This window comes from Clinocottus analis, unplaced genomic scaffold (assembly GCF_023055335.1).
Source record: "Clinocottus analis isolate CAN_PGR_092001 unplaced genomic scaffold, fCliAna1.0.p SCAF_18, whole genome shotgun sequence".
NCBI classification, from domain to species: Eukaryota; Metazoa; Chordata; class Actinopteri; order Perciformes; family Cottidae; genus Clinocottus; species Clinocottus analis.
In genome coordinates, this window is record NW_027175909.1 from 16,447,758 (window position 1) to 16,517,461 (window position 69,704).

General features: G+C 48.2%; 4 protein-coding genes across 5 annotated transcripts in view; 3 read left to right on the forward strand and 1 right to left on the reverse strand.

Moving 5' to 3' along the window:
• Window positions 1-4,342: 4,342 nt before the first annotated feature.
• Window positions 4,343-8,228, reverse strand: LOC137788865 (threonine synthase-like 1). Of its 2 annotated transcripts, none has more exons than XM_068582011.1 (3): window positions 8,104-8,228; window positions 6,505-7,892; window positions 4,343-6,228 (listed from the first exon to the last, which is right to left on the reverse strand). In XM_068582011.1, exons 2-3 carry the CDS (start codon window positions 7,882-7,884, stop codon window positions 5,413-5,415), a joined length of 2,196 nt encoding a protein of 731 aa, XP_068438112.1. In that variant the 5' UTR covers window positions 7,885-7,892; window positions 8,104-8,228; the 3' UTR covers window positions 4,343-5,412. The 2 variants fall into 2 exon arrangements, with proteins under 2 accessions (XP_068438112.1, XP_068438111.1); XM_068582010.1 differs by lacking the exon at window positions 8,104-8,228 and adding an exon at window positions 7,972-8,019.
• Window positions 8,229-8,473: 245 nt separating this feature from the next.
• enkur (enkurin, TRPC channel interacting protein) lies at window positions 8,474-10,695 on the forward strand. Its single transcript, XM_068581996.1, has 5 exons — window positions 8,474-8,672; window positions 9,097-9,242; window positions 9,336-9,562; window positions 9,825-9,971; window positions 10,137-10,695. Exons 1-5 carry the CDS (start codon window positions 8,593-8,595, stop codon window positions 10,311-10,313), a joined length of 777 nt encoding a protein of 258 aa, XP_068438097.1. The 5' UTR covers window positions 8,474-8,592; the 3' UTR covers window positions 10,314-10,695.
• Window positions 10,696-10,819: 124 nt separating this feature from the next.
• Window positions 10,820-16,929, forward strand: prtfdc1a (phosphoribosyl transferase domain containing 1a). The gene is made up of 10 exons (XM_068581806.1): window positions 10,820-10,949; window positions 11,533-11,585; window positions 12,107-12,213; window positions 12,286-12,466; window positions 13,767-13,832; window positions 14,578-14,595; window positions 15,250-15,332; window positions 15,651-15,697; window positions 15,875-15,951; window positions 16,845-16,929. Exons 2-10 carry the CDS (start codon window positions 11,553-11,555, stop codon window positions 16,890-16,892), a joined length of 660 nt encoding a protein of 219 aa, XP_068437907.1. The 5' UTR covers window positions 10,820-10,949; window positions 11,533-11,552; the 3' UTR covers window positions 16,893-16,929.
• Window positions 16,930-47,589: 30,660 nt separating this feature from the next.
• Window positions 47,590-69,704, forward strand: part of arhgap21a (Rho GTPase activating protein 21a) — a 34,149-nt gene continuing 12,034 nt past the window's right edge. The window contains 9 exon segments of the mRNA XM_068581675.1: window positions 47,590-48,776; window positions 52,205-52,393; window positions 55,007-55,028; window positions 59,585-59,677; window positions 60,898-60,976; window positions 61,246-61,300; window positions 63,600-63,623; window positions 64,805-65,465; window positions 65,468-66,778. Of these exon segments, the coding sequence (XP_068437776.1) occupies window positions 48,465-48,776; window positions 52,205-52,393; window positions 55,007-55,028; window positions 59,585-59,677; window positions 60,898-60,976; window positions 61,246-61,300; window positions 63,600-63,623; window positions 64,805-65,465; window positions 65,468-66,778 (2,746 nt within the window). The 5' untranslated portion in view covers window positions 47,590-48,464.

The window sequence follows — 69,704 nt, forward strand, 5'->3', positions numbered from 1 at the left end:
ACACAAGTGGCGGAACCTGCTGTAGCACCAGAAGAGAAGAGCCACAAAGTTACACACTGGATCTTTACTGTCTCGCTTTGTCCGATAAAACGAGTGGAACTGAGAAAAGGTTCATTTGTTAGATATTTAATTCAACATTTTATTTGTGAAAGGCTGAATGCGCTACTTCCTCTTTCAGAAGAGATGGAGTCTCACTTTAAAACATCTCATCACATTGTGGATTTAAAACAATAAAAATGTGCGTCCAATTAAGCAAAGAAGACAATAAAATGACAGAAAGACATTTAAAGAAGTTTATTTGTGTATTAAAACTTGCTACACGATGTAAAGCATCATGTTTGGGTATCTGTGGACTCAGTAATGTTTTGATCCGGTGTGTGTTGTTGATTGAAAGGTCACAATTTAGTTTTTACAAATTTAAAATACCTTTTAGAAACGACACCTTCCAGAAACTCAGTGGACTTTTCTTTTTCATTTTTTTATTTTTTTTGCTGCATCACTCACGTTGATGAACAACAGCTCGCGGCGTCTCAGACTTGGCTTCCAGTCAGGAAATCGCTCACTTGTGTGACAGCCGCTGATCACTTCTTACCTCAGGCCGGATGTCACGCAGAAGATGACGGCGGCGGCATAAGTGATGAAGAGTAAAGGGAAGCCGTCCGGGGTGAGACTGTCAGCCTCGTCCTGCTGGATGTGTAGTAAGAGTTCAACAGCAAGACACAAAGTCAGAAAACATGCAAAACAATGTCGCTAGTTGGATGTAGCTGGAGCAGAATCTGTATCTAACGAGTTCATTAACTTTATTGCACATTAATGCAGTAACATCACAGAGCGACGACATGGAGACCAAATCCACCTTTTGTCCATTTTGCGATGCTTAATGCATCCAAATTAGAGTTATTTTGTGTTGATGCAATGCATGCCTTAAAATGCTTAATCTACTTTAGTGACACACTACGTTACCCATAATGCATTTCAAACACCGCTATATATTGTATTTGGCCCATTTCCGCCAAAAAAGAAAAGAAAAATTAGGACCAAAAAAATAAATTAAAAAAATTAGAGCCAAAAAAAAAGAAAAAAGAATTAGGACCAAAAAAAACTAAAAAAGACCCCAAAAAATTATACATTAGGACAATAAAAAAAATTATAATTTTTTTTTTTTTATCAAATTTTTTTTTTTGGTCCGAATTTTTTTAAATTTTTTTTTTTTTACTTAAATCGACATAAAATGTTAATTTGTATTTATTTACAATAACAATATTAATGTTGGTGCAAAAATATATGCAAACCTTTGCATTGTGGTCTGTGGGGCTAAAAACTGGTATTCTTCCACTCTGAAATCCTAAAAGTTGATCGCACACAACCGTACGTTAGCTGTTTACTTCTGTCTCGTGCATTCACGCTTCAAAAATCCTCAAAGTGACGTTTTAGTTGTGCAGATTATCTCCCTGAACAAAAGTCTTCACGCTCATTTTCAGCAATAACCCACCAAAAAACACAAAGAAGAAACTCCGTTAGCTTCATCTCTGCAAAGCTCCCTCCAGGCTACCGTTAGCAAAGATGCTCGCTATGCTAAGTAGCGTGATACCTGGATAAGGAGCGGAATATAAACTCCGCAAGGGGAGAAGCAGACGGTCAATCACAGGAACATCCGGCCTACATCGAGTGACCTTTACCCCTGAACACCGGGGCCGAGAGGGTCGGGTTCGCACCTCCGAGCCGGCCGGCCGGCCTCGCCCTGCCAGTTAACCCCTGTCAGTCAGCCGTCAGCTCCACTCCCCCGAGACCGAGGCTCACATCTCATTTCACACACATCCATCTCCGGGTCATTGATTCCTGGTTCTCCGAGCGAGAGATGGATTCTCTCTTCCCGCGGCGCAGAGAGGATCCAGGCCTCGCCCAGAGGGATCCGCTTCAGGACGCTTCGCTTGTCTCCTTCGTTCACGGCGGATTGAAGCGCTGCTTTTCTTTCCTTCTCCCGTCGACGCCTTCATTAGCTCTTCCCCCTCGCTCTCCTCCTCGTCCTCGCGCAGGAACGTCGGGGTGTGAATTGATGTCTGCGTGATTACCAGAGAGGCCTCTGGGAAACACGACGCCGAGATGTGAGCTGATCGCTCAGAAAACACACACACACACACACACACACGTACTCACACACACACGCCGCGTCACATGCACAGCGTGCACGTGCATGTTTGGTGCTTCCCCATCAGAACTCCGGGTCAGATCTTGATCCCTCGCTGGCTTCCACCCGGCTGCTCACAGCCGCCGCCGCCGCCGCCGCCAGGAGTCCGCCTCAGGTCTTCTTCGTGGCGGCGAGTGTTTCGCGGCGCCGGCGCTTCTTGCCAAACGTTCATCAATGTGACGCTTCTCGGTTGCCAAGACAGACAAAGCTCCTCGCTTCCCCCCTGTGGGTTTTGTTCTTGGCGCCGAGCGGAGAAACCTCCGAAATAGAACGCATTCAAACCCGGAACAGTTCCACTGGAACCGATGCTGATGACGGACTTTAAGGACACTTTGATCCAAACCTCTTTCTCAATGGGGACATTTACTGAAGTGCACCTGCACAACTCATCATTGTGCATTTAAAAGTTGTCGCGTTAGGACACGACGTGGACCTGGACTAGTGGACTAGTGGACCAGGACTAATGGACTAGTGGACTGCTCTCTCACACGAATGCAGAAGAGACTCCAGCAGGCCCTCGTTCCCCTTTAAGGGCACGAAGGTCACGTCTTGTGTCTTCTGGAAATTTGGCAGCCTTTATGTGTTAAAGATGTGCACGATGCATACAGACTTCGGAGTTTTTTTTACATTTTCTCATTCAGTATATTCAACATTTGCACCAGAAGTTGGAGAAAAGGTTTAGAAAACAACTAAACAAACTTCTCACCTCTTCAGTGAGCTGCATTTGGTGACTTTGGACTTAAGACTGTTTCCCTCGTGCACAGCGACATGCAGTCTCCAAGAATAAACCATACGCACGTGTTTGGAGTGAAGTGTGCTTCCACGGCTGTGAAATAACAATCGGATACGTCACCGCCGCTCATGTCGCCCGGTGGCCGCTCGCGGTATTGCATCGAAATGTCTGAAAGCATTTTCCTCACAAATGCAAATTATTTAAATTCATGATTCCTTCTGCTGTGGTTATATATCTGCAAAACTGTCCTCCAACAGAGAAAGCTGTGATGTCATCACACAAGTTTACGTGAAAGCTTGAAGTTGTTGTATTTTCTGTATTTTGTAATTTATGTTATTACTGTTTGTTATTTTGTTCTGAGCATGCATTTGTTCATAATCCTGCTAAATGAAGAAAATTAATGACTTGATCACTTATTTTCTTAATAATCATCATTCTCATTGTTCTCTTTGGACTGAATAGGCGCCATCTTGGGGTTTAGTTTCCATTTCTAACATAATATAATAATTCATGGGTCCAGACACAGCCAGTCCAAAGAGAAGAAACCCCTTCAAAACGTTGAAGGAGACCCCGTTGTAACTGAAGACACACAGTTTATCATTATCTGTAAATCTTTAGATGAATTAAAGTCATTTCAAAGCAAAGTGTTTCACGTTTTCAAGCGTAAAAAAAAAAGATCTTTGCAGACCAAAGAGACGCCTGCGCCAAATAGCGTTCGTAACGATCTCAAAAGGCCGACGCACCGACAAAAAAGAGACAGAAGCTCAAATCAACGCGCTCCAGCGGATCTTTCCTCCTCTGGTCGCCTCTGAGCGAGCGAGCGGCTTCCATGACGCCACAGGTTCACATTAAGGAGATGGGAACAGGCTGCTGTACCTGCAATTATCCATGCTCACCCAGCCGTGGGCCGCTCGGTGCTGAGCAACAGCTGGCTCTCTCTTTCCCTTCACCACACACACACACACACACGCACACCTACACACACACGCACACACTCTCCACCCATTCCTCACACTCACCTGCCAAGCAGCTTGATTAATAAGGCCAAAGCTCCCAGCGAAGCAAACCGCAGACATGGAGGAGAGGAAGGCAGAGAAGAGTTGGTACAACAAGAAGCCGCCGTGTGCACGTGGGCGCGTGCACGTGCACGTGACACGTTCATGCAGAGGAAACAGAAAAGAGATCCGTTGTCGACTGAGCGCGGCAACTAAAGTACGGCCAAAGGGCCCGTCGTGAAATATTGCACTGATGGAAAAACAAGAAGTTGTGATTAATCTGAACGTCTCTCAGCAACTTCCTCCTGCTTTTTTTGTGAGATATCATACAAAGCGAAAAGGTTAACTTCAATGCATTTTAATAAAATTAATACTACACAAAATTAAACACTTTAATTAAAGTAATTTCTTTATTTCTGCCTCAGTTACAGTGTTTTTTCAGGTATACAAATATATACGCTTTATAGAATCAGCATTTGTTCTGTTTTCATAAAATCAGAATCAATTATCTTGTTTGCTTTGTGTCTCTTTACATCCTGATAGATATAAAAATACACACATCCAGTTGGTGAAATCTAGAGGAAACATTGAGTTGTCAAGCATAGTTCCCCAAATTGTGATATTATCCTCAAGAGAGCATCTAAAGCTGCTCTCGCTGTCTCACGGAAGAATATTTGTTCCTGAATATTACAGCAGAGACAAGTACTGCTGCGGTTCAAAAGCCGTTTCCTCTGAAAGAAATAATAACCATTTCTACCTCCAGCCAGGTAGCTAACGAGTCTGGTGGACTCTGATTGGACGACAGCACCAGATGCCCCCCCCCCCCCCTCTCCTCCAGGCAATTAGTGGACTGTGGAGCTCAGTTCATTAGCTGCGTTTTAAAGCCGCTGTGAGATCCACAGCCCCGTCATCTGTGCTCCCGTCAGCGGGGGAAAGTTTGAGTAATGAGGAAGAGGACGAGGTAAACAAAGCATTTGTTATATAATCATTAAACATCAATCGACACGCAGAGAATATGTACGTGTCACAGCGCCACGCGTGAGCATCCCGTCTGCAGAAAGAGACGTGTCATCACCCTCTCTCTGACGACACTAATTAATCCCCCTGCAACAGCAATACACATTTCATTGCTTCTGCACCAGTGTTCGCACACAGCCGAGGCCAGGAGGTAGACACCCCCATCTAGTGGGTCTGGGTAATGATGGAGGGCAATGTTGCATAATCAATAGGCTTTAAAATGAGTTTATGCTTATTATAGAACAACCAGAATGAATGTGTGTTTGTTCTTTTTTTAAATGATTAATCCTGCAGGATTTAAAGTATGTTTTAAATCAATTTTATTACTATTTCTGATTAAAACTGCTACTTGTTCTTCTGCTTTATAAAAACAGGTTCTGACACATTGTGACCGATTCATGACTTTAAACCAGATTTCCATGAGCAAACATTGTGTGAAAAATAATATCATGCACCTTTTTCCACACGATGTGGTTCTGCTACACCACTTTCAGGAAGGAGTCCTGGATCATGCGCTCCACCTCCTCCACCAACGCGCCGTAGTCGGCCTGACACGTGGCGTGGCCCCTCCCCCGCTGCCCGCCGGCGCTCTCCTCCAGGCACGCCGTCACGCCTCCGTGCGGCCTGGGAGCGGCCGCGGTCGCCCCGAGCCGCCTCAGCTGCTCGGCGGGATCCTCCGGAGCGTTTTGGATCCGCAGGGCCTCGAACGCGGCGGGAGCAAACTTGCCGTAGTGGGCGGTGGCGGCGAGCACCACGGGGCACGAGCCGTCCTGCAGCTCGTCGGCCACCACTTTGGCCACGGCGGTGTGCGGGTCCATGAGGTAGCCCGTCTGCGCGTGGACGCTCCGGACGGCGGCCAGGCACTCGCCTTCGGAGCACCAGCCGGCCCGCGCCTCCCGCCGCATCCGCCGGAGGAGCGGCTCGGCCGCCCGGAAGTGCCGCCGCGCGTCCAGGCCCCCGAACAGCTCCGCCACGACGCGGCCGTCTCCGTCCGAGACGTGGTGGACGAACCTCTCGAGGTTGGAGGACTTCAGGATGTCGATGGCCGGGGAGCGCGAGGGCTCCAGGCGGCGCCCCCTCAGGTCGTACTCGCCCGTGGCGAAGAAGTCGGCGAGGACGCGGTTGTGGTTGGACGCGCAGATGACCGTCCTGATCGGGACGCCCATGCGCTTGGCGTACACCGCCGACATGGCGTTGCCGAAGTTGCCGGAGGGGACGCAGACGTCGACGGGATCCCCGAACGCGACGACGCCGTCTCTGCAGAGATCCAGATAGGCGGAGCAATGGTACACCACCTGCAAGGCGAGGACGAGGGAACAGAGACCCAATAAGTGTTGCAAGTCATCCAACCGCTGACTTAGTGTTCACAGCAGGGTTCATACAGTTTGACAGATGGATTTCATGGCTTTTAACCTAATTTCCATAACTTTAAACCATATATTCATGCCTTTTGACCAATACTTTTTCCTCATACTTTTCACACGTTTTTCCACGATGAAAGATTCCAGGAACCTGAGGTAACACCTGAGCTTTCCCTCTCAAAGGGATCCTCCTCATGTGATCAAGCCCACCTGAGGTAGCAGCCTTGCCCAGTTGATGGAGTTGGCGGTGCTGAGGACGGTGCCGTGCTCTACGGCAAGGTGCCCGGTCAGCCCCGACGCTCCGAACATCCTCTTTACGCTCCTCTGACAGAAGTCGAAGTCGGACGGCACGCCGACGGCCCGGGCGTTGTCGTCGCCGCCCCCGTGGCTCGTCATCTGGAGCTTCTGGGTCTCGTTCACGCCGTCCTCCGGGAAGAACACCAGCACCCCGGTCCTGCGGGCCGCGTCGGCGTCGAGGCGGGCAAAGCCGTCGAGCACCGCGCTGCCCGTGTCCCCGGAGGTGGCCACCAGGACGAGGTAGTTGCACATCTGCGGGAGGCAGTGGGCGAAGAGCTGGGGCATCAGCTGCAGGGCGAGGTCCTTAAAGGAGGCGGTGGGGCCGTGGAACAGCTCCTGGACGTACTGGTTGCGGTGGAGGTGTTTCACCGGCGCGACCGCCTCGCTGGAGAAGTTGGACCCATACGCCTTGAAGACCATCGTTCTCAGGTCCGACGCCGAGACCTCCGACGGGTGGATGCACTTCTCCAGGAGCACCAACGCTCGTTCTGGGTACGACATGTCGACAAGTCTCAGCCACTCGGGAGCGTCCATCTTCGGGAAGCCCCTTTTGGGAACGTAGAGGCCTCCGTCCGCGGCGAGACCCTCGATGACCACGTCGCCGAAGCGCGTCTTCGGACCGGAGGAGGCCGCGCCGGCGCTCCTGGTGGACACGAAGGTGTCGGCGTCGCGGTCGCCATACCTCTCCACGGCCTCCAGCACCTTCTCCGCCACCTCCTCCGCGGCGGCGCCTCTCCCGCACAGCACCCGCACGTCGAGCCACTTTTCGTAAAACGGTTTCCTGCGGAGCAGGATGTCCCTCACGGACGCCCCGGCCTCCTGGCCCACGATCCGGTTCACCTTCATCGCGCCGAGCCTTTGCAAGATGTCCTCGCCGTCCACGTCCAGGTAGACAACCAGCCCGGACTCCTTGAGGCGCCGCATGGCCGCGGCGTGGAGGGGGTTGGAGCCCGTGAGGGAAACGACACACCCGGAGGCCGAGAAGTTGCACAGGGCCTGGCCCTCTTCCTCCAGGAAACGCTCTCCGCCGACCGCCGCCAGTTTGGCCGCCACGGGCATCTTCCACTCCGCCTCCAAGACGTCGTCGTCCACGTCAATGACGGGCAGACCCAGCCGGCGGGCCACTATCCTCCCCACTGTGGTCTTTCCTGCACCAGGAGCGCCCATGAGCAGGATGTTCTGGTCCCCCAGCAGGGAGGCTTTGGTAGAGAGCCACGATTTAGATGTTGAGAGAGGACTCGGGTAGCGTCTGACAGCTCTGAGGGCATTCAGCAAAGCCATTGACAGCGGCATTTTCCCCACTGTTAACATAAAAGCACATTTAAAAAGCAATTACACTTTAAAATAAGATTACAAATCTGTACAAAGCAGAACAGCCACCTCGTGCTTTGAACAGGTGCTGCATGCATAGACTGTGTGTAAGTATAGTGCAAGTGGCTGCGACAACTTGTGCACGTGTTTTGCAGCCAGGACAGTAGTGACACGTGACAGCGCCACGAGCAAGACACTCACGTGCGATGTTGGGTCTCCGTACGTCACACGTGACAATGAATGTTTTTGTTTTAGTTTAGTTAATAATAAGCATGTTTGGGCTGCAACGGGGACGCGACCAGTCTGCAGCACACACGTGAAACTACTGTAAACACGAACATCTACGGGCAGCCCGGAGGGACAAACGAGAAGGCGAAGGCGCAACAGAAAAAAAGACGTGTATTCAAGTTGTGTAATTTAAATTATTTTATTTAGTTTTACTCCAAAACTTAGACATGGTTTGTGTACTTGACACTAAAACACCTTCAATGTATTTATTTAAATTATTATTATTATTTTTACTTTACAACTGTCCGGAAATGCAACGCTCGCTCCAGCAGTTGCCTAGCAACTGGCCCCGCCGATCGCTCTCATCAAACAAACAAACAAACACAGAAAGGTGGTTTCTCGAGTAAACTACCTGTTATCTCACTCAAGTTAACTAACCAGCTCGTTTAGGTGAACTTAAACATGTCTGGAGTCGTGTATCCCCCAGAGAGCGTCTACAATCTGATCCCAAAGGAGGTGATTCACATTCAACCCCCGCCAAGGTAACGTCAGTGAGACCTGCTGCAATAACGTAAATAATGTAAACTAGGTCACGTTCATCTGAGCTAGTCTACTCGAGTTATGCTAGTAACTAAGCTAGTTAGTAGTTTGCTAGGCCAGAGGCTAACCAGTGTCCAAGTTTGTGCCAAAATAGACATAGAAAGCAAAGTATGACCTCAATTGACCTCATTTCCAAAGCTATACATTTTAAGCTAACCCTTAGCATAACACACCAAGTAAGCTAGCTAGCTAAGCAGAAGTGGGACATTTTGGGGATTTTATATTGGCATGTAAATAAAGTAAAGTAAGTAAATAAAATTGAATGAATTGGTTGGTATCTGTAAATGATAGTTACGAATGGTAAATACTGGATAAATAAAATGTAATGTCATTTAAATGTATTTATGCTTTCTCCCCCGTCTGAAGGCACATATCCAAGTATCGGCCGACAGTCATTCTTGAGAGAAAGTTGACCAAGGATGCGAAGAGGACGATGGGGCCGGCGAAGGTAGAGGCTCCATGCCCCGAGCGGTACCTCAAGAAGCATTCCAAAGAGCCCAATTTAGCCAAAGGTGAGTCCTTCTGTCGGCCGGTTGAAAAGCGTTTGGGTTTCGTCTGTAAGCGGGGATTCTGTTGTTTAACTCCATGTCTGTCTGTGCTTTCAGAAACGGTGTGTTCGAAAGATGTTGATCAGATCCCCACCGTGAAGAAACCGTCTATTTCCTCAAAGACCGACCAGCCGCTCATGGGCTTCCACACCAAGAGAGACTTCCTAAAGACGCCGGTCACAACCATGCCGATGAAGCCCGAGCCGACCCGTGTGGACACCCGGAACGGAGACAAGCAGCCTCTTGAGAATTCAGGACTCGTCCCCAAATACATCAAGAAGAAGGTTTTCCTTTCCGTAACACTAAACACAAGTAGTTTAGAGAAAAACCTAAAAAATAGACTCCTTTTTTACTTTATTATATTATATTATATTGTATTATAGCACAAAAACACAACAAACACACATGAACATGTAAAACAAAACAAACACACATGAACATGTGGTTATTATTTTTATGAAAACCTAGAGAATAGTACCCTTTGTTACTTTATTACATCATCTATCCGTGGGACGAGCTTTATTATTTCCGGTTTCTGTTCCGCAGCAATACGGTGAAGTTCCCGAGTACCTGCAGCAGCGCACCACAAACGAGCGCAGGGCTAAGGAGGAGTATCTCAACTTCATGAAGGAGCAGCGTGAGCGGAAAGCCATGAAGCACCTGTCTGACCAGGAGCGCCGGGACACGCTCGAGGTACTGCAAACAGTTTGCTGCGATCGCACATGCGAGGAAATCCCCGACGAGGCGATGGGTGCACAGTTGTGGCGGAGGATGTGAGGCTCTGCTGATGAGCATCAGCATCCCCAAGCCAATTATATTGGTACTAAGTGCTGTGTGTTGATTCATTCACCATTGCAGGGCCTGAAGAGGTCTTGGGACAAGCTGCACCACGAGTACCAGAGCCTGTCCTTCGTCACAGACAACCTGTCCAAGAAAGCCCACAAGGATCAACTGGAAGACGAGCTGAGGCAGATGGAGGCCGACATCAACCGCTTCGAGAGGTTCAGGACCATCTACATACCCAAAGACAACTAAGACATAAAGCTGTGGAGTCAGTCAGCTGTGCCGTGCGTCTCGAGACCCTCCCTTCAAATGTCACATAGACTCCTGCACTCATATATATTCTCTCTGTCGTATAAACAATGGAACATTTAAAAGCAGGCAGACCAGTGGTTGAGATATTTCACAGTGGACTATTGGCATTCTTAGTGTTTTTGCAGTATTGTACGCTTCCTCATTTTAAAAGGAACAATTGTAATTCTCTCTATATATCTTAGAGATAATACATTTTAAATGTCCAACAGTCAAAAACAGATGTCTTTATCCCTTGCCTTCTCAATAGAATTTCTTGAAAAGAAGAAATACTTTAACATCGATTTCATTTGAACTGAATAAAAAGTACTGCAGTGAAAGAGAACGAGACATTAGTCGTGTGTTTACATCCCCTTGCTGCGGTCACAAGCCAGCGCGGCATCACATGCGTCCCATTATCACGGTAATTCTCCACGACTGAAGCGCCGCTGTCCATTTTACGCTAATGACTGCAGCGTGACGCCTCAGAGGCACGAGGACGGTCGGGACGTCTGCTGGGACTCCCTTTGTGATTCTTTGGTTGCTCTAAACGTGAACGGTCGCTGAGGAGGAGGAGAAGAAGAAGAAGGCAACACAACTGTAAGTCATGTTCAGTAAAATGTTCACAGAATAGAAATGTTGTAGACAGAGTGTAACGTTTAAATGATTGTGAAGGACACATTCCTCCTAGATGTCTTCTTTTTCTGAGACTATCTTCTTATTCTTCTTCTACTACTTTTTCTACTACTTAAAACTTCAACTTATTGTTCTCGTTCTTTTTCTAAGAATATTATGTTTGTTTTTGTTTGCTCTTGTCTTCCCGTTTGTGTTCTGTTCTGTCTGTTATTGTCTATTGTGTAAAGCGTCTTTGTGTACTATGAAAAGCGCTTTATAAGTTGAAACTACTATTATTATTATTCTACAACTTCTTTTAAACTTCTTCTTCTACTACATTTTCTTCTACTTCTTTTTCTTCTTCTACTACTTCTTCTCCTTCAGACTATCACCCTGCTAACTTTTTATTCTTCCTCTACTACTTTTACTTCTACTTTTTCTACTACATCTACTTCTTCTAAAACTTCTACTTCTTCTCCTTTTATTCCTCCTCCTGCCCTGTAACATGTGTATGTGCAGTGAAGTGCGCATGTGCGTGTCCACTGAAGGTCACTTCCTGTATCTTCAGGTCGGTGAACTCAACCTCAGATGGAGAACGCCGGGATGAAAAGAGGAATCGTGGTAAGATAGTTTATTTGTGTGCAACTCTCCAACTCTCGCCAATAGGAGTCGTGAATGAATTCCTTTGAGTCATTATTTGATTAATTCAACATTAAGCAGCTTCCAAAGAGCTTTTTATTTGCTCTAAACCTGTAAGAATATAATGAGGCTGAAGTCAGCGAGCGTAGGAATAATAGTGTAGTGTTCAGAGCTGAGAGGTTACAGATGCTATGGGCCAACAGTCTGTATCTCATGCACTTCATGTTTTTCTGACAAGTTAACAACCAACTAATCTATTTGGGGGCTAAACGTTTCATTAGCTGCTGGGGATGAATAAAAAAACACCATACGGTTGTCATCTCATCCTGGCTTGTAATTCCCTTTTGCTTCCTTCTTTTTAAACTCTCCAGGTTTTAAAATGCTTCTACATGACTTCTTACAGCCAGTTAGGTTCAATGAAGTTAACAGACACGATTACAAATACACTTTGCAGACTGAGTTGTGTAAGCGCGTCAGCTCTGAGCTCACGGCGTCTGTTCCAGATAGAAGACGACTGGCCGGGGTTCAGTCTGGACCTGTTCACGTCACCGGAGCATTACCACGGAGACATCCACAGTGTTTACATCCCACACGGGGTCATCATGGACAGGTACACACACACACACCCACACACACACACACGAACACACCTGCAGTGAGTGTGTGTGTGTGTGTCCTGCAGGGTGGAGCGTCTGGCCCGCTACGTCATGCAGGACTTTGGCTCCGGCCTCACGGTGCTGTGCGTCCTGAAGGGAGGATACAAGTTCTGTGCCGACCTGGTGGAGTTCATCGAGGTGCTGGGACGCAACTCCAACAAGTACCTGGAGACGAGGGTGGAGTTCATCCGCCTGAAGAGCTACCTGGTGGGTCACTGCTACACACTACACACTGCTACACACTACACACTGCTACACACTACACACTACTACACACTACACACTGCTACACACTACACACTGCTACACACTACACACTACTACACACTCTGTGCCTGGTGGGTTCACTCTGCAGCAGGCTTCAAACTAGGCTCCTTTTATTATTTTTTATTTGTATTTTTTTCTGTGAGGTTCTTTTTCTTCTTCTTCTTCTTCTTCTTCTTCTTCTTCTTCTTCTTCTTCTTCTTCTTCTTCTTCTTCTTCTTCTTCTTCTTCTTCTTCTTCTATCTTTGACAGATGGACAAAAAAAAGCAATATGAGGACATCAAATTAGGCTTTGGAAATTTGTAAATCATGATTTAAATAAAATCATCATCCTTATTTAAATGAAACTAATGACATATTTATCAAAAGTAATCCTTCTCACAGTCCCGGCCTCCACCCTCACCCCTCTTCCACGCTCTAACGTCCCATAAGTAAAGCGTGTGACTTCCTGCTCGGCCACCAGATGTCACTGTTGTTCCTGTTTGGTGAGGAAGGAGCTCAGAGCTCACGAACACACACCACACTGCTAATTGGTGCTGTCGCCTCCGCCAAGAGAACCAGCGCGTGACACCGTCTAACACCTGGAATGTATAAAGTAATGGCACCGTAACCGCTTACAGTGATGTAAACGTGTTATTCTCCAGTGTGTTCTGGAGGACATCCAGAATGGTGTGATTTCACATTTCTCTCCGCATGCGGTCACATTCCTTCACCTCCCGTTGGAGCGCCGGGGAGGACCCGCCCCTTCTGGTGCGAGAGTTTCACGTGGGTCTAAGTAGAGAAGACGTCTCATTATGGATCTTTATATCTCGCTTGGACATTTGAACCACACCCAAGCTTAAAAGATACCAATATGAGACAAACACAATGCTTAGCGAGAAGAAGAAAAAAGAAAATAATCACAAAACAATAAATATTAAACGATATAAGCTTGAAAATTGGTATTAAATAGAAAAGTAAGAAAAAAAGTCTTTAAAAAAAGCAGAAAAAGCCTCTCAAAGCATCATAATGACATCTCACAGCTCTTGATGGAGTCATGTGACCCCCTTGTTTGTGTCACTCCTCCCATGATGCATCTGTGGCCCAGCAGATCTTAGTCCTTCAAAGCGTTGGAGACGGGTGAAACTTCGCGCTCTTTGTCGCCGTCCAGCGTGCGGACCGTTCGTCCTCATGAGTAAAGGACGATTGAGACGCTTTTTCTTCGTTAACACCGATCCTCTCTCTCCACGTCTGTCTTCCCCAGAACGACCAGTCGACGGAGGAGCTGCACATCATCGGGAGCCGAGATCTGTCTTTCCTGCGTGGAAAGGTGCGCGAAAAAATACATCTCCCCACTGTGTGTTCTCTGTGATTTTGATTCATTTCAAGAGAACAGAGAGACTACTTTTCAAGCAAACATGCCAGGCGTAATGACACAGTCTCACAGGGACTCCGATATCTCGATCCAAGCAGTTATTATAGTGATCCGAGTACATGTGGCTCAGCTTTCCTGCTGCTTGAAGCTCACAGCACCTTGACCTTTCACACTCTGAGGTGTAAAGCTGTTACCTGAGCCTCAGACCGGTCTCTGACTCGATTCCATCTTCAGCTCTTTGTACATCTCGATATATTTGTTTGTGTTTCTTTTTCGGGTTTAGCGAAACGAATCCCGTACAGGAGAACTTTAAGTCCCCAAACAGCGACGCTATACACACTCGCGTAGCCTTCAAAGCAGTTTACAGTCTGCAGGTTGTGTCTAAGCTCAGGTGGAGGACGCCGGCCGGGCGCCGGCCTTCCCCCCCCCTCCACCCCCTAAAACCACAGATCCTCTCAGCGGCCTCACAAAGAGCCCCACACAGCCGCCAAGGGAACAAGGAGGCGTTTGAGACCCTGCAGGAGGGGAAAGTGTGACTCTGGACGCAGATGCTGATGGCTGACTGGCGAGGAGAGAAAGTTCTGTTCTGTGTTTTTGTTCATTTTCACAGAAACAATCCAGCTTGTTTTCCCTGAACTGTGTTACAACTCAAGCGGTGATGTTTCACTAACGTTTTCCTTTGTTTCCACATGTTACCAAGAGCGTGCTCATTGTGGAGGTGAGTGTCTCTTTCAGGTCACGTCGTTAAATATTTAATCCTCTCACTTTCTGATTCCAAAGGCTTGCACGTGGGAAAGCACTTCACACGGTCATGGAAAACCTGGAAAAGTCATGGAATCTTTAAATAGTTATTTCCAGGCCTGGAAAAGCCTTTTTCTGGACTTTTCAATGAGGGTTATGTTAATGACATACGGTCATGGAAAAATATTTTTCAAGGCCTGGAAAGTCTTTGAAGATTATGCAAAAGTCCCCAAAGTAAAAGTTGTGTAAATGTGTTATATTCATGTGTTCATGACGTTCATTTAGTTTGAAACAATGAATCTGTTTTTAAAGGCTCAAAATATCAGCAGGCCTACATACAGTTAATCAAACTATTGTCTCTCATTCATTTGTGTTATTTAAGGTTCATTTAAGTCCTGGAAATTTGGTTTAAAGTCATGGAAAAGTCATGCCTGTGATAATATGTGAAATATGCTCTGCTTCACAAGTTCTCTGTTAATATGAATGTGGTTAATATCGGTAAAAAACAGGATGTTTTTTCATCTCACAAGTTGCATATTTCTGCCATATTTCCTCCTCTCAGAGCATTCTGCACTCACAGTGTCGTCACATCTCACATCTCCCTTCCCTCTTCCCTCTTCCCTTCCCTCAGGCCATCGTGGACACAGGAAAGACCATGAAGGCCCTGCTGAAGCATGTGGAGACCTTTCAGCCCCAGATGGTCAAGGTCGCGGGGTGAGGCAGCGTTTGGGTCGTCTGTGTTTTCCCCAGCAGGGGAAATGCCGAACGTGTGACGGACTGAAGAAGATATCGCCGCTATCTGGTGTCCTTGAGCCGCTCCTGTGCAGATAAACATCTTTCCTGGCACATGTTGAGGGTCTTTTCCTCCTTCGCTGAGTGTGCAACGCTCTCGTTAAGCGCTAGCTAGCATGTAGCTTCTTACTGTGGCGTTTCTCTCAGACACAATCAACAGAAAAGACGACTTGTGACTCTTTTAAATACGAGAGCAGGTCGGTTCCTGCAGTTCTGAACTCTGTACTTCATGTGTTTCAGTCTGTTGGTGAAGAGGGTCCCGAACATGGCTGAAAACCTGACAGACTGTAAGTATTAATACCATCCATTGCTCTTTCATTTGCATTAAGCTTAATACTATTCACTGGCTCACATCTGGTGTGGTTGTCTTTGTTGCACGTCATGAATGTATGTTTTACGTCTTTCTACCCCCAATAAGCGACACGTTGACACACACTCTCTACTCTTTAACATTTATGTTCCAGATGTTGGGTTTGAAATCCCCAACCGCTTCGTGGTGGGCTACGCTCTGGACTACAACGAATACTTCCGCGACCTGAACGTAAGTCGCCCGCAGCACACAGCACAGAGCACATGACCTCATGAAGAGCCGAGAGAAAGAGATGAAAGAGGCCGAGGGAGTGGAGGAGGTAAACACAGCCAATCAGAGAGGAGACGCACCTGAAGTCCCCCGACAGGTAGACTCTGGGTCTGAGGAGACGAGAGCGACAGAGCTGTAGCTACAATGCTAAAGAGCCATGGCGCTAAAGAGCTACAGCGCTAAAGCTACAGCGCTATAGACTAGAGCTCCAGTCCTTCCTGCCTGTCTTTTCTCCTCTCACTACTTACACATCTCACACCTCCACGGGCGTCGAGCCAGGAGTTCAACCTCTCCTCTGTTTTCTTTGCTGCACCCATGACTCTGTGTTTCTCCTGATATTAGTAAGTGCTAACTTCTGTGAACTTTGTCTTTCTCATATCTGCAAAGACTTGGCCTCAAATTTACCTCTGACTCATATGAAACACGACGCCAGGAACCCACTCCCACAGCTGTGTGTGTGTGTGTGTGTTGTGCGACGGTGTGTGTTTTGTCCGACCGTGTGTGTGTGTAATGTATGTACTGTACGACTGTGTGTGTGTGTGTGTGTTCATCACTAAGGTTTGTGGAATGTGGAGGTCCAGTTCTCGTCGTGCCGCAGAGTTAAAGCTCCCCCTCTTTTCTCTCCTCATCCTCCACAAGAAATACGAGTTGAGCCCCGAGACGACCACGCAGGGAGACCAACGTCTCGTACCTTTGACTCTTTCTCCCGCCGGCTTCGTCTTTCTGGCGTGAATGAAGCTCACTGAGAACACAGAACCTCCTAAACTAACGTTCTCCTGTCACCAGCTGCAGCGTGCTGGACCGGTGTGAAACATTCAGGAGTGTAATAGTTGATTTTTTTCTTCCTCTTCCAGCACATCTGCGTCATCAGCGAGACCGGGAAGCTGAAGTACAAGGTTTGAGGAGCAAACTGTCAGCGAGAAGTAAAGAACCACAAAGAAACACAACTCTGTTTCAGGAAATGTGTGTAAATAAAACACTTTAAGAGGTTTAAAGTCAAAGAACGTCCTTCTTCTCAAAGCAGGCCGGGTTGAAATAAACAACAAAAAGTGATTTGATTGTTGCCTCATCCTCGATTCCTTTTTGTATTTTGTCGCGATTCAAGCGGGAACAAAGCGATGGATGGATGAATGAAGGACAAGCTGCCACCAGGAGAGGACTGTTGGTGACAGATGGAGGAGCTTATGGACGCCGGCGTCCACGAGCGGCGACGCCCACGCTGACGACACGCAGCGGCGAGGCCGCGTGGTCCCGCTTCAGACGGCTTTCACAAACAAATACAGGAGAATATTTAGTGTCAGGCGTTGAAATAGGCATATTTTGGTTAAATTGTATATTTTATTTATGTCGCTATTTTGCTTCCACACACGGAACGGAATCTTTTGGGATGTCAAATTTATTTAAAACCCTGAATTTAAATGTCTCATCTCTCCTTTTCAGTGAATCGCTTGAGATGCATTGAGCTGCAACTCCACTCAAACAAAACTACACTGGAGGGAGAATGCTCACAGTAAAGGCTAACTACACACAAACACACACACACACATTGTTGGTATTTTGTAAGTTGTCTTGCCATCGTCGGGGCGACAAAGAGCGTCGGTTGTGCGTGTCGACAAACAGACCAGCGCACGCTTCACCTCACACACTGAAGGAGTGTTAACTGATCATGTGACGCTCTCTTGACTCCTGATCACCTGCAGCTCCAAACAACCGGAACACACACACGCACACACACACACACACACACACACACACACACACACACACACACACACACACACACACAGGTATTACTCTTTAACAGGGTACAAACTTTAGATGGTTTGTTGCCATGATGGGATGCGACGTGATGACTGTAAAGACCTCTCTCTCTCCCTCTTTTTCTCTCTCTTTCCCTCCCTCTCCCTCTCTCTCTCTCTCCCTCTTTTTCTCTCTTTCCCTCCCTCTCTCTCTCTCTCTAAACGTCCTGAGAAGCGAGTCTCTGTTTGGAGAACACGAGCCAGCAGAAGAGAGTTCTGGGCGGTTCGGAGCGCTCGTGTTCCTCGCCGTGCTTTTTCGAAAGTCGCTCTCAGGTTTCACGTCTGCAGCGCCGTAAACAACACCTCCACTAACGCATTCAGAGGAACCCAGAGTTCACGCCAGGTTCTATTTCCTCACCTTGACCCCTGAGGTGCAGACAGAAGAAACTCCACAGATTACACCACTTTTTTTATAGTTTGGGTGCTATCTGTGCAGCCTCGGCCACAGAGGCGTCCATTGTGCCTCCCGGCTGCAAACCCCTGTGAGTCCTTATCATAAAACATCAGCACTTGGCGGTAGTGGTTAACTTATCCCCACCCCCCCACGGCGCTCTGGGAACTCAGGAGGCCATTGTCTTCCACCTCGACGCGGCTCCAGGTGGACAAAAAGCCTCGGCGGTTTCACATGCTGCAGCTTTGTGGAGCGCCGCCGGGGGAGCCGAGGCCGGGGCCGAGCGCGGAGAGCCGGCTGCAAGGTAAACTGCACCGCGCACAAAGGGAACAAAACGGGAATTGTACATTTGAATGGCAACACATTCATGCATTTGACATCTGAAGCCGGCGGTTAGAGAGCGAGCTGAGAGGTTGAGTTTCACATCGGACCACGTGTACTTCCAGAAACCTCGTTTCATTGTTCTGCATTTCAAACTATTAGATTTACCTTTTTTCAGGAGAAAAAAAAAGCGCAATTTGTTTGTCAAGAGTTAGCTAGGAAGGTGGCTAGCTTATCTTAGCTCAGTCTTTATGCTAGGCTAAGCTAACCCGTCTTCTGGCTGCAGCTTTAAAGGAATAGTTTGACATTTTTGGGGATTTACTTGTTCTCTTGCTGAGAGTTAAAGCTAGACGACAAAGATTGATAATGTAAAATATGTAGCCGCAGCCAGCTGCCGGTTAGCTTAGCTTCACTCAAAGAGTGGAAACAGAGAGAAATTGTTGCCAAAATCTTGGCAACAAAATCTTGCCAGACTATTTCTTGGCCGGTGTAACTTCCTGGAGCACACTTTGGTTTTAGAGGTACTGTTTTGCTCCGCTTTCAGCCTTCATGCGCGGCGAAGCTAACCGCGTCTTAGCTAACCGCGTCTTAGCTAATTACGTATTGAACCGATAAACTCGAGCCTAATCATTTACAACCTCTAAATTTGCACATTTCTCAATTATTTCTTTCGGGATTAGACCTCGTTGGTGTCACAGCTCCGTCATTTTACGAATGTGCATGTGGAAAACAAAGCAATATTACTTCATATCTTCATTTATATGAACAGATTTAAGCTAATGCAGATGCAAAACAATCACATTCCCAGTTTGGAACTTAATAAACACAGTTTGACTGACGCACCTCGGTACACAAATAGAAAGAACATCCTCTGCAGTGTTCATTGTGTTCCAATTAGGGACTGGCTGGCTAGAGGGCTTGATAGATTGACTGCTGCTGGGTTTCATCCAGTCATCGCACTCAGTGCCAGATCCTCTTATACAACCTGGAGCGGGGAGGGAGCCTCGTCCTCCTAAACTCTCCGCTGTCGTTGACAGAATCCTCCGTGTTTTTGCATGAAGGAGTGTTCAAAGCGTGTTTTCACGCACCGGGCTGCAGAGTAATTCCCACCTTTTCTCGTCCCACCGCCGCCGGGCTTTGAACTTGGCCCTTCATGTGACGTCCTAATCCAGCCAAACATTCTGCTGCCACGAAAAAGAGCTGGTAATCTCTCCTCTGCTGGACGCTTTAAGTCACTCCAGCTCTGCGGCGACGCGCTCGCCATGCAGGAATTAGTGAAGGCAAAACTTTACTGTTGATTATTGGGAAACATCTGGATAGAAAACAGTGAAATAGAGCCACAAGCACGCTCCAGAAAGACAGTGTGTGTGTATCACAGAAGGTAATTCAGTCATTATGGCACATTACTACACACTTTGCCATTCATAAAAACACATCTGGGTCTTAGTCTTCTGCACAGAGGAGAGGGAAGTAACACAAGTGGGCTCAGGTTGTTTTTTTTTGGGAGGAAAGTAACACACAAAACAACTTACTGTTGGCTCATGAGCACATAGAACCAGTAAAACATTTTTATAGTGTACTCGTGAATTTCTATACACGCATGTAATGCAGAAAGATTCAGATTGTGAGTTGTTTTTGTGGGGAAAAAAACATCATGCGTATGTTATATTGGCTTCTGCTGCGCGATCACACTTCACGTCAAATCCTCCTGCCGGTAAATGAATATGAACCTCATGTCCACCGGTCACATAATGCATGAGTCCCACTTCCATCAGTTTAAGTTCTCTATTGTCTGGCTGAGGGTGCACCAGCTCTTTAGACAATAGCTCCTCTCTGAAACCAGGGAAACCTCGGCACAGCGCGGGTCAAAAGAGTCCTATTGTCCTATCTTCCATTGTGCTGCCTAGAGTAGCCCGCAAACAGAACACTGTCCGCCTTTGTCTTTGTCCGGATCAGCTGTGTGCAGCCCTTCTTTTCTTCTTCTTCTTCTTCTTCTTCTTCTTCTTCTTCTTCTTCTTCTTCTTCTTCTTCTTCTTCTTCTTCTTCTTCTTCTTCCTCATCCTCATGCTCTGCAGTCCCATGTGGCCGCCATGCCCTACATGCCACCGTGATAAAGTTAAGGAACTCACTGTTACAGTTGATAACCGCGGGCAAACACGTCAGAAGCTGGAGAGTCCAGCGTGTGTGTGCGTGTGTGTGCGTGTGTGTGTGTGTGTGTGTCGGGCCTGGTGGGCTTTTTCCTTCGTCCCTCACAATGAACGACTCTGTGATTTCATTTTGCTCGCTTTAAAAGTCGGAAAAGGGCTGAATGACAGAGTGTGAGAATGAAGTGTTCAGACGCACGCTGTGCGAGGGAACAGGGAGTCTACCGTGTTGCATTAGGGATGCAAGAAGCATTCGGTCACAAGTGAAAGTCACGCATTCACAACTTTACTCAAGTGAAAGCAAAACAAAGTAACAAGAGACAAAGCATGACATTACATAAAGTATCTGTACTTGAGTACATGTACACAGAGTTACTACACTAACCTTTCCTTCTGTTGCTGACATATCTCTGCTAGTATAACAAAGTATTTTCTCTTATGGGAAGAAACTACCAAATTATTAACAGAAGTACTACATTTACAGGATAATGTCACAGTATGAATACGCATTTATAAAGGTATAGAACACTATTATGATGTGAACTATACACAAACTTTTAATCAGGGGTGTAAGAAGTATTCAGATCTTTTAGTAAAAGTTTAAAAATAGCTTACTGCATCACAAGTAAGCCAGTGCTGAAGTATTTGCAAGGTAATAAAATAATTAATATTGTCATACATATTTTAGTATCATGCAAGCAGCATTTTAATGTCCAAATGGAGCTAATTGTAGCATCTTTATAGAGTGTTGGACATATTTATTTTCAACCACATTTCCCAAGATAAAGATATGCTTTGTATAAAACCTTCTGATCTGTAAAGTAAAGAAGTACAAGAAATACATGTAGTGGAACAGAAAGTATAATATGTGTAGTACAGTTGCATACAAGTGCAGTACTTGGAGTAAACGTGCTATAGTTACTGCTGTAAATTGAATACAACACAAAAGACAAAGTTCCTTTGAGCCAGTGACCAGCAGGCACCGGCTTCTCCTCTTCACTGAAGTTGTTATGTAACAACGCCTCCAATTGGCCCGCTTCGAAATTCCAAATTGAATCTGCCCACCCGATTGGTCGACGCCTTCTCGAGGGAGGGGCTGCGAGGCAGAGAGGGGGCGGGGCCTCGGGTCGAGTAGGGAGACTCGTCAACCCCGCGTACAGATTGTCGCGCCGCCAACCGGGGACCACGAAGGAGGACATGTTACTTTTTTTTCTTGTTTTATATTTCCACTATTTTTAAGCGGCGGAGCGACGCTCGCAAACGATGGGAAATGAATGAAGACCGCGGGAGTATCATTTTCATCGGAGCCTCCCGGCGAAGAAATGCACATTGAAGGGCGTTCACCGTGGGTTTTTCCCCCCCGTTTTTCACCCTAACAGGTAGCGAACCTCAACGGTCAGCCAGCCCGAAGAAGGAGCCTGAATGTCCCGCTTGGTGATCTCATGACAGCCCCTTTTTTTTTTTTTAAACCCGAACGAGGTTTTTTTTTTAAAATTTGTAATATTTTTATTTTCATAACGAATATGGATGTGGTTTGTTTTCGGAGTAGTTTTCTCAATTTCTAACAGGTAGGTTTTTTTTCTTCTTCTTTTTTTTTTTTCTTCCGCAATTTACGTTATCACCATGGCAACAACCTGTCGTCCGCCCGCTGGACGTCATATTTGTCAACAGCAGCCGACGAGAGGATGTTCTCCTGCTCTCAGCGAAAAAACCCGCAAAAAACTAAACAAAATGTGTTTTGTTGTTGTCGTGTATGTGTGTCACGTCGGTGGAGCGTTTAGCATCACAATCCAGGCAGTTTATATTTAGCGTATGGCTTAATTCATGATGGCTGCATGTGGCGCTTTTACACCGCAATCCGTTTAATGTGCACCCTTCTCCTCTTCCTCCTCCTCCTCTTCCTCCAACAGAGAGCCATGAATTCCTCTTTTATTTGACGTGCACGCGCCCCCCCTCACATGTGTGCTAATAATAACACAGAGGTGTAGCTCGTCAGACATCTTTATTTAATTGTTTTAATTACATGTAATGGAAGGGTTCAGATCCACCTGCTGTTTCCAGTGCTCCCTCCATTGATTGAACAGAAGTAGAGCTGGATGCTTAGATGAAGTCCTGCTGCACAATCTGAAGAAAAAACACCTTAATATTCCTCTTGATCTCAATGTATTTCAGATTTTTTTGTTCAATATTTAAGGTACCATAAGGGGCATTTCGATGCTGTGATATCTCAGTAGTGTTCTTCATTTGGAGTCAGGGGAGTTCAGATGTCGGCTGTCCTCGGTTGACCAGGCTCCTCATACATTTAAGGACTTTCTTTTCTACGTCATGGAGCTGGTCGCTGCACGTTTTGACAATGTTAGGCTCATTGGTGTGTGTGAACATCTGGGAAACACTGTGACCTGCACGGGACGGCGTGCTGGTGTCTCTTTACTATCTTTACTAACTTGTGTTTGGACAAGGTCAGCATGCTGGTGTCTCTTTACTAACTTGTGTTCCTTGTATTTAGGTCTCAGCCGCTGATGGACATGAAGGAGGAGGACGGTGTGGATTAGGATCCTCATCCTGTTTTTTTTTTCTTCTTCTTCTTCCTTTTGGTTTGTTCTTCATCCTCCTCACCTCGATGTGGTCTCTAAAGGACTTCTGCCTCCTCTGCGGTCCAAAATGAAATGATGGCAGCTCGTTGGAGTGATTCACCGCAGGGCAACGAAGCGAGTAAACACACCGCCGTGACTCCGTCTTGCGAGGTAAGACTTCGGACAGAGACGCGTCCGCCTCCTCTTACTCGTCACAGCGTCTGCACACACTCAGCTGACTGTATGTGACCTCTGGCGGTGTGGCCGGCATCGGAGTAGGGTGAATAATAATCTAATAATCCTGAATTGGTTAGGTTTTTTTTTGCCAAGTGTTCCCTTTTGAGTCTTTACGCGACTCGACTGGACTTTAACTGCCACCAGGCTTCACAGGAAGCGTCCACGAAGACGCTGTGTTGCTCTTCGTCCTCACTCCACCTGTATCCTCACCTTTTTCGAGATGTCGCGCCGCGAGGAAGCTGCAAAGTGTGAGCTAAGTGTCGCGGTAGTGAGCTAGTTTGTTTCCTGCTGCAGAGAGTTTGTGCTCGCAGCACTTAATCTTGGCCGAGTCTTTTGTGGGTCTGACAAATGGCACATTGCAGAGCTCTCATCCCCCCCCCCCCCCCTCCTCTTATGAGTGCTGGCTCCAACGGTTACATCATCATCGTCATCATCATCGTCCAGCCAGGCTTGATGCATGTCGTAACAGCGATGCAGCGGTGGCATGTTTTAGGATTAATCCATCATCAGAAAATGGCAACAGTGCTCCGTGTGTGTGTGTGTGTGTGTGTGTGTGGCAGTAATCCTCTTACCGTGTCAGAACTAGCCGAGGGATGGACGGCATAAACCGCTGGGAACGGGGCAAAGCGGCCAGCTCACAGTGCTGGAATTTGTTTAAAAACCTCTTCATGAGGAGCTGGAGAAAATCCTTTTGCGTCATCAAAAGTGTCTTCTTCTTCTTCTTCTTCTTCTTCTTCTTGATGTGAGTCACCTGTGAGTCAGTACCGGTGCTCAACACCTGCAAGATGTGTACTAGTTGTGTACCTGATGGCCTCCTACTACGTCACAAAAAAAACACACAATTCTCACCCAACTTTTCAAGCTTCAGTGCCCGTGAACTGTTCCTCCCCTCTGGGGTCTGATGGGAGGTGGAACCCCCCCCCCTCCTCCCCGCCTGCTGCATCATCTCGGCTCGCTAATGAGGGAGATTGCGTTTTTCTCCCCCAATACACACACACACACACACACACACACACACACACACACACACACACCCGCCCTGCTGCCGCCAGAACGGTGGCAGCAGAGCCGGGGTAATTTAGGCACAGCTGCCCGGGTCATTAAGGGAGAAACACCCCACGTGCGCAGCAGCGTCTGCTTCCCTCTCGGCCTCATTCACATTCTCAAACCTTTCGCCCGGACCTGCTGTCACTCACCCAACGACCCGCCTCCTCCTGCAGCAGCTGAGGCCCCAGAGAGAGAGAGAGAGAGAGAAAAAGAGAGAGAGAGAGTGAGAGAGAGAGAGAGAGAGAAGGAGAGAGAGAGGGAGAGAGAGAGAGAGGGAGAGAGAGGGAGAGGGAGAGGGAGAGGGAGGGAGAGAGAGAGAGAGAGAGAGAGAGAGAGGGAGAGAGGGAGAGAGGGAGAGAGAGAGAGAGAGAGAATATTTATAGAGCGTTTCCTCGTTCCCCCCGCGTCACACTGACAGATGAAAAGTCTCTCGGCGTCTTTTGCGCGGTCCTTTCCGTCCAGTTAGCTTCACGGCTAGCCAATGCTAGCTAGCTACCACTACTTCTTCTTCTTCTTCTTCTTAACATTTCATTTAGCTGACGCTTTCATCCAAAGCGACTCACATTTTTGCTCAGTACACCGTCGACACAACAACGGCAAGTAATTAGCGGTTAAGTGTCGGGGTTCAAACCACCGATCCTCTCGTTAAAAGACGGGCATGCTAACCACCGAGCCACAAGGTCGCCCCGTGGATTAGCACGATGGTAGCAACCAACACTATGGGGCGGAGGAGACCGATGACGTCGCTGTGAGTGGTGTTGATGCTCTGCTCTAAAAATATATATATATATATATATATATATATATATATATATATATATATATATATATATATATATATATATATAAAATATGGTTACACACTCTTTCTCACCCTGTCCACACGCTAGTCTTTCACCCGTCCTCTGTTCCCGCGTGTTTTTAGCGGTGCTATGTTTAACTTGTGGAAACATTAATGCCAGAGAGAGAGGAATGGATTCACCGTCCTGGAACATCACCGCTTGTTCTCTCCTGGACGCTTCAGAGAGACGAGGAGGTGAACGGGTGAACGGTTGAAGGGGTGAAGGATGCCGGTCGGCACGGAGTCGCCGTCGGGGTCGGGGTCGGGGTCGGGGGGGACGCGGCGGCGACCGCTTGAGAGATTCTTTTTATTGTATTTTATCTCTAGAAACTAGAGAGACTTTCTCTTTCTAGTTTGTGTCCACGCACACACACACACACACACACACACACACACAGAGCTGGTAACACCTTAAAGTGTCACATCCCGGCCCGGATGAAGCTCACTGATGGTTTATTTAAGTCATCGCAGAGCAGGGGAGACGAGGGAGATCACACCAGCTCCACTTTACCAGCGTTTCAGCCGTTTGCTGTTTATTAAAAACAGAGGCCAGAGATTCAGATTTGCATGCATTTGAAAAGCAAATGAGACCTGGACATGACCTGTCTACACACACACACACACACACACACACACACACACACACACACACACACACACACACACACACACACACACACACACACACACACACACACACACAGAAAGAGAGAGAGTGTCTTGGGAAGTACCGAGAGCACATGATCCGAAGGGTTTCCCCTTGATGAACCTCATCACCATCAAAACTGAAACCCTGTGTGTGTGTGTGTGTGTGTTTTGGCATCTTTCATCGGAATTTGTCGCAAAAAAAGCACGGTGTTGTGTGTCAGGCGCGGCCGGCCTTTTTATCCGGTGACGTCTGCGCTCGGCGTGACTCCTCTGCATGTCATCCCTCTTTGGGTGGAGTGTGTGTGTGTGTGTGTGTGTGTGTGTGTGTGAGGAGGGGGAGGGTTGCAAACAAGCAGAACAGAACCGGCCTAATGCTCAGCGAGGCTGAGACGATCCATCACACACACACAAGGCGTCTCCGTCCGGTCGCTCGCCGCCTACCTGGCTCCGTCTCTTGCTCCACCTCCTGCTCCACCTCCTGCTCCACCTCCTGCTTCACCTCCGTGCTGCTTCATGTCTTCTCTCGTCCCTCGTGCAGCGGGCGTCATCAGGATGAGCGTGTGCTCTGAGCTATCAGCAGGAAACAACATTATTTCCTGTCGGCGTCAGCGGTGGAAATGAACGAGGGCGCCGTGATGAAGGAAAGGTTTCATGAATGGATGGACGGCAGAGGTCCTCTCTGATTGGTCGAAGCCTCGAAGCACGTCGTCTGTGACGGTAAAATTGACCGATGTTGGTAGAAGAACCTGCGCTGTCGCTCAGATTTCCCTCAAACCAACAATTTTTCACCACAATCAAGCAAAAACTCAGTTCTAGACGAATCAATCGTGATAATAATCGTCATTCCAAGCTGTAAAACTGCGATGGAAACAAGCTGTGGACCGACATGCGTACTCATAACCTTCCCAATGAGCCTCCGCTCCGCCGTCACGGGGGTCAAACTCTCCTCCTCGTCTCTGAAGGTCGGTGGAACGACCTCGGCATCCTTGGACACGCGGCAGCGCCTGTTGTTCTGGACGCTGTCGGAGGGTTTAATGTGAGATCCATAACTCTGAATCGATTGTATTGGCTTCAGCGTGGGGGGGGGGGCACACACACACGCTCTCCACTGACCTGCTGCCGGGCGCTTGATGCCGGGTGGTCTTCTTCACGCGACCTGCGTCTGATTATGACATTAAAACACATCATGTGGGATTAAAGCCACAAAGTGTCTTCATGACATTTGTTCTTTCATCTCTTAACGTTGGTCTCATTATTTCGGAAGCGTTGAGTGATGCTCCCCTCCCTCCCCCACCCTGTCCTAGATATTGTGTCAAAACATTGCCTCATCTTGGTAATCCTTCACTTCTTAAGCGTCTGTAATGTTTGGTTTCCAGCGTAAGACGTTCAAAACAAGCTGACGGTTCCTCTCTGCCAAGAGAAACCGTCTGAGCGTCTGTCTCGCCTGCTTCACCCTCCATGTGATGGAGGTTTTGGGTTTTTTGTCCTGCTGTGTGACAACAAGCCAACGCATGAATTGCTTCACGTTGTGTTGTGAGAATGAGCTCCGTCCACAAAGCGGGGGGCGTCCCAACGTGAAGCAGCAGAGAGCTGCTGTGTTGACGGTCTGTTGGTGTCTGGACCCAAAAACAAGGAACAGGAGAAGATCCCCACTCTGAAAATACTTTTTACTGTTTATCGATTATTAGCCTGAAAAGTGGGGACATTGTGTGTGTGTGTGTGTGTGTGTGTGTCTCAACAGTGTCTTGTGTCTGTTTTGCCTATTTATTAGCTATTGAGCTTTTCTCGTGCCCAGTTGTGTCTGAGAAAAAGAACCAAAGGTTTATCATGCATAACTTAAACCCACCTCTGGTGTTTCCTTGCCTCCTCGCCTCCTTGTCTCCTTGCCTCCTCGTCATCTGGACGTCACGCGGCATCAAGCCGCTGGAAGCGACATAAACAATAAACGACCCCAGACGGCTCTTTAGTGGCGTCCAGCTGGTTTCTCCCTGTCGCACATTCCCTGCGTCTTCTCCTCCCTCACAAAGCTCCCTCGTTCCCTTCCACCGCGACAGGAAGTCTTTAAGTTCATTTACTTTAGAGAGCTGAGCCTTCGCTCTGCGGCACCTTTCTGCCCGGTGGGGAGGGGGGGGGGTCTCTTTTGCAGAGCAATGAGTTAAATAACTCAGACGGGATGCTGCAAAGCATCGGGCAGGTTCGGAGGAGGAGGAGGAGGAGGAGGAGGAGGAGGAGGAGGAGGAGAGCTTGCACATTCGTCTCCTTTTTTACAGACGTCTTGATGCGTTCGGCGCACTTTGAACGCAGCCTCTTCTTTTCAAGAGAGGAGATGGGATCGCGTCCCGTCCCTGCTCACGTCCTGCCGGCTGCTCGCTGATTTCAGAGCGAGGCTCTCTCCCTCTCTCTCTCTCTCTCTCTCTCTCTCTCCGGCTGCCTTCCGCCGCCTGGCACGACTGCAGAGACGAGCGCCGGGAGGCGATCCAGCCGGCCGGCCGGGGACGAGACCAAAGGCGCCGCCGCCGCAGGGCGTAAGGTTTGTTCGAAAGGAGAGAAGAAGAAAGTGCAGCATCTCCCGCTGCATCCTCTCCTCCAGGAGTCACATAATCCCCCTGAGCTTCATTAGCATAACCGCTAATGAAGCGAGACAGTGGCCGACGGCGGACCGGACGCCTGCTGGGTTCGCACCCTCCTCTTCCTCTTCCTCCTCTTCCTCGCACCCAGAAAAATGTCTCATCTTAAAGTTCTGGACTGCATGATTAACAACAACTGGAGTCTGATCTGCGACCTGTACTGCGCCTGGAGCGAACAGGTCAGTTCCTCGTCGTGCTGCACGCTTTTTTTTGCGTCATGGCAGACGGAGAAGAGGGAAAATCTGTGGAAAAAAAAACCTAAAAAAAACTCTGCTGCAGCAAGAACGACTCCTGCGGCCGCAGGAGTCGTTCTTGCTGCAGCAGAGTTTTTTTTAGGTTTTTTTCACCTCCTCCTCTTCCTCCTCCTCCTCCTCCTGTACATTTCTCTCTCACCCCTCGTGTTACTCTCCGGGCTCCTCCAGGGGAAAAGGCATCCCTGACATCTCGTCGTATTAATAGCCAGAATTCATTCAGGAAGCCGTGGAACCGGAGACTCCGGAGCGCTCGGCATGCCGACCTCCGAGCGTCCTCGCCGGGACCCCCAAGACGGAGGAGGGGGGGGGGGGTCTCCATTTTACATAATCACCTTTTAAAGACACTTTGCATAGGAGATACATACCCGTGTGCTACATGAAAAACAAGAACAGTCTCAGCTCTCTGTATAATGAAGCGCCGTTATCCTAAAGCACAATATAAAGTAAAAATATGGCTAGAAAGCTGAAAAATTGAAGATAAAGTTTTGAAATTCTTGTGAAAACATAACTTTTGGGGATGGAAATTGGTTTACCAAAGCTCTTAGCTTCAGAAAAGCAGTGGATTATATAAATAAAATGGTAAATAAATGTCTAATACCACATTTTTTATTGGAGTAGAAGTATTGTCCGTCACTACTTTCACGAGAACTTCCACTACAAGGACTTCTCGACTTTCTTAAATCTCACTTTTTCCCTCTTCGGCTTTGGCTCAAGAGGTTTTTTTTTTAAAGATGAAGGGCCCGGCTGGTGAAGGCCGGCAGCGGGAAAGACGTTCACTCCAAGGTCAAAAGGTCGATGACGTGTATCTCCCGCCGCATGAATGTGGACGTTCTCCCTCACACACACTGCTCTTTTGTCGCGCTGGCTTGTGCGTCCATTTGTCCGTAAACGCACACAAGTGCAGTCGCTTCACATCTCACACACATGTCCGCTTCCTCACTGCAGACTCACACAGGCAGCTCATTGTTTCTTTGCGTTTCTTTTCCCTCTCTTCTTCTTTTCGCCGAGGAATGCCTGACGCGAGGAGTAAAGAAGTCTTGCCGTGTCAAGCCCCCCCTCCCTTTACCCCTAATTTAATTTTAGCTTTTTTTTTTTGCCGTCCTGAGCCGAACTGACAGTCTCTTGTTTCCCAGAGAGACGAGACAGAAAAACAGGCTTTTGTGCGGCGCGGCGAGCCCAGAGGAGGCCTCATGAAGTATTTACAGGCCGACACCTGGTGTGAGGCCGAGAGAGAGAGAGAGAGAGAGAGAGAGGGAGGGAGAGGAGCAACAACACCGTCGCCCCTCAGCGGGGGGGTTTGTTATCGTCCGATCGGCCATTTTACAGGAAGTAACGAGTGGAAAGACGTCACCGAGCAGTTGGACCAATCAGGTTGCTCGGATCGGGTCCAGAAACCCGACGGTCCAACGTCACCGACTCCTCTCAACCCCGACAAAGCCGGCGCCGGCTGGATCCACGCCTTCTGCATTTTACCTTTCACAATAAAAGCTCAAGGCGACCTGCTGCTTTCTTTCAATGCTTTTCTTTTAACTCCTAATATTAATCGATAATGTGAATAATCGTCGGTCGCAGCCGTGAATCCAATATTATCACAACAAAGGTCGACCAAATTCATCGGCGCCTGCCAGCGCCTTCAAAATAAAGTCCCTTTTAGCGACGTTATTGCTTTGTCGGCATAAAGAATGGTCGATACGAACAAACACACGCTGAGTTTCATCAGACTTTTAGACCGTTTTAAAGTGTCCGTCCTCCACCTGCTGGTCGTGTCCCAGTGACCCCAGCTTGTTTCTGAGGACTGGTTTTGACACAGCACTGGGAGGAGGAGGGGGGGGGGGTTAACCAGGAGAGTCTCACGTGTCAGCAGGTTACACCGTCATGACCCCCGTCCTGTCAAAACCCTCAAAGAGCAGCCGGGATTAATAATTCATAGATGAGGAAACCAATTATACTGAGCTTGCATCTGGGTGCTGATGGGGGGGGGGGGGTGGTGGAAGGGAAGGGGGGGGGAGGGGGGGGGGCACCCTGGGGACCCTAATTGGCCCACCTGCTCTCTGTCTCTGAAGGGCTGAGCTTGGGCTGGATGTGTGTGTGTGCATTTGTGTTTGTCTGTATTTCTGTGTGTTTGTGTGTATCTGTGTCTGTCTGTATTTGTGTGACTGTGTGTGTCTGTGTGTGCTTGTGTGTGTGTCCCCTCTCTTTGTTCTGATGCCCCTGGCTCGGAGCCTTTAGTGTGTGTGTGTGTTGTAGTGATGGACCACACCCATCAGAGACTGTGGCTTTCAATGCTGTTTTTGGACTAATTGACAATTACCCCCCCCCCCCCCCCGCCCCTGAATGACATCACAGTAGAGCTCAGGGCTCGTTGCCGTCGAGGAGTAAACGAGACGTTTGTGGGCGTGGCCTGATCCATAGAAGAGACTATAGAACAGGTCGTTATAGACGATAACGTGCGGGTTCATCAATAATGACACTGATCACCAGAGTTTCATCAATACACTTCAAACAGCTACGACCGACCTCCATTTCCTACTCACTACGAGACTGAAATGTATATTATTACTATTCAATATTACCATGCAGCACAATGCAACGTAAAGGAAACTAGAGCTGAAAGCAAATAATCAATAAATCAACAGTCTGACATGAAAATAAATAAAATAAAAGAGATAAACCATAAAGCCCTGTTTTAGGTTCTGGGAACGTTCCCTCTGACATTGTAAAGACTGAATGTGGGTTAATTTTATTAGAGAAAATGGGCTTTGAACGCATCGCTACCTCACGTTGTTTGTTTGTTTGTTTGTTTGTTGCAGCCCGAAGCAAAAGTAAACAAATAAAGTCTAGAAATACATCGGAGTAGAAATCTACCTCTGGGCTGCTCTGTGTTCTGGCAGCTAGCCTTCTCTCTCTCTCTCTCTCTCTCTCTCTCTCTCTCTCTCTCTCTCTCTCTCTCTCTCTCTCTCTCTCTCTCTCTCTCTCTCTTCTCTCTCTCTCTCTCTCTCTCTCTCTCTCCTTCCGTCTTCTTATTTGTCCTTTTGTGGAGAGGAATTCCAGGCTGTTGGCCCGCACAATCGCCCTGACCATTAGCATATGAAAGCTGCCGGGGGGGGGGGGGGGGAGGCGGGAGAAAGGGGGGAGGGGGAAGAGAGAGAGAGAGAGGGGGGGGGGTCATAAAAAACTTCAGGCCCCCGTCCCGAAGCCCTCTGCGTGTAAACCAACCTCACGAGCAGCCGAGTCTTCGATTGCGAAAAAAGATCTGAGTCAGTCTTTTCTGTTACTTTCATTCCACCTGACAGTTAGCATGCTGCTAACGCTAACTGACAAGCTTATCTCTGCAGCCCCGCCCCCTTCTCCCCTCCCCCGTCCCTTTAAGATGTGATACCACGGCTCCTTAAACGCTTCTCTCGGGGCATTAAATCAATCAATCAAAAGGATTCGCTTCACTCGCTTAAGATCTTAATGTCGGCGGCGCGTGGCGTTTTGGAAGGGCGGGAACGTGTGTGTGTGTGTGTGTGTGTGTGTGTGTGTGTGTGTGTGTGTGTGTGTGTGTGTGTGTGTGTGTGTGTGGTTGAAGATGACAGGTGTTTGCTGGGTGTTTCTCTCGATGCCTTTTCTTCCATCGTTTCGACTTTCTAGCTCATAATCTTGACTTTCTATCATAATTTTGACTAATTTCGACTCTCTAGCTCAAAATTCTGCCTTTCTATCCCAAAATTCTGACTAATTTTGACTTTTTGTCCCAAATTTTGACTTTCTATTCCATAATTTTGACAAATTTTGACTTTCTATCTCATAATTTCAAGGATCTATCTCATAAACTATATATTTTTGGGCGGTATTGGGCTTCCATAGGTCGTACAGCGTCGCTCTGGATTATTCCTCCACCCTGCAGTGGCTTTTTTTAAATGTATTGTCGTTGCCTTTTGTTTTTAAGTGTGAAGCCTCCCTCTAGAGGAAAAGATGCGTTTGTAATAAATGAACGAATTGTGTGTGTTTGATTTAGTTCATCTGGACCTGATTCAAGGCAGCGCAGGTCATGAGCGCGTGAAATAAACTAAACCAACGTCAAGTTGAGACAAAAGAATCCCAGTAAGTTACTGTACAAAACGTGAAAACCCACTTCAAACACACGTCACATTCACACACCGATGTGATGTGGTGAATCTCGGTTTCGCCGCGTCAGCGTCCAGACTTCGGGGTTCTGCCTTCGCTCACGTCGTCGGGGCGTTTTTTTCCCCGTAAACTGCAGCGCTCAGCGGTTCTGCTGCAGCGTGGACAGACTGCTGATTCACCTCACGCTGCCACAGTAACCCCCCCTGCATGCAGACACATAATCCCACCGACACGTGAGCGCAGTGCTGCGGTGAACGTGCAGCTTGTGAATGCGTGTGTGTGTGTGTGTGTGTGTGTGTTGCAAGAGGAGAGCGTCCCCCCGGAGGCTCAGCTCAACGAAAAGCACCTCGAGTGTTGGTAACAGAGTAGAAGACGCACATGAAGACGCCTCTCTTCTGCACTACCTCAAGTACGCCGTTCTTCTGAGGAAAGAAAAGGAGGGAGGGAGAGAGGGAGGGAAGGAAGGAGAGAAGGTGGGAGGGAGAGAGGAGTGGATGTGAATGAGAAGTAGCTGGATGCTGCCGAGTCTCCTCGGCTCCCCGGATGATGTAGAGAGAAAAAACTGGCTTGGAAAAGATGCAGCTCTCTTTGGTGCAATGCAGACAGCGCTGGGGGGAAGGGGGAGGAGCTACGGCCAGTGGGCGGAGCTATGTCTGCACACATGAGAGTGTGTGTGTGAATGTGTTTTCATCTGTAAGTGGTTACACACCCTCTGAGGTGAGGCTGTAAACATCACGGAGTTGTCATGGAGGTTTTACACACGTGTGTTTTTATTCAGTCTTTTCAGTACCGAACGCTATGGAAGCCCATTTATGACAAATGAATCAAAAGAAATGACATATAAAGTCATCTTTATGAGATAGAGCGACATTATGAGATGGAAAGTGCGCCTATGTGGCGCTTTCCGCCAGTAAAATAAACAAATGAGATGAAAAGTCCTAATTATGAGATAGAACGTCAAAATTAAAAATTGTTTACCAGATATCTCATAATGTAATTTTTTTTAAGTAAGTATTTTTCCGAAAAGAACAAAAACACAAAAATTAGGTAGAAAGTTGAAAATATGAGATAGTGGCGCTTCTCATAATTTTCACTTTTTATCTCAAAATTTTACTTTTTATCTCATATTTTAAATTTTCTATTTCATAATTTTGAATTTTTTTGAATTTTTTTTATCAGATATCTCATAATTGTCAGTGAAATGTCAAAATGATGAGATGGTAAGTGTGCATGCGCTTCAGTGGTGCTTTCTTATCTCAAAACCTTTGACTTTCTGTCTCAAATGTTTTTCTTGGATTGGCATTAATGGGCTTCCGTAGCCTCCGCCAGTTGCGTCATGCAGCGGTGGCGAGGTGGAGCCGGGGCAGCGATTAGCCCCCCCGCAGAGCGCTGACAGAGAATCCATAGATCACTGGTGTGTGTCGGTCACCCTCTCTGTCTCTCTCTCTCTCTCTCTCTCTCTCTCTCTCTCATTCGGGCGGATCGATATCTTCATGGGAACAGTTTGCTGGCTCTACGTTTTCACATCTATGAATGTGTTTTCCATGTTGTCCTCACACAGCCCGGAGAGGCAGCCCAGTAAACCAAAAAAAAAAAAGGCGTGAATTGGCCGGCGGGCGCCGCCCCCATGTGACTGATCAACAGTCTGCGAGGTCACCGACAGGAACACGCCGCCAATTCATCTTTCCCTGCCGATCTGAAGACCCGCCGGAGCTCCTCCGTGGCCATTGTGTGTCTGTACACGAGCAGCTGACGACGTCACGTGTTTTAAAGCAGCGCCGCCAGAGAGACACTGTTCACTGCGATGCAGGACGCAGTGGACACGCCCTCTGCTCGCTGCTGCACGGGACGACTGAGAGAAGCAGTCTGATGGAGGCGGGACAAAAGAAAAGAGAGGGGGGGGGCGCTGTGTGAAAGAGGAAGAGATGAGGAAAGAGGAAGAGATGAGGAGTGCGAGGGTCTTTATTGCTTCCAGCTGGGCCCGGGTGTGGTCATCGTGGACCGCAGACCTGCTCCTCTTCCTCCTCCTCTTCCTCCTCTCCTTCTTATCCTTCCTCTCCTTTCTCTTAATGCCGTTGTGCGTTAGTTGTTATTTTTTGCATCCGAGGGTTTTTTCCTGTGCAAACAGGATGCTGCAGGCTGCATGATGCTGCAGGATGCTGCAGGCTGCAGGATGCTTTTGAAGGTAGATTTGTGTATTTTTTACCCCAGCATATTTCTAGTTTGTAAGTAAATTATCTCCAAATATTTTCTCTCAATTAAAAAAATTGCTCTAAAAAAAAAAAAAAAAAAAATGCTCTCAAAACTAAAATTTGCTCAAAAAAAACATTCTCTCAAAAAAAAAAAATTCTCTCAAAAAAAAACCTGAATCCAAAAAAATACAAGTTGAGTTGTGGACATAGTGGGCGGAGCCTGCTGAGGCAGGACTTTCTATTGGTGGTACTCAACTTGTAACTTTTTAGATAAAGAGCAAAGGTTTTTTTTTGCGAATTTTTTTTTTTGCGAATTTTTCTGGGGGGGGGATTTTTTTTCTCCAGAAATGTTTTTTGAGCGAATTTTTTTTGAGAGAACTTTTTTTGGAGAATTTTTTTTTTTTTGCAATTTTTTTTTAAGAGAATTTTTTTTTGAGAGATTTTTTTTTTTTTTTGAGAGAATTTTTTTTTTTTGTGAATTTTTTTTTTTGCGAATTTTTTGGGGGGGGATTTTTTTTCTCCAGAAATGTTTTTTGAGCGAATTTTTTTTTGAGAGAACTTTTTTTTGAGAATATTTTTTTTGGGGAAATTTTTTTTTAAAAGAATTATTTTTTGAGAACTTTTTTTTTGAGAGAACTTTTTTTTTTGAGAGAATTTTTTTTTTTTGAGAGAATTTTTTTTTTTGCGAATTTTTTTTTTTGCGAATTTTTTGGGGGGGGGATTTTTTTTCTCCATAAATCTTTTTTGAGAGAATTTTTTTTTTTTAGATAAATTTTTTTTTAGAGCGTATTTTTTTGAGAGAGATTTTTTTTTTTTTTGAAGCAATTTTTTTTAATTGAGAGCAAATATTTGGAGATAATTTACTTACAGACAAAAAATTTGCTCAGGTAAAAAAGACACAAACTTACCTTCATAGATGTTGCAGGATGCTGCAGGCCGCACGCCAGCTGCCACGGGGAATCGAACCCTTTTCCACCGCAGGATCATTTGTTGAAAGCCAGCGAGTCTCCAGGCGCCGTAAATCTAACTGCAGGGCTCGTCATCGTTTTATTGTTTGCTGTGACGACCGTCAGCTTTTCTCCCGACGTGTTTTATCGTCCGTGGAGGGTCAGCCGAGGTCCTGAAAGCTCAGTCAGCACTTCCTGTCCAGGCTGGCGAGCGTCCACGTCGTCAGCTTGTGTGACGGGGAGACATATTCTTTTATCACATTGAGCGAGTTACATAACAATGAGCCACACCGACAAGACACCTGCAAACATTATTCTGACCGCATGTGACTGAAAGAAAAGGAAAGTGTCGCTGACAGATGCGCGTGCGCCCCTGTAAACCAGCCTTTTTGGTTCTGGGGGTTCTGGGTTGCCAGGTCTGGGGGTTGCCAAGTCTGGATGCGGACCTGGCAACGTCACGTGAAAGAGCCAGAAAGAGGCGCTTTTTTAGCCTGAGTGGAGGAGACATTTTAAGTTCTATACCCGTTGTGATTACTGCAGAGGTGCTAAACCGATGTCCGCTGTCGTAGCCTTTGTGTGTGTGTGTGTGTGTGTGTGTGTGTGTGTGTACGGAGGCTAATGGGGTCAAGGAACAGTAGGGTGCAGGGCAGGGATTCAGGTGCAGAGATGCTCCCGTCCGGTCCCAGTGGGGTCGTCCATCAACCGAGCTTCCAGGCCTCTTTTCTTTTCTTTTCTTTTCCATTCTCCCGATTTGATTGATCGCTAATGACTGGCACTAATGGGCATGTGGCTGATCTCACACACACACATGAGACACACACAAGGGTGCATGCAAATAGACACACGCACACACACACATTTGTAGAAGTTCACACTCCTCTCCGACACACTTACTCCGGGCCTCGTCCCACATTCCACCGGCCGTATCTCACCGAAAAAAAAAGCCCCGACTGCTTTTAATCAGCCGGGTCACGAGGCGCTCCAGATGGGCCTCAGCGCTGGGTGGGACAGCGAGGTGGTGGAGGAGAAGAGGAGGAGGAGGAGGGCGTTAGCTCGTAATAGTCAACATATTTGTGTCTCCCCACCACCCCCCCCTCCCCGTGTTGCGTCACCCTCCTCAGAGACCGGCGCTGGACGGCTCGCGCCGCGCTGCCACATCCAGCGCATGCGTTTAGAAAAGACTCTCACTTTTCCAGCGTTCCTTTTTTTTATTTTTACTAGCTAACATTTTCCATGGCCAGACTACGTGCGCCGGGTGGTTTGAGAAGGAGCACTGTGTGCTCTCGAAGCGTCCCAGGATGTGCTTTTTTACAGGCTGCGGAAAGATGGAGGTGTATGTACACTGCAGGGTTTTTATTATATTTTTCTGATTTTTTTACCTCCTAAAACGTCTGTAATATCATCGAGTTCACAGAGTACAGAAAGTCTGGTCTGGACGTGAAGGCTGTGAGGTATAAATGTACAGGATGTGCAGGGAATCTCTTTTTTTGGATGTACCAGAATCCTTTTCTGCAGCATCCCAAAAGAAATAATCAAGTTATCAGGAATTTAGGAGTCAGTGAAATTCAGCATCATGGTAAAAAAACTAAAACAAAACACTCACTAGAGTTTAAGGTTTAAACAGGTTGTAATTCCCACTAGAACATGCATTTTATATTGCTGTTAAATCTGTATTTATTCAAGATTCTTGCCAAAAACTATATTTTAAAAGATTACCGTAGAATTATAGTGATAATTTACCTTCACTTCATACAAATTTGAACAGAATAGAGCCTGAACGCTCCAGAATGAAACTCAACACGACCTCCGTTAGCGTTAGCGGTTAGCTCTGCGGGACGGGCTGGTTGCAGCAAACGTTTCACGGCCACAAAGCGCTGCTCTGACATCATAAAGTCCTGCGCTCTGATTCGCTCCCCGCTCCGTTGCTTTGACAGTGTGTACGACCCGTTACCTGGATACCGGAGCGCTAACCTCCCTCCCTTTCTCCCCCGTTTTTTCCTCTCTTCCCTCGTCACCTCTCGCGTTACAGGGGGGCTGACGTTGCCTCGTTCCCAGCGCTAAAGCCTGTTGGGTCGATGCTCGCAGGCCTCCCGCCCGGCTAAAGGTCACCGCACATCCGCGCTGCAGGAAGCGTCTGGGACGCGATCCGACCGAGTGCTGCTTGTTCCTGAAAGCTTCAGCCCCCCGTTCTATGTTGGGAATGTGGTTGTGTAGTGCCAAAAAATGTGGCACGTCCAGCCGCCCCGTGAGGCTGGTGAAGTAGAACGATAGAGAAAGAGAAAGAGAGTAGACGCACGAACAAGAGGGGGGCGTTCAAGGTCCACCGGCAAAAAACGAGACGTTGTCATCGCAGGTTTTTTATCTCTTTGGAGCCGAAGAAAACTGTGTCTGTAAACGACATGGAGTAACAAAGCCCTCTAGCAGAGCAATGCATTCTGGGGCAAATAGAGTGACATCCTTGTAGAGTGTGCACGTCCACAGAGGGAGGAGGTCGGGCGGTGGATCTTCTCGACGTCGAATCAGAAAATGGCTGCCACGTGTGGTTTGATTTGAAGGAAAAAAACAAACATTCAGTAGCTGACACTTGCTAGCTGACGCTCGCTAGCTAAGTCTCGCTAGCTAAGTCTCGCGAGCCGACGCTCGCAATTTAGAATCGAAAAAATCAAAGTTGAGGAAAAAAAGTGTCTTATAACCAGAATTTGGCGTTATTTTGCCTTTTTTTGTGCCTTTTTTCAGTTGCAAATCACTAACGTGACGGTTCTGCAGGCCGTCCTCTTGCATCGAGCTCCTCCGCTGTTCCTGCAGCGTTCTTGTCGATGCGATCAACCAGCAGACCTCAGCTTCTCCTCCAGAGGATTATGGCGGACGTCGGGCAACCCCGTGATGGTTACTCTCGCGGCTTAAAGCCGTCGACTCGCTCGATCTGTCCTTCCCAGTTTAGACTGGAAAAGTGCTAAACTAATGAGCTCTGGATTAAGCTAACCCTCTGCCGCTATCTATCCGCGTCTCCTTTCTCTTTCTCTCAGCCGGCTACGTAACGCTGACTCGTCAGCATCCCTGCAGACCTGCAGGCCGCGGTACCTTTAACACAACCTGCTATCATGGAAAGGAAGCTCTTTCCTCTGGTGTGACGCGACGCTTTGCGGGAGGAGACGTCTGTAGCTGGAGACGTAGTCAGAGAGGCTTCACCTGCTCCGGGCCGCCGTCAGGTTTAAGTGTCTCGTCTGCTGTTACTCACACGCAACCCTTCACCTTTCACCCTGAACCTTGAAACCTAATTCCATTTAAGTTGCCGGTGAAAGCTCAGCTGTGTGTGTGTGTGTGTGTGTGTGTGTGTGTGTGTGTGTTTTCAGGACTCCATCCATCCTCCTGTCTCCCGCCAACAGATTATAAACAGAGCTAATGCTTAATCAGCTGCGCTAGCTTAGCACCAGCTACCGGCTTCTCACTTATATACAAGATGGATGCAAAGCAAAGACAAAAGTATGAAAGGCATCGCGCGCACACACACACACACACACACACACACACACACACGCGTGTGTGAGCCAAATGAGACGCGCTGGTCGTATGCTCGTCTGGTTTTGGGCCAAAACTCGACCCCAGACGGGCAGAGAGGCGGCGGGTGTTCCCGATGGTTTTCTCTCCAGCCGTTGCCGCCATCTGGCCTTTAATCTGTGTTCGCGGCGCCTTTTCTCTTTGCCTCTTGCAGTCGCTCATAAGCTCCCACGTGCACCACAGCCCGGTCACTAGTGCATGTGATCACTTTATATTACAAGAGACCGTTATGTCAGAGTCTTGTTGGGATTAATTTCATGTTTTTGGCCTCCGGCCTCCAGCTTGTTAGCGTCTCTTTCTTTAGGGGACAGATTTGTTATGCATTGTGTATATATATGTATATATATATTGCATGTGTGCTTGATTTTTAATGGCCGCTTCACGGCAAGTCATTTATAACGTGGATCATTTTAAATATGTGTCTCAGCTCTGCTGAGATAATACTTATGATGCAGCAGTGTAACATGTTTCTGTCTCTTTTGACTGGGTCTTTGTGATTGACACGGACTCATGAAATGGTTCATGTTCAGACCTTTCTGTGCATCCCAGTGCTTCAGCTCTGCATTCCCTCTCATGGCCAGCAGGGGGCGACTCCTCTGGTTGCAAGAAAAGAAGTCAGATTGTCAGTTTAATTTAAATGTAAACTATTAAGCAGGGTATGCTTTAGGGCGGGACTACCTTGTGATTGACAGACGGTGAAACAGTGACGCCTCTTTGACCCTTGAGCCGTTTGGTTTGACGGGAAAATGAAGCCGTTAAGAACACTTAACAACTCTTATCTTTAAGTGCTTCCTCTAAAGGGTTTGTCCACTTGGACTCATTTACCGTAGGTTAAGAAAACACAGACCGACACACACACACACACACACATATACACACAAACAGTGTCAGTGCTCAGCTGAAAGTACACATTCTTCTCCCCTCAACTAATGCGGGACATCGCTGTTTAGTCACACCTGCCCCGCCCTGAATGAACCCCGAGTCTGTCTGGACGTCTGCAGCAGCTCTCATGAACACTCATGAACTCTCATGAAGTCTCATGAACACTCATGAAGTCTCATGAACTCTCATGAACTCTCATGAACTCTCATGAAGTCTCATGAACTCTCATGCAGTCTCATGAACACTCATGAAGTCTCATGAAGTCTCATGAAGTCTCATGAACTCTCATGAACTCTCATGAAGTCTCATGAACTCTCATGGACTCTCATGGACTCTTGTGAACATTCATGACTTCTCGTGATCTCTCATGAACTTTCTTGAACTCTCGTGAACGCTCGTGAACTCTCATGATCTCATGAAGTTAATTTGGGACATTAAAACACTTTTATTCATGTACGTTTCATCAGCCGGACCGGGTCTGAACTGGGTCTGAACCACCCAACGGCATTGTGGGCCGTCAGATGAGATGCAGCGTGATGTCACTGAGCGAGGTTCAGGGCGTGCACGTCAGCGTCTACGCCGATGAACCCGGAGAACTGATGAAGTGAAGCGAAGGGCGTCTGCAAACAGAGAGGACGCACCCATTGGCAGGAGAGAGGAGGAGAGGAGAGGAGAGGAGAGGAGAGGAGGAAGGAAGGAGAGGAGGCAGATCTACAGTGCTTCTCGCCTCGGGCCAGATGTATGGATAGGAAATCACCGGGGAGTTTTCCGCGGCATTCCTCTCTCGGACACGACGACTCCACAGCGCTCGTCTTCTCTCACTCTTCTCTCGTTCGCTTCTATTATTTTCTTTCTCCCCCTTTTTCTCCCTCACACTCCACAGTCTTGCTCGGATCATAATAGCGGTGTAATTTACAGCTCTCGGTCAGCTCGGGGCTGTGTGTGTGTGTGTGTGTGTGTGTGTGTGTGTGTGTGTGTGTGTGTGTGTGTGTGTGTGTGTGTGTGTGTGTGTGTTGTTTAAAGGGCGTGTCCCGCAGTCCGCTCCAGAGCCTCTTTGCATAACCAAGACCAGATCTGTCTCCTCCTAAATCTCCTACAGTCACTGAAGGCCTCGACAAAAACGCAGATTAAAACGTCTTTTTGGACACAGCCATGATTGTTATTTATTTTTGTACCTTTTTAGTGGCAGAATCTAAGCAGCAGATCCTAAAAACAAGAGCACCAACGCCCGTAAGAGACATGAGGAGATCAGAAAACAATAAAAGAAATGAACATCAGCCAAAAGAGAAGGATTCAAACAGTCACAACGCCAAATAAATTCAATTTGCACGACGTACAACAAGGTAATGGAGCTAACCCTCACCATAGTGAAGCTGAAAGATGCAAATATAACATTTTTAGCCTAAAAGGTTAAACATCGAGCATCCAAATGGTTTTGGTTTCATTTTTCCGTCAATTAAGGAAAGCAATTAATTATTTATTAATAAGGCAGGAAGAGAAAACATGCTAATTCCAATCAAGAGGACAGCAGCTGCTGTTTCACACGACAAAGTGATGTGAGGTAAACACACACACACACACACACACACACGGCGGCTCGTATCGAGATTAATATTTCATATTGCATCACGCTGTCGGTGTATTTTTAGACTTCAGAGCGTCTCTCCGGTCGCTTTATGAATTTTAAATGGCAGGCGGTGAATATTGCAGTGCAGTCGACCCGAGATGACGTCTGTTAGTTCCAGCGTGGGATTATTATTCATGATTTAATCTGTAGATTAGTTTTCAATTGATTAAATAATAGAGTTCTACATCATGTGATCGTTTCAGGTCCGGTGTCCACCTCAACTGGAAATTGGCTAAATCCGGATGGTATTATATGTTATTAAGTGTCTTCTAAATATGCTTTGGACGGTGTAGATTAAATTTGAATATTCCGCAAATTCACTGTAATCTCCTCTGAGCGTTAATCCGGTTTTTAAAAGGCTGTAATCACGGCAGAGGACGTGAGCTTCACTTATTTTCAGACCGCAAAAATCCATAATCTCGATGATTTAACACGATTTACAGGTCGACTTTGGAAACGTTGTGCGTGAAAAAAAAACATTTATGTCGTTTTAAAAGGTAAACGCATCCAGCTGGTGCACTCTTAGTTCGGTTGTATAGAAGATACGAGTTGGAAAAACAAAATCACACCCACAAAGCATCCCCAAAAGAACAAGACTCAGGAGGAGTCAGACGGGTTGCCGGCAGCTGACAGACCGTCCACCGTCGTGGGGCGAGGCGGGCTGCTTAGAAGGTGGGTTGCTTAGAAGCTTCCTTTCGGAGCCACTAATCTCCGGGCCTTTAAAAGCCGACGTAGATCCGGTTTCGGAGAAGATGTCGCCCGGCGGGTGCGACAAATCTCATCCCTTTAATCTCAAGTAATCTTGTTTATTCCCAACGTCGTCGGACGGCCAAATCGTTTGATACCACGTGTGTTTTTCCACCCGGACTATTTGATCTCCTTTCCAGTGAACACACACCTTTCATGGACGAGGCCTCCCCGTGACGCTCCCACCTCAGACCTCAGCTCAGGGAACTCCAAGATCGACTTTCACCGCCGCCGTACGAGCTCTTTATGAAGCGACCGCCGGCTCGCGGCCGCGTCACGCTTTTCCTCAAAGGAGCTCTTTCAGGCCGCGAGCGACTGAGTTTACATTCAGGGCGGACGGGTCCGTCCACACGCCCCCCCCCCCCCTTTGGCCTCGCGCCTTGAATCAAGGTGTTTGTCTGCGCGTCTCAACCGTCTTGATTGATGGGGTTTGTGTGGAGATTCCAGACGTGGGCGGTTAGCGGTTAGCGGTTCTGCATCGAGTGAATCCTGCTTTACCTCGAGAGATCGTTCACTGTTGCAATGGGAAAGAAAACAAGTTAATGCAACCATTGTATTCTCACAGGGATCTCAAAAATACAGATTAATGCTAACTTACTACCTCAGTGTGTATATGACGTACCTCAATAACACATCTCGCTACTGGTAATGTTGGCGTGTATATATCACCACACTACCAAATTTTCCTGCGAAATGTTCTTTACCTTTAGCACATGAAACCCTCCGTGTCCGACATCGTGAACTCAACCCGTTTATACGAGCTCTTGATGAAAAGGTAAATCCAACCGTTTTAAATGATTATATATGTTATTCTGAATATTTAATATCAGACACAGAAGCAGGACGATGCCGCGTGTCGACCCGCTGACGTTGGACGTCTTCATCCTCGGCGTCTTCATCGGTGCTTCCCGGGGTCGCCTCCCCCGAGGGGCGAGGAGAGAACCAATAATTAAACGAGGACAGGGATATTTTTTCTTATTCCAGAGGCGTTCGTGGTTCTTTTTTCCGGCTGTCATTGCGAACATATGATTGTTTCCCTCGAGCAGCTGCTGAGGAGTGAATGAGCGGCCGCTGAATGCCTGACTGGCAGAAGCGATTGTGTGGAGGTGTCGAGGGACCTCCGGAGACAATTGTTTCGGGTCGAGCCGGGCTCCCCCCCAACACAACCACACAACCCCCCCGCGGCTCCGGCCTTTTGTCTCGCCTGGTAGTTTTTGGGGTGAGTTTCCAAACCCACAGCTCCGCCCTGAAGGAAATCCCCTGGACTCTCTTCTTCTCCTCCTTGTTGATCCTGGACGTCTTGTGTTCAGCATAGTTTCTCCTCCTGTTCTCAACCTTGATAGAGCAGAACAGGAGCGACGCTCTGGCTCCTGAATGTATATATAAATATAAATAACGTGTATATATATATATAATGTATACACCGCGGGCACGACGACTCACAGGGGAGTTCAGGGGGAGTTGTTGACTCCTTTCGATAGATTGAGAAAACCATAGTTCCTCCTTTGACATGACGGCGTAAATATGTGTGTGGTTGTCCTATTCCAGCTTGCACCTTTGCCTTTTGTTATGTTACACTTAAAAATGAAGTATTCTCTGCATTCAGAAGCAGGATAACTGAATGTGTGACGCACATCCAGGGCGTTTAACACCGACTCGTTCAATAGACCAGAAGAATGAGTCTTCTAAAGACTTTTTTAAATGTCTTCTATTGCTTTAAGCAGATTACATTCACAGTATTCCCTCTGTTTCTTCGTCCTCATTCCTTCCTCCTCCTCGTCCACTGACACCCGATAATGCATTAAAACTATAAAAAGGGCCCTCGTACGCAGCACCAGACTCCACTACTGCCTCCTCATCCGAGCCCGAGACGCGATCAATCTGCTCCGGTATCGGCTCGATCAGCCCGGCGCCCTCGGCGGTAGTCGTACCCCCCCTGAGGGCCGTGTGAAGAAGGGCATTGTGGGTGCGCGGTGGTAGCAGTCTGCTCCCTCGCCCTCATTAGCAGCCCTTTTGTTACAGTAAGCCTCACCTCGCGGAGCCCAGATGCAGCATGTCCAGATTAGATCCTACACCCGCCAGGAGTCCTGAAAAGCCACCCTGAATCGAGCCTAATCCTCCTGCAAGACTTTCCCTTTTCTTCTCGCTCGCTGCCACACACACACACACACACACACACACACACACACACACACACACACACACACACAAGATAAATAAAGTTGGTCACACACGAGAACCAATCGGAGACTTCAGAACTACTTATTGTAGTTTTTGGAGCCCGGTTGGTGCCTTGTGTCTTTAATCCCCGTCCAGAGATCCTGTCAGCTGCTAACAGACCACAGGCCCCTTTTTTCTCTTTGTTACACAAATCAGAGCTGCAGATAATCATCTCATAAATCCTAGACCCCCAAGATTTGAGGGGATTATAATGAAACGGCACCGTGAAACAACCTGGATTTCATTGTGTTGTTGTTCCTCCAGAAACGTAAACATCTGAAACCAGTTTGGCTTCTCGGGGAACGCGACGGCGCTAGCTGTTAAGTTTCAGGGATTTTTCGACGGAAATGCCAAAGACAGAACAGCAACTTTTCCTCTCCAACCAGTTCTGCTCCTTCTAGCGTTAGCACAAACTACGTTAGCACAAACTGCGTTATGCGTTAGCACAAACTGAGTTATGCGTTAGCACACACTGCGTTAAGGGTTAGCACACACTGCGTTAAGCGTTTCTGACGCTCGGCATCGGTTTCAATCCCTCTTTCACGCTTCTTTGAAGCATTTATACCTTTTCCCGGTATCTATGTCCGATCCACTCAGTACCTGTATGAGTTGACGAGCGTGGACGGGCGTGTAGTTTTTAGCTGCAGTCTTTCACGAGATCGTAAAAGCACCAAAGGTACCGTCTGTTGCTCCGGACAGTCAGCCTTTCCCTGATGTTTCTTTTGTGTTCAGGCCTTCAGACGACTATCGCCGCTCCAAACAAAGTCTGTGTGTTGTTTACAGCCGTCGCTTTAATATCCCAGAACGTGACTCCTCTGCTTACTCGCACTCAGCGACGACAACGCCCGACACCCTCGTGCCCGTGGCCGGCATTGCTGTGGTGTGGTCCGTTGCCCCGACAGCGGCACAATATTTCTGGGCGGCCTGTCTAGTTTTTTTGCGTCTGCATGGCACCAAAAAACCCAACGAGAATTCCTTGGAAGGAATCTTTTTCTTCTTATCATGTGTTTTAGATTTGCAGGAATGTGGAGACGTATGTGATGTGGATTGAAAGCCGTTGTCACAGTCTGAAACGTACCAGCGGAGGTCAGAGGCGTTGTTTGGCTGCAGAGGGAGCCTCTGATGGCTTTCAGCGGTTATGTTAAACAAAAGGCATATTTATGAAGTCACTCACACACTCGCAGTCGACTGTAGAGGCTGAATCCTTGCTTTGGCTTCAGGAGTCACGCGTCTCAACCGGCGTGTTCGGCGATGTCTATTCTCGCCGTCGTCTCCGTACAGAAGTTATAGCTGGATCGAGTGAATGTGTTCACAAGATGCCCGACGAGAAAACGGAAAAAAATCGTTGGAAAAAAAGCATTGAAAAATGTTAAAAAAAAATGTTTGAAAAAATATGCTGGAAAAAAAACGTTGGGGAAAAAAAAGTTTCAGAAAAAAGTTGAAAAAACAAATTGGAGAAAAAGGTTTGAAAAAAAAAAAACGTTGAAAAAAAAAAGTTTGGAAAAATCAATTTTGGAAAAAAAAAAGTTTGAAAAAAAAAGTTTGAAAAAAAACATTAAGAAAAAAGTTGAAAAAAAAACCTTGAAAAAAAAGTTTGGAAAATAAATTTTGGGAAAAAACGTTGAAAAAAAGTTTGAAAAAAAAGTTTGAAAAAAAAAGTTTGAAAAAAACGTTAGAATAAAAGTTCAAGAAAAAAGTTGAAAAAAAAACATTGGAAAAAAAAGGTAAACATTTTTTGGGGAACAAATGTTGGAAAAAGGGTTGAGATAGCATAGCGCTAGGGGCACGGTGAGAATTGAAATTAAAATTGGACGACTGGACGGAACGGATCATCCTCAAGCCACTTTTTACAGACTTACACAACGTAGAGAGAGAGAGAGGGAGAGAGGGAGGGAGGGAGAGAGGGAGAGAGAGAGAGAGAGAGAGACAGAGACAGAGAGAGAGAGAGAGAGGGAGAGAGAGACAGAGAGAGAGACAGAGACAGAGAGAGAGAGAGAGAGAGAGAGAGAGAGAGAGAGGCTCAGAGCCCACGAGACCAAAACCTGATTAAACATTAAAGGGATGTTTCGTCTCTGGACCGGAGAGATTCACTAAAAGCTCCGACCGCTCCGCTAATGAAAGGTAGAGGTTTGTTTAACTTTACACCGACAGACCTCTTCATTCACCTCTTAGATTCTCGCGTGTGTGTGTGTGTGTGTGTGTGTGTGTGTGCGTGAGAACCTGGAGCATGCTGGGGGGAGTTCACCTGTCACTCAAAGGAAGGGCTGGTCCCTGAAATGATCCCTAAACATCTGAATCTTTATTCCAACATCTGTCTTGTTATTTGGCACATCTGTTAATTAAACACTATATATATATATATATATATATATATATATATATATATATATATATATATATTTAGAGCCTGTTAAATAAACAAATATATACAGGAGTTACCGAGTGTTTAACTCCAGGACCGTGAAGCTGCCACCCAGGCGTCGGCCCTTTGTAGCGGCTACATGAGCTGCAGGCATGCAGGAGTGTGTGTGTGTGTGTGTGTGTGTGTGTGTGTGTGTGTGTGTGTGTGTGTGTGTGTGTGTGTGTGTGTGGCTTTATAGTTATTACAGATTCCATATGCTTCCTTATCTGTATTAGCCCCACTTGACTTCCTCCGCAGGCTGTGAAAACAAACCCTGCGTCCTGACAGATAGCAGCTCTCTGTCCCGTGTAACTCTACCACAAAAACTTTTTTGGGGGGAATATTCCTCATATTTCACTCGTGTGTGTGTGTGTGTGTGTGTGTGTGTGTGTGTGTGTGTGCGCGTGCGTCTCCTCTCCTCCTTTTAAACCAACAAGTTTTCTTATGAGTGTTCTTATGATTTATTGATCAGCCTCGACACGCAGGGGAAGAGGTGCGTTAGAGAGAGATGGAGGAGACAGGGAAGGAAAGGGGAGAGTGTTCACTTCAGGCCGCCTGGTGTGTGTGTGTGTGAATATTTGTGTGTGTGTGTGTGTGTGTGTGTGTGTGTGTGTGCATACTTGGGAGAGAGTTTTGTGAGGCGAGTGGGTGGGTGCGTCAGTCAGTCGGCTCTCTGCAGAGCACTCGGCTCCGCTGTGCTCTCTCCTCTCGGCCGAGTGGAAAACATCACGATGTGTCCGCGGGACGCCCAGAAGAACAGCGCCGTTCCCCCGACCGAGCCGGGACCAGAATAAGACGGCCGGAGCCGGGACGGGACGGGTCGCGCAAATGGACTCGTCCAGAACCTCGCAGTAGACGACGCAGGAGAAGAGAGAGGATAGTTTTCACCTCCACCGGCTGGCTATGCCATGCTGGCTCAGAGGAACGGGCGACCGCCGGGCTGCACGCCGGCGCCCCTGAAGGACCGCCCCGCCCCGCGGGACGTGGACGCCGACGCCGACGGGTGCTGCTCCCTCTCTCCGTCCCCGTCGGCGGGAGGGTGCCCCTGGGCTCGGCTGGCCGGGGTGGACGGCTGCCTGTCGGAGCCGTACTGCCTCTGGTTCCAGCTGCTGGCCAGAGCCTACTGGGGGGAGGTGGAGCTGGGGCTCAGCGGGCCGCACCGCGGCGTGTCCTGGGCCCGGCTCAGGGAAGCCTCCAGGAAGAACTGTGTCCGGTCTCGGGTAAGAGGAGGAGGAGGAGGAGGGGGAGGAGGGGGGGGGGGGGTGGTAGGGCGTCCTTGAGGCTCGACACCTTGAGGAGGCGACTTGCGCTCCGAGTTTTGCCGGCATTTAGGAATTCCCTGGCTGGATGAGATAAAAGTTGAGGAGATTGCAGCGTCTGGTTAGAGTGTACGAGTCTAGTGATGTGTAGGTTACATGTGAAGATGTGTAGGTTACATGTGAAGATGTGTAGGTTACATGTGAAGATGTGTAGGTTACATGTGAAGATGTGTAGGTTACATGTGAAGCCTGTAGGTTACATGTGAAGCCTGTAGGTTACATGTGAAGATGTGTAGGTTACATGTGAAGATGTGTAGGTTACATGTGAAGATGTGTAGGTTACATGTGAAGATGTGTAGGTTACATGTGAAGATGTGTGGGTTACATGTGAAGATGTGTAGGTTACATGTGAAGCCTGTAGGTTACATGTGAAGATGTGTAGGTTACATGTGAAGCCTGTAGGTTACATGTGAAGATGTGTAGGTTACATGTGAAGATGTGTAGGTTACATGTGAAGCCTGTAGGTTACATGTGAAGATGTGTAGGTTACATGTGAAGATGTGTAGGTTACATGTGAAGATGTGTAGGTTACATGTGAAGATGTGTAGGTTACATGTGAAGATGTGTGATGGGAGGAAGGAGGGGACTTTTTGTTGAGGAATTTTTGGTATGCGTCATCCTGCTTCTCTGACCGATATCTTCTGTGTGTGTCCGTCTGTGTGTGTGTGTGTTTGGGTTTTCGGTTTCATTTGTTGTCGGGCCCTTTTTTGGGCGTTTCAGAGTGACACTTTTTGGCAGATGATGTTTCTTTTCCAGCTGTGCGTCTTTTAGAAGTTCTTCTCCTGCCGTTGCTTTAGCGAGGAGGACTTTCCTATAGCGTAGTGAAGCGTGACTAACGGTAAAGTCTGCGGCCGGACAGAGAAGAAGAAGAAGGGAGGGAAAAGTCTGGAAAGAGGAGGCGAGAGAGGGAGTGAAAAGAGGTAGATCCATGAGGTCAGGCGTCCCGGGGGTGACTCACGCGCTTTAAGGGAAACAAAACAAAGAGAAGAAAAAGAAATGGTGTGGAAGGAAAGAAAGCTGAGTCCACAAGTAAAGGCCTCCTCCTCTGGGATACGTAAAGAAGCAGGAATGGGCACGCATGCAACTGCAAGAAGCATCCCACGGCACCACAACACCTCGACATCACGACACAACAGCACCACAACACCATGACACCACAACATCATATGGCCACAAGCAGATCAGACCCTCGCTGTGCGGCGAGCAGCCTGCAGCACATAATGAAGACCTTTTCTACCAGCTACACACTGTCATGCTGCTTCTGGAGGGACGTGAGTGCGTGTGTGTGTGTGTGTGCGTGTGTGTGTGTGTGTGTGTGTGTGTGTGCGCTCCTCTTTCCGTGGGGCTTTGCAGTGGTTAAGCTGTTGCGTAACGTAACATTACATTTTCTGCATGAAATCAAAACTAAACAGCTGAGTTGTCGTTGCTCCCCTCCCTCCTCCCTCCTCCCTCTCCCCTCCCTCCTCCCTTCGCCTCCCCCTCTGCTCCCCCTCCCCTCCCCTCTCACAACTATTTCATTGTTTTGTGTTTGTGTTGGTCAGTTTACGATGTTATGGAAGAAAATAACAAGAAAGTAAAGCAAACAAACAAAGTAAAGAGGAAATACTAATACCAGTAATCAATCAACTGTCAGTGATTACATCGTTTATGTTCTTTATCGGTTGATTAAAGATCTTGAATTCCAAATTGAGAGCAACAACATGGCGGCAAACACGTACCGCCATGTTGAGAGCTGTGTGGAGGCAACAGATCATCTTTTTGGTCGTCTCTAAATTGTCCCAAAACTGCTTGATTTGTCCAACCAGTCATCCTAAACTCACACATATTCAATGTTACAATGATGTATAAGAAGGAAAAGCAACAACACACACACACACACACACACACACACACACACACGCACACACACACACTCCCTCTGTCGTGTGTGCGTGTGTGTGTTCCTGTTTGTTCTGTAACATCATCTTCAGAAAAAGAGTAATTATATGCTTTTTTATTTTCTATATCACTCTTAAAACTGTTTGCTAAATACGAAGCTAACACCTGCAGCCGGTTAGCTTAGCTTAGCATAAAGACTGGAACGAGGGGGAAACACCTAGCCTTTAAGCACTTCCTGAAGCTCGATCTCTAAAAAAACGAAGCTCAATCTCGTTCCAGTCTTTATGCTAAGCTAAGATAGCTTGCCTCCTGTAGCTAATAGCTTATATTTGCTGTACAAACAACGCGTGGTACCGTAGCATCCTCTCCAGGAAGAGAGGGTCGTGAGCTCCTCTGACTCACTCCGAGTCCTCGGCCCGGCAACGGTTGCCATTTGAGCGTAAACACTCTTCGTCATCGGGCCGTTAAACGCAGAGGTGTTTTTTTTCCGCCGCTGATGTGCAGCGCATGTGTGGTGCGCTATTGAGGCACGACTGTAATGCTACTCCAGCTGAGAGCTGCCAGCACTTAAGGGTTGTTTTCATCCCGCGTTAGTCACAGTAGGAATGCAGAAGATAAGTCTGTCATCGTGCAAACACGCCAAGCGGCCCGGCAGAGCCCCAGTGGGCCGTAACCAGAGCCATGTGTGCGGCTGTGTGGAGCTCGCGGCGCTACAAATGGGCTCAAACGACGACCCTGATCATCCCCACAGATATTGTGATCACTGACATGGACCGCAACTTAGCAACACAACTATTGGACTGCAGTGTTGGGCCCCGACACCAACATTTTAACTGTTTCGTAGGAGTAGTGTGTGTTTTATTACAAACAATACGAGCTGGAAAAGAAGTTTTTTATTGTACGGAGTCACTCTGTTAACTGTGTATCTATCCATCTATCCATCTATCCATCTATCTATCTATCTATTTACCTGATTATTTGCAGTTTTCATTCTCAAGTCTGTACGCTAACTGTGAAGCTAACGCCTGCAGCCGGTTAGCTTAGCCTAGCGTAAAGAATGGAAACGGGGGGAAACTGTCTAAATATAACAGAATCTGACTATCAGCGCTTCCAAAAGCAAAGCAGACTGTAGTTTTCTTCATATATGTGTTGTCTACATGTCATTATTTAAAATCTATTTTGCACTTTATTATTATTATCAGTAGAGAAACTTTTGTTTTAAATCTCCTACATGTTTGTTATGTGGAAGAATTGACAAATAAAATCTGACTTCGACTTCCAGTCTGGAAGCTAAGCTAAGCTAGCTGGCCTCCCGTATCCGCTAGCTCATATTTACACGTGTTAAATGAACCACGAATGAAGCGCTCCGCTCCGTTCCAGTTCCTCTGCGTCCACGCCGGCGTGCAGATCCACGCTGACGTGCTCACGTGTGTTTCTCCTCCTTCCCTCAGGCCAAGCAGAAGGATGGGCGCGACCGGAGCGAGGCGTCGGCCGCGGCGTCCCCCGGGCCGGAGGAGGAGCCGTTCTCCTGGCCGGGGCCCAAGACGCTCCGCCTGCGCCGAACCTCGCAGGGCTTCGGCTTCACGCTGCGGCACTTCATCGTCTACCCGCCGGAGTCCGCCGTGCACAACTCTCTGAAGGTGAAGAGCGCCGTCTCTCGCCCCTCTGGCAACATACATATATGTATATATACACACTTATATACATACTACAACGCAAAACAATGTTTAAGTCATGTAGAGCAATTTAGCGCTGAGTAATTGTTTGAGGTCGCGGTGAGATAAAACGCGCCTGTCGACAAAGTAAACACACTTCTGTTGAATCGAGCGGCGTGAGCCTCGAGATGGATTCATTCACGACAACGTCATAAAAATATTTGCTGGAGGAGACGTTATAGATTGAGAACAGATGACGTCATCACAAACAGTTATAAGGAAATAAAAGGGAAGTTAAATGTGTCGTTTAATCCGTTGAAAACTGTGGAACTAATGTTGTCTCCAGACCTCTTTTCCCTGTTTGAGTCGTCGTAGGAACCCCAAATTAATTCCAATACTTGTGTTTATTGTATGTATTTGTTCAGCAAAATCTTGAGAAAAAAATGTATATCTGGAAAAAAAAATCCCTTTTAAAAGATATGTTGATGGTAACTATGAACATCCAGCATGATATGAGCCAGTTTCCCCAAAAAAGCCTCCTGGAGCGTCAATAAGACATCTTTATGGAAAGATTAGGACCTAAAGAATCAGAATCTGCAACAGAAATCACAATAAAACAAAGTCTTGTCCTGTTAGGAAGGAGTTTCAGTCAAGAAACTGTGTTGTTCGGTTCAAAAATGGAAAAATTACGTATTTTATGCCAAAAGATTGTCTGAATGGGGCATGCTGGGACTTAAAATTGGCGCGGGAGGGTTTTCACGCACGGTTTCCAGAGGTTTAAGGAACATTTCATGTTTAAGAAGCGTGTGATTGACGGAAGTAAATCTGCTGTTTCGACTCGAGGCCACGACACAACAGCGTCATAAGATAAATATATATTTGTATATTTACACACAGGAGGTGTTCCACTTCTTTTGTCTTGTTCTTTGGACCGACTCGGGGTCTTTCCCCGAACACGACTCCCTTTATTGGTTCTGCCGGTCAGCGTTCCAGACTGTTCTCATAAAATAACTTTATTTAGCTGCTCCGTGTCTGCAGTGATCACAAAGCACCTGATTTGAGTCCTGAGTCAGCGCCGCGGCTGCGAGCTGCTGTTTGACTCGGCTGCAGACAAACGCCTCAGTGTGTCGTGCTGTCGCTCTACACACTTGGATGTCAAGTGACACAGAAACAAGGGACTTTAATGTAATGATGGCACCGGGTTATGTTCTGCACAACAGTGTTGATTGAACTTGGTGAAAGGGTGAAGAACACACAACATTCAGGAGTGGATCTGAATTAGATCGGTTTCTCTCATAATCTGGCTCATATCATGCTGGATGTTTTTAACTTACGATCAAAATATCTTTTACAGGGGATTTTTTGCAGATATACATTTTTTTCCCAAGACTTTGCTGAACAAATACACACAAGTTTTGGATTTAATTTGGGGTTCCTACGACAACTCAAACAGGGAAAAAGAGGTCTGGAGACAAAATTGGTTCCACAGTTTAAAAAACAGAAATCTGAAGCCCATCTGTTGCAGAACGGAGTAAATTAAACTTAACGGCGTTAATCTCATTCATCCACGTCATTAATTCTGAGACCTTGATGTTTTTAGAGATACACAACTTCCACTACATTTCCTCTGGACTCTGCGCCGGCCGCGTGGGAGTCCTTCTTCTTATCGTAAGACGGAGGATTCTGGGAAAATCTTCAAAACCGAAAGCCTTAAAACATCTCAATCCGTCAGGTCACAGTCGCTGCACAGCCGGACCGGTTCTCTCCCGTTACGCAACCGCAGCCGCCGCATCGCAGCGTAATCACGCCGAGGGTCCTGGAGCTCCTGATTAATCACCGTTTGAGGGTTTTGGGGTTAGCGAGGAGGGTCAGGCCGTCTTAAGGAAAGCCGGGAGGAGAACATGTGTCCCTGAGGAGAGGTGGATTAAAGAGTGTGTGTGTGTTACGGGGAACTAGGACTTCATGTGTTGAGGAAGTGGAAAACAAATAAGCATCAACGTGGCTGTGAAGTAGTTTTTTGTGAGTCGCTATGAAGCTTCTTGTGTCTTCGTTGTGTAGCTGCTGAAGGATGATGAAGAGTTTTCTCTGTGAATAATCTCTAATATAGCTAATATCTGGATTATCCATCCGTTATCCAGCGTGTGCTGATACGACGTCGCTCCCGAGGTTCTGATCCGGTTCATGGAAAACCTGGAGAAGTCATGGAAATCTTAAAAATGGTTATTTTCAGGCCTGGAAAAGTCTTTTCAATGAGGGTAATGCTAATGCTAATAACCGGGTTCATACAGTCATGGAAAACCTGGAAAAGTCCTTGAAAAAAAACATCCCAAAAGACTAGTAAAAGTCATGTAAATGTGTTATATTCATGTGTTCACGACATTTATTCACTTGGTTAAAAGTCATGGAAACACAATGTGAATGAACCCTGGCTCCTGTTATGTTTAGTATTATTATTATTAAATTATAGGATTAAATGGTAGATTGAAGAGCATTTACAGATGGTTTTATCTGCAGCTGCAGTTTTACGTTATATTCAACATCTACCAAAAGATAAATAAAGAGATCTTTCCTCATCCTCTGTTTTCTTTTCTCTCCCAGGATGAAGACAACGGCAGTCGAGGTGAGTCTTGTTTTATTTCCCCTTTTTGCCCCAAAAAAACCTCCCAGCATGCATCAGCGACGCGCTCTTCGACCTCAAGTGTTGCAATGACAACGACACAGAAACCGTTTAGTCTTGTCTGCTCGTCATATCGCCACAGAACATAGAACACAGAACAAAGAACACGTGTGTGTCAGTGGTGAGTGTGTGTAATCTCGTGTGTGTTTGTGTGTGTGTGTGTGTGTGTGACGTAAACTTGTTTGTTTAAGCTTTTTGTAATTCCTGTTTGCAAACTAGCTGATGTCTCTCCGGCAGAAGAGTTGTGATGAATGAGGAGGAGAAGGGAGGAAGAGGAGGAAGGGAAGGGAGGAGGAGGAGGAGGAGGAGGAGGAGGAGTAGAAGAAGAAGAAGAGAGGAGGAGGAGGAAGGGGGAGGAGGAAGAGAAGGGAGGAGGAGGAGAACAAGAAGAAGAGAGAAGAAGGGAGGAGAAGGGAGGAGGTCATGGCCGCTGGCCGTGTGTTTGTCTTGTCGTGAACCCAGAGAGAGAGAACCGAGAGAACAGAGGGAACAGGAGGGTTCAGGAGAACCGAGAGAACCGAGAGAACAGAGGGAACAGGAGGGTTCATCGTCCGGCGATGGAGGGCGGTGGAAGTGAGGGATCGGGGCGAGTGCAGGCTTCGTGATAATCTGACTCTAAACCGCCTCGAACGGGAAATTGAGAGATTCCTGTAAGTGTCCCTCATCATCCCGTTTGGCCCTCGGTGTCACATTCCTCTCTCACACACACACTCACACACACACACACTCCCCCACACACTCCCTTTGTTAACCCCTCCACGTCCGCCTCCTCCTTCAACACGCAGGCCTCAGCACATTAAACTCTGCCCCTGCTGTGGAGGGAGGAAACCCCGCGGGGAGGCAACTTGAATTCCTCCATGGGGCTCTACCTGGAGGGAGTCACAGCCGTGTGACAGGGTGAGGAGGTGAGCGCATGAGGAGCGTCACGATGCCCGCAGGAGGTCACCTGGCCGCTCATCGCTCCTCTGAGGTCGTCGCGTCACGGCCGAGAGAATCGAGATTAAACACGTATGACGGGATTGAGAGTCAGATGACGGAAGCCGACGTCATGCTCCTCCCCCGAGAGGAAGAGCCCGTTTTGGGAGGCTTGTTTTTCCTGCGATGGACCGACGCGACGCGTGACGCCTGCTGTGCCGCCGGCGCTCTGCGCTGCAGTGTGTGTGTGTGATGAGGCTGCAGTGTGTGTGTGTGTGTGTGTGTGTGTGTGTGTGATGAGGCTGCTGCTGTTGGGACGGGGGGGGGGGGGGGCATATTGACTAGCTGGGTGTCGCCGCTTGAAACACACCAGAAAACACAGACGGACACACACGCTGACGTAGAGACACAGATAAACACACGTAAACAAAGATATACAGCGTGTAGGTGCTGAGTGTGTGAGAAAGTGTGTGTGGGAGAGAGAATGTGAGTCTGTGTGTTTGTGTGTGTGTGTGCATTTGTGTGTGTCAGTTTATTTCCCTTCACAGCGGTTTGTCTACATACCAAATCTCACTTCCTCTCTTCCTCCTCCCGCTCTCTCTCTCTTTCATGTGTCTCCTCCTCTCTCTTTCTCTCTCTCTCTCTCTCTCTCTCTCTCTCTTTCTCTCTCTCTTTCTCTCTCTCTCTCTCTCTCTCCCTCTGTCTCCCTCTAAGTCCTCCAGCGGCTCGTTGAATCTGAATCAGGAGTTTTTATGAATCTGCGGCAGCAGGAAAACGTTCTCCATCTGTTTAAATATTCCAGCGTTCCTTCTTGTTGTTCCCTTAACGTCTTTAAAGGGAACGTAACGTCTCCTGTGGGCCCCGCCTTCTTTTACCAAGTCCAGAGCTCTTGTCTCTCTGTTCTCGTCTCTCACCTTTATTTCTTTCTTTCTATTTTTTTGCTCTGCTTTAGTTCGAGTGGCATTCCCGAGCAGGTCTTGTATCGTGAGAAGTTTAAAGTTCGACGCGCCCACAGAGGAGTTGTTGGACATTCAGACTCACAATCCACCGTTTGCTCCCCTCAGTCCAGTTGCAGCGCATTTTTCTTCTTCTTTTGTTTGACAGACGACGGGCTGGACATGAGGAAAGAGTCAGAGGGTGTGACGTGCAACAAAAGCTCCCAAAAAGCTGGAATCGAACCCCCGAGCCTATGCGGTAATAAGGTGACCCTGCGCGGCTTCACCGGGGTGTTACGCTGCCAAACGTTCTGTTTCAAACTGGATGCAGTTTGGAAAAACTGTCTCTTATAGATTGTATCAACTGTAGCTAGCTAGCCTGCTAGGTATCTAGCTAGGTAGGTAGCTAGCTAGGTATCTAGCTTGGTATCTAGCTAGCTAGCTAACTAAAATGAGTTGGTTGTCACCAATGTCTCAAACTGACTTCCACAAGATTCTCACCTCCAAGCAAGTCAGTTTGAGACATTGTTGACAACAAACTCATTTTAGTTGGCTAGCTAGCTAGTCAAGCTAACTAACATTAGCTAACTAAATTGAGTTTGTGGCCAACAACGTCTCAAACTGACTTGTTTGAGACGTTGTTGGCCACAAACTCATTTGAGTTAGCTCGACTAGCTAAATAGTTAGCGAGTCAACTCATTCAAGTTAGCTTGACTAGCTAGACAGTTAGCTAGCTAGTCAAGCTAACTAAAATGAGTTTGTTGCCAACAATGTCTCAAAGTGACTTGTCCCCTTCCACAAGACTCTCACGTCCAAATGAGTCAGTTTGAGACATTATTGACAACAAACTCATTAAAGTTAGCTAGACTAGCTAGCTAGCTAGTGCATGATTCACTCGAGATAACCGTTCTGGTTCCTGTATCATGAGAACAGAAGCATGAGGACGGAGCCGGTATCACTTCATATAACTTCGTAACATGTAGCTAATGCTGTTAGCTGAACATGCTAACGATTAGCTGACACACAGTTCAGTTTAACTTCTCGGACGCACCACGCCTCCACTTTCACAGCCAGTTGGCTTCGAGCGAGAGTCGGTATTCATCTTAAATCATCCGGTTCCAGATGTTTGTCACTTGTTCCCTCAGTTGAACTGTAACTCTCTCGGTCGGTCGTTTGGCTCCTTTCAACAGAAAGACAACACAAAAACACTGAATGCATATTTTGTGTTTCTTTTGGCCATGTGGTCAGTGTATCCTCTCTTTCTGTTTGGAACTCATGGAGGAAGAAAAAAAAAGAAAGGGGGATGGAAAGTTCTTCACCTTCCTGTGCTGGAAGAAAAACACACCAGTTGTGTGTGTGTTTGTGTGTTTGTGTGTGTGTGTGTGTGAATCTGAGAGAATCTGTTGTGATAGCGGCCGGGTCAGGCTTGTCTCTCTCAGGTTGGGAATGCTACAGTCGAGGAAATGACTTATTTTGATATGATCCTCCAGGAATGCAGCACCACTGATGTGTACAAGTGTGTGTGTGTGTGTGTGTGTGTGTGTGTGTGTGTGTGTGTGTGTGTGTGTGTGTGTGTGTGACAGACATAAAAGCTGTGGGTAGGTAGAAAGGTAGGTTAGTTTTAGGTTAATGTGTGAACGGCACCGGCAAAATTATTATTTATTCACTTGTTCTCGGCGTCCTGAAGCGTCTGGGTTCCTTTGAGGGAGGAGTCCGGTGGTGAGCGACTCCTTTTGAAGAAGGGAGTTGGAGTTCATGGATTTATGTAGAGTGTATTTGTGCTTTGACCTTCCCACACCACGGGGAGCCCACTGCACCGGGATTATGCGCCCGCCCGTGTTCATGAGACCCGGCGCAGATAGACATCTGAACACGTGCACAGTCCTCGTTGGGAAAAAGTTTGAACCTTCTTCTTCTTCTTCTTCTTCTTCTTCTTCTTCTTCTTCTTCTTCTTCTTCTTCTTCTAGGTCTTTGCCTTCGTTGCCTTCAGATCTGAGGGGTGAGAACCCGACTCTCATCCTGTGTTTTTGGGTTTATATGCTTTGGTAAGACAGTCGGGAGCGTTAACAAAAAAAAAAAAAAAAGAGCTTTGGATTTCCACATTTTTAATCCCGTTCGTCCAGCTGCGTGCCGTGGAAACTTCCAGAAATCCAATTTGCGCTGCAGAGTCGGAGCTCGGTGAGATTGGCTCTGGATTGGGAGTTTGCCGAGTACACAGAGGGATGGATGGAGGGATGGAGGGATGCAGGGGGGGAGAGATGGAGGGGGGAGAGATAGAGGGGGGAGGCGGCTTTGTTAACATCTGTACCTTCACACTCGGCTCAGTCGTGTCCTGCGTTACATGCATCAGTGCACGTTCTAGCAGGAATACAGTAACACAGCATCCGTTCCTCTGTGAGCGATCAGCTCGTGTGCTGCGCCGCCCCCTGCTGGACGGACGGCAGGCTGCAGCCTCACTGAGGCCTGCAGACACTTTGATCCTGATGCTCCTCACACAAAAATCCTGAAAAAACGCCCGTTCACTGATGCCACAGATGTTGCAGCGGTGGACTTTACCTCCTTCTCCTCCTCCTCCTCCTCTTCCTCCTCCTCTCCGTGTGCGTGCGTGTGTGACCAATCGCCTCGCTGCATGTGCTCTCTTGTTGCCAGGGCGACAGCGGAACCGCCTGGAGCCAATGGACACCATTTTCGTCAAGCAAGTGAAGGAAGGAGGCCCCGCCCACGGAGCTGGACTCTGTACAGGTACACACACACTCACACACTCACACGTGCACTCACACACACACACACAAACGCATGCTCGAACGCACGCACACAGACACACACTCCCATCTCGTCTCACCTCCCGTCTTACCTCCTCAGCTCTTGTCTCACCTCCTCACCTCCTGTCTCACCTCTCGTCTTACCTCCCGTCTCACCTCCTTGCCTCTCGTCTCACCTCTCGTCTCGACTCCTCACCTCTCGTCTCACCTCCGGTCTCACCTCTCGTCTCACTTCCTTACCTCTCGTCTCACGTCCTCACCTCCTGTCTCACCTCCCGTCTCACCTCTCGTCTCACTTCCTTACTTCTCGTCTCACCTCCTCACCTCCGGTCTCACCTCTCGTCTCACCTCCTTACCTCTCGTATTACCTCCTCACCTCCTGTCTCACCTCCTGTCTCACCTCTCGTCTCACTTCCTTACCTCTCGTCTCACCTCCTTACCTCTCGTCTCACTTCCTTACCTCTCGTCTCACTTCCTTACCTCTCGTCTCACCTCCTTACCTCTAGTCTCACTTCCTTACCTCTAGTCTCACCTCCTTAACTCTCGTCTCACCTCCTCACCTCTCGTCTCACCTCCTGTCTCACCTCCTCGTCTCAAACAGCCGCTCGAGGCCAAAGGTTCCTCGGCGTCCGTGCTGTCGGTGGTTCGGCTTCCTCGTCTCCCCGCCAGGCAAAACAGATACGGAGTTACAAAATACCAGATGGCTCCTTCGTGGGAGGTTGAGCAAAGTGTAATCTGCACTCTGTTATTCCAACCTCTCCTTGATTCTGTCTCCCACTTTTTCTTTTTATTGATTCGTGAATCACTTGTGATTTTAAGCCGCGAGGATGAAAAAAAACAACTAAATACTTCTGGTGAAAACGAGCTCCTTCCAGCTTCCACCGCTCCGTCAGCGTTATTTCCAGATTATCGCTCTGCGTCACAGGAAGCGTTGAGTGGGCCGGTCCAGCGCTCTGAACTGCTTCTATCTGTTCGTCTCCTGGGATGAAGGAGTGTTTCTCTCCTCTTCCTGTGGAGATGGCCATCTTCAGAAAGCTTGAATGGACCCGGACCTTCACATAAACACGTGTTGGTTGTTCCGCTTTTGATCCGGACAAGGAGCTACTCCAGAGTGCTTTCTCTTCGGTCGATAAACCACATCGACCGGAGTGCAGAGTGTGTCATGTCAGGGTTGTGATTGTATCCCATAATTCTCTCCAGGGGACCGGATAGTGAAGGTGAATGGAGAGAGCATCATCGGGAAGACCTACTCGCAAGTCATAGCTCTGATCCAGAACAGGTACGACATGCAAACATCACACATTTCATCGACATCTCCCCATCCCCCTCCTCCCCGTCACGTCTGTGGACCAAACACAGAAAATGAAACGCGGCCTTTGTGAAAGTTCTTCATCCACAGAGAATCGCTTCCTTATCGCTGACTGGCACGCGTGTAACTTTCATTCACACTTCATTAAGCTGCAGCTATTAAAGTTCAACTTCTCGGCGGTTTGAGCCCCGTGTTATAATGGTTTCTCTCTCTCTCCCTTGCCCTTTTCCCTCCATCAGCGATGCCTCTCTGGAACTCTGTGTGATGCCAAAGGATGAGGACATTTTGCAGCTGGTAAGCATTCATAAGGAAATATCGAAAAGTGTGCTTGAAAATAATGGACTTCTTTTGCAGTTTATCTAGCAGAGAACCATGTGTTTCAATACCAGACCAGTGCCCCTTTAAAACATGAATTATTTTACTGGTAACTAGAACAAAGTGGAAACCAGTATTCCAGTCCAGCAGTACTTCTGGTCTGTGTGTCTGACTGCAGCTCAGGTTTTTCTTTTTGGGAGGTTGAACTTTGACCGAGTGTGATTTCGCCGTGCTTTCAGGGCTCCTTAAGTTAGTTCATTTGAACTAGCTTACTCGGTTAAGGCTAGCTAACTAGCTTACTTGCTTAAACTAGCTTATTTGGTTAAGGCTTACTCGGTTAAGACTAGTTTACTAGCTTAAATTAGTGTACTCGGTTCAGGCTTACTCTGTTAAGTCCAGCTAACTAGCTTACTAACTTAAACTATCTTACTTGGTTTAGCCAAACTTACTAACTTAAACTAGTTTACACGGTTAAGGCTAGCTTACTTGCTTGAACTAGCTTATTTAATTAAGGCTAGCTTACTAGCTTAAACTAGCTTATTCGGTTAGGATTCATTTGGTTAAGGCTAGCTTGAACTAGCTTATTTGGTTAAGGCTAGCTTACTAGCTTACTGGCTTAAACTGGCTTACTCTGTTAAGGCTTACTTGGTTAAGGCTAAGCTAAAGTAGCCTACCTTGATCTCGGCCCGATACACAAAGCGTGTACACAAGCTAAGTGTTTCCTCTCCCTCCTGTATCTCTGATCTCCACCATCAGGACACAGATTGTCTTGTCCTTGGTCTGGTTTCCTAAAAAAAAAAAGCTCATTCAGCAGAAATAGCCGAGTGAGACTTCACGCCGACGAGCTCATGTGTCCAGAACCATAAACCGGCGCTCGGCCGCCCCGAACCCGTCGCCACACGGCGCTCATCCCCGTTTGAGGAGCTCTCTCTCGGGGCCGAGATGCACTGGGATCCCACCGCGCCGCTACATTCCACACATAGCTTTGTTAGCTTGGCAGCGGCGCGGCAGAGAAAGCCACAGAAACTTGCTTTTAGCGCTTTGGAAAGAGTCTGAACCCTCACAAGGCGGAGGGGAGTTCAATGAGGGCAAATTGTCTCTTCATCCCCATTCAGGAAAAGTTAAACTCAACGTCAACCTGGGGGTTGTGTTACTTCACAGTCGGGTTCAGCTGTTGCGCAACGTGCTGAAGTAAATAGAAGGAAAGTTGAATAAAGATGTGATTTAAGTGTTTGTGTATTTACTCCTCAGTGAGAATCACAGACATTTCTGTAAATATCACAAACCCTGACTGCTCTATGCAACAATTATAGTCCACTCCAATGCGGGGGGAGACATTATTTTAGGGTTTTCAAGGGCTCTGTGTGTGTGTGTGTGTGTGTGTGTGTGTGTGTGTCTTGTGTTGTTCAATGTGTTCATGTTGGTCTGTTATTTGTTTTGTGAGACATTGAGCCCGCTCGCTACCAGAGGGAAGGAGGGAGGGCGTCAGCTGACTGTGTTGATAGGAGGGAGGGAGGGAGGAAAGGAGGGAGGAAAGGAGGGACGGAGGGAGGAAAAGAGGGAGGGAGGGAAAGAGCGCTGTCATGCTCAGCAGAAAGTGAACATATGACAGATAGAGCAGCGTCTAACGGATGAGGGAGAGGATGAAAGAGGTGTGTAGCGTGTGTGTGTGTGTGTGTGTGTGTGTGTGCGCGTGTGTGTGTGTGTGTCTTTTTTTTTTGCACAAGAGCCACTGAAGAACCAAGAAAAGGGGGGAGGGGCGCTACCACAGTGAGCAGGTGAGAGTGACAGAGCAAAGGAAAGAAATGCTGAGTAGAGAGAGACAGAGAGAGAGTGAGAGAGAGAGAGAGAGAAAGAGAGAGAGGGGGAGAGAGAGAGAGAGAGAGAGGGGGAGAGAGAGAGAGAGAGAGAGAGAGAGAGAGAGAGAGAGAGAGAGAGAGAGAACATCCACCAAATGTAATCTTGACTGCAGGCTTGTGGGTGGATGGGTGGAGGAAGACGAGGGTGAGGGGGGAAATAATGGGGATGAAGAGCAACTCAGAAGATCTTCAGGTCTGAGAAAGAAACTAACACATTGCTGAAGTCCTTCTTCCTTCCTCCTCCTCTTCCTCCTCTTCCTCCTCTGTGATGTCTCGGCTCAGCGAGTGTATTTTTAGCCGGCGCTGAAGTCAGAGAAGTCTCCTCGTTTCCTCTGTGCTCACCTGTGTCCTTTTCTCTCTCTCTCTCTCTTCCCTCGTCGTTTCTGTCTGCTTGCCCTTCTCTAACCTGCGGACGGCAGTTTTCCAGGGATATCACTGCTCTGGTAAGAAGGGAGACTCCTCTCTCTAACACTTTTCCTTTCCAGCTCTCTTTCTGCCTCCATCGCTCTCATGACACGCCGTCACCGCCTTCAGCGCTCGCAGTCGCCGGCAAAATTCCTCCACCCTCTTCCCACCTTTCCCTCACCTTGTGTGCGTCAGGTGGAGGGAAAGATGACCTCACCTGCCATGTGAGCCGCCCGCAAACACTTTGCCTATTAAGGGGAAATCGGTTTCAACTTAACCGCACGGCCGATGCAAATCCAGAGGGAGGCGCCGAGTACAGTCGTAACCTGACACTTCAGGTGGAGCGCTATCGATTAAAGTCCAACACCGCCACGCTCTCCCTCTCTCCCTCTCTCCCTCTCTCTCTGTCCCTTTTCATTTCCTCGTGAAGCTGCAGGGATGAGGACCTCGCGTTCGATGCGCGACCAGGATTGTTTTCGCGGGGTCATAACCCGAGCTACAGCTCAGTGTTCTCGGTGTCAGAGCCCTCGCCCTCGTCATGCTAACAGAGGTATTAGCGTTAGCCGCCGGCGGTAGACAGCGGCGTCCCCCGTCCAGCCTCAGGGCTCGCTCTCCGGTACCAAAGGTACAGCTTAACCCCTCAGCCTGGCTCCACCGGGGGGGTTGCAGCCTTCTTTCTCTACTCATTTGCTTTTCTGGCTTTCTTCCACCGCTCCCCCCTTTCCACTTTCACATCTGTTACTTCTCAGGGCCGTTAATTTGCATCGTGGCATGCTGTAACATTTGTTTGCAGTCTCCTAGGAAATGATTGAGAAACTCTAGCTGAAGCAGAAGTGTGTTTGTTCTGGAGGGGAGAAAAAAAAAGTACCGGAGCTGTTGTTTTTATTATTTATTTGGCCGGACTCAGTCGCCCGAATCCGTCACTTTGCCCTGTTTCTCTCGAAGGGGAATTCAGTAACTCTTTCGTGGATTATTGTTTAATCTCCGCTTTCGAGGTGTCAGATACCGTCGCTGCATTGGCAAAGATTGATGACGTCATAGGTGAGATGTATTATTTTGCAGAGTAGTTTGTAGAGCGCTCCCTGTTCAGTCGACGTCTTCCAGCTCGCTCTAATACATCCGGTCCGCGGTTGGGTGTGAGGTTCTCTCGGGGGTTTGATCTATTCCTGCTTTCCAACCTCTCAGCAACCCGACTGACATAATCTCTAATCTCTTGCAGGCGTATTCCCAGGATGCATATCTCAAAGGAAATGATGCCTACAGCGGAAATGCCCAGAACATCCCCGAGCCCCCTCCCATCTGCTACCCTCGGATAGAAGTCAAGGCCGCGGGCATGGCGGCTCAGACATCGGAGCTCGCCGCTGCCGCCGTCGCCGAGATCCCCCCGGGATTGGCGCCGGCGCCGCAGGGGCCGGGAAGGAGAGGGGCGGCCGCGGAGAAGAGCTACCGGGTGGAGATCCCCGTCCCGCCGTCTCCTCCGCCCCAACAGACGGCGAAGTCTCAGACGGTGGTCTGCGTCTGTGGCGACAACGCGAGGACGCCGGCGATGCCTCCTGATCCGGTTGACAGGGCGACCCGGGCGGCCCGGGCCGGACCGAGCCACAGGACAGAGGAAAACCGGTACAGTCCCTCGGCCGCAGATGCCGGCTCGGCGAGACCCAGACCGCTGATTCCCTCAGTGCCTGGGGGGGCGCAGTTGCAGCACCCGGTCTACTCCCCTTCACCCAGACCCGGACCGGTCTACCCGGACACGTTGTCTCCAGCTGTACGGGTCACCGCCACCGCCGCCGCCTCACAGGACACGTTCTCACCCGGCGCCGTCTCACCCGGCGCCAACCACTACTCCCCCACCGCCTCCACGTCTCCACACCAGAACATCGACTGAAGAACTACACCACCTACAAGGACTACATCGACGCCAAGCGGCTGCACACGTACGGGTGCCGCACCATCCAGGAGCGCCTGGACAGCCTGCGCGCGGCCGCCAATTCCAGCTCCGCCTACGCCCAGCAACGCACGCCGCCGCCGCCTCCTCCCAGCGGCGCCGCTCAAAGAGGGCCGCTGGGCTCCCAGATCAGACGGAGGAGCACCTCCAATGACCGCGGCGCGGCGGATGCTAGCGGCAAGGGCACCGCGGCGACTCCGCTACGCAGCGTCTCCCAAGAGAGGCTCGGAGCGGAGAGGACGGCGGCGGCGGCCAACAGGAATTGGCCCCGGAGCGCGTCCGAGGACGCTTTGCCTTTCTCCGGCCCCGCCGGGGTCCCCGAACCTCGGGCGCGGTCTTGCGACTACCTGGGGCGGCCGCCTGGGGAAGCGGGCGCGTCCGACCGGGCGGCGCCGGACAACAGGCTGCTGCCGGACCAGGGGGAGGAGGGCAGAGCCAGCCGGCAGGCGCCGCCGGGCCCGAGAGCTTTACCTCATCTGAACAGGAGTCTCACTGGACCGGAGCGAGGGGGCGGGCTGTCCAGCTCCGCTCCCGCGTTCGCTAAATTCACGGCGGACTTCGCGGTGACGACGACGTCGAGGCCCGACGGCGTCGTGCTGAGACCGTCGCGCCTGCCGGTTAAGACTTCCACCTCGGACCCGTCGACCGGCCCGCCCTCCTTCAGGACCGCGACGAATCCTCTCAGAGACCAAAGAGCCGACCGGCCCGGCTGCTCGTCCCCGCTGCACCTGCAGCTACGAGGCCGGGCCGACAGTCTGAAGATGGAGAGCAGGCCGGACGCCGGGCTGGCGGCCAGGTCTTCCTCTTGCTCCGGCGCTTCCTCCAAACCGCCCTCGCAGTCTTCCTCGGTTTCCTGCGTCGCCAACGGCGCCGTCGCCCAGAAGCCAAAAACCAGAGAGCTCTCCAGTTCCACCGGCGCCCTCGTGCGGACTAACGGCGGTCTCTCCGAGGGCGTGGAAGGCCCGGACGCCACGGTCGTCGTCCTCAGAAGGGACAAACACTCCGGGCCTCCCCATGTGCGCCCTCCGTCCTACGTGCTCGCCGTTAACGACCACCAGGGCGGCGGCGGCGGCACTCGCGCGTCCCCGCCGCCGTTGTTGGTGAAGGCCGGCTCCGCGGACGGAGCGATGCGCTGGAGGTCCGACGGCGGCGGCGGCGGCTTCAGGGAGGTGCAGCACCTGCGACGGCTCGGAGACACGCGACCAAAGTCTGGCTCCAAGGACTCGCTGGACTCCATCCCCTTCATAGGTCAGTGACGCTTCCTGCCGGGCGTTTCCTTCCTTCAAAAGACGTTCATGAAACTTAAACTGTCGCCTCCCTCAGAGCTTCAGCCCCAAACGGGTCCATTAAACTGTTTTACACCTTTTAAATGTGTGGAGGCGTGTCGTACGTCGTCCTACGGTCACGCTAACATTCAGACATAAAACAAATCAGCACTTCTTTTTAGCTTTTCAAAATAAAAGTCTGATTCATCTGTTAGAGAGAAAGTAGCATAAAGCTCTTCAAACAATATCAACTAGACAATAATGTGTTTGTTTGTTTGTGTGTCCGTGTGTGTGCGTGTATTAATGTGTGTGTTTGTGTGTGTCTTTGTATGTGTGTTTGTGTGTGTGCCTGTGTATGTGTGTGTCTATGTGTGTGTGCGTGTTTGTCTCTGTGTGTATTTATTTGTGTGTCTGTCTGTTTGTGTGAGTGTGTGTCTGTGTGTGTGTATTTATTTGTGTGTGTGTGTGTGTGTGTGTTACAGTCGGTATTGTCGTCTCCTCTTAGTTGCATTTAAATCTTAAATCCTCTCTGATGTTTTTATAAATAATATTAATGAAGACGTGACCGTTTCAATACCTCCTTGTTTGTGGAGAAAAACAAGAAAAGAAAGCTCTCTCTCTCTCTCTCTCTCTCTCTCTGTCTCTCTCTCTCTCTCTCTCTCTCTGTCTCTCTCTCTCTCTCTGTCTCTCTCTCTCTCTCTCTCTCTCTCTCTCTCTCTCTCTCTCTCTCTCTCTCTCTCTCTCTCTCTCTCTCTCTCTCTCTCTCTCTCTCTCTCCGTGGGAACTCAATAACAGAAAAACAGCCCTCGGCTCTCTGGTCGCTTCAGGAGTCGTTGCATACAACCGCAAAAAGTCTGCGAACATGTCGGCCATTGTGCGTCGCTTCCATCCTACAAGGCCCTCTGTTGTGTCTTCACGTCATCGTGAGCGACGCTCGTGTTCCTTGAAGCAGAAAAACAACACGCTGACGCAACTCAGCGTGTCGCTATTTAAGTTCACTGCGGTTCCTTTAAATGCTCAATTACTCTGTTTCCTCGTGTGATTCTGACCCCGAGGTGACGAGCAGGCAGGTGTGTGACGAGGTGACGCTGAGCTGCAGCCAAACCATGACGCATGCAACCCACCTTCTGGCTCCGAGCAGCACACACACACACACACACACACACACACACACAGAGCCAGACCCCCCTCCATTCCCTGGATTGGCTCATGTTTCCCTTCGCGCTGTTCGGCAGGAGAAACCCAAGACCGTCGTCCTAATGCGCTGTGACATAGCGGAGGAATAAGAGCATTCCTGCGGCTTCGACTGGATTTCATAGTACAGTTCCAATGAAGGAACAACTGCTGCACGTTAGGCCTCTGCCAAGCATGTTGTACTGGGAACCGAGCGCAAGTGGTTCTGCTGGAGGACGTGCAAAGTGTCACGTCCTCCCCTCGGTGAGGAGAGTCCAGGCTTTCCTTTGTGCTCTTCCTCAGAAAGCTGGATGCATTCTTCACAAAGCGAAGCCTCGCAGTGGAGCTCTGTATTTGGTGGCTGTGGTGTTTAAACCACGTGCGTGTGTGTTTGTGCATGCATAGGTGCGTGGTGTGTGGTATGTGCATGTTTGGGTGCATCGGTGGGTGCATGCATGGGTTGTGGGTCCATGCATGCGTTGTGGGTGCAGTGGGGTCGTCGTCTTGCGACCGCAAGGTTCACGGTTCAATCCCTCGCCTCATAGTTTGCATGTGGACGTCTCTTTGAGGGAAACGCTGAACCCCAGTTGCTGCCCACTTGATCCCCAAATTGCTCCTAAATGGCTCCAAACGGGTTCCATGCAGAGACCAAACTTCATGCGTGTATGTAAAACATGCAACATGACGAACGTAATGAAGTTGAAGTGTGAACACACACCTCGGCTGTTGTTCTCTACAGATCCTTTAAATGAGGTCACTTGCAGTTTTGCATGTGGACCTCAGATGAACAGCTTGACAGTTTGCATAAATGCATGCATAGCTGCGTTATCATGTGCTTTGCATGTGAAGTGACTCCTTCTCCTCCTCGCTGAGCGTCCAGACTGTGACATCTCCTCCATGCAGCTTCACCTTCAACAGGAACATAAACACTTTGCAGCCAAAGCGTTTCAACGCGTTTCCAGATCAGATGCTTCACGTTGAAGTTGCCGTAACTTGCGGTTGATCAACACATGAGGAGAGCGTTCTGGTGGGCGGAGCCTCGTTGGGTTTTCACCCGAGTCGCCGCGGCCGCTGATACGATTCACCCTCCGCCGCTTCATTTGCTTTCAGGGCTCGCCGTGCTGCTGATATTGCATATCAGACATTATGACACAGCGGTGATGTCACGCCTCTGCCTTCATGTGGAGGGGAAGGCGTGTTGTTATCGCCGGCTGACTGCGTCTCTGTCTGCGCCGCTTTGTTGCCGTCTGCTGCAATGTTTACTCAAGTGGCGATAACAGACATGAATTAGACTTTGTTTTGGAGGAATTTGGGGATATTTCCTGCTGCAGAATTCATCTGAATGCCAAGATGCAATAATAAAGAGCATGTTGCACAATTATGATTATTACACAGTGGATCTGGAAGTCGTTAAGGTTTATTTAATGGTTTTATGCACGACACACTAATGATGTTAGCCTTCATAATGATGTTTCTCTGGCTCTCTAAGGAGCGATTTAGCCAAATATGATAACAATTGTTCACGACTATATTTGATAAATAAAAGATTATTAAAAACAGAAACTTTAAACTCTTTAAATGGATTTGTTTGTATGAGTTTGAGTAAGTTTGAAGCGTCTCACACTAAAATATTGCTTCCCTGGACTTCTCAATGAGGCTAACGCTAATGCTAATAACAGGGTTCATACGCTCATGAAAAACCTGGAAAAGTCCTTTAAAAAAAATAAAAATCCCCA

Coding starts and splice junctions, on each gene's coding strand:
- LOC137788865 (XM_068582010.1), bottom strand. CDS start 7,996: ATGCAGCACCTGTTCAAAGCACGAG. Junction 7,893..7,971: donor GCACCTGTTCAAAGCACGAG/GTGGCTGTTCTG, acceptor TTATGTTAACAG/TGGGGAAAATGCCGCTGTCA. Junction 6,229..6,504: donor GGGCAAGGCTGCTACCTCAG/GTGGGCTTGATC, acceptor CTCGCCTTGCAG/GTGGTGTACCATTGCTCCGC.
- enkur (XM_068581996.1), top strand. CDS start 8,593: ATGTCTGGAGTCGTGTATCCCCCAGAGAGCGTCTACAATCTGATCCCA. Junction 9,243..9,335: donor AGAGCCCAATTTAGCCAAAG/GTGAGTCCTTCT, acceptor CTGTGCTTTCAG/AAACGGTGTGTTCGAAAGAT. Junction 9,563..9,824: donor CCAAATACATCAAGAAGAAG/GTTTTCCTTTCC, acceptor TCTGTTCCGCAG/CAATACGGTGAAGTTCCCGA.
- prtfdc1a (XM_068581806.1), top strand. CDS start 11,553: ATGGAGAACGCCGGGATGAAAAGAGGAATCGTG. Junction 11,586..12,106: donor GGATGAAAAGAGGAATCGTG/GTAAGATAGTTT, acceptor CGTCTGTTCCAG/ATAGAAGACGACTGGCCGGG. Junction 15,952..16,844: donor AATACTTCCGCGACCTGAAC/GTAAGTCGCCCG, acceptor TTCCTCTTCCAG/CACATCTGCGTCATCAGCGA.